Raw genomic sequence first — 71,590 nt, 5'->3', positions numbered from 1 at the left:
CTTTGTTTTACTTTTATTAGAGTCTGTGGTCCAGTAGTTATAATATGCATTTTAAGCATATCATAATCTATCTTAAAAACTATATGTGTGTTACCAAAATTTCTGAACAGGCAATCTTCATGTCTCCATTTTGTCATTATTGAGACCATTATCACACATTTTGCTTCTATATATTATAAACTCCTTAATGTGCTATTTGGATAGCAGCACTGCAGGTGGAGGCTGAGCCACTGCACTGGTCCCGTCACTGACAAGAAAGTGATTCTGGAGGTCCCGGGACAGGGCGTCTCATGCCCGGATCCCATACGCCCGCCATCATGGGCATATGGTGAACTGGGCTTGGGCCAGGCTTTGCCTGCTGGCCGCTCGGCAGGGGAGCCCTGGGATTTTGGTGGTTTGAATTGCTGCTTATGTGGCTCCACGTTGAACCCGATGTGTTTCTGCGAGGTGAATACATCCTAAAGTTTCCCAATGACAGTTACTCTTCCTTTAAAGAAGGTGTACCACTTAGCAATGCTGACCACCAAATACCAGTTCCTGCTAAAGCTTTGGCACGGGTCTTGTCCAGTAGACACACTAACTGGATTAAGGCTACCGCCAAGGAGCACGTGGGCTGGAATGGGGGCTGCATTCTGATCAGGTAACTGTGAAATCCCCCTTGGCACAAGTGTGGACAGGGACTGGACGCACCAGGCTGGACCAGACCCCAGTACTGTCTGGTGCTCCTGGAGGACCAGGATAGACGTGGGATGGACTAGGCTAGGTCGCAACCCCTACTGAACCATGTGTGCGCCGTATGTGGGAATGGACTAGACGAGCCATGGCTGGGCTGAAATATCCAACAACAAGAACCAGCTTGGTTCGAAAGCTAGTCAGGAACTGGGCTAGGGCTGGCTCATGGACCCACTGGCATGCGCAAAATCCGGCACTGGGAGAGGTTCTGATGGAGGAGCCTGGGCAACTCCTCTGGCAGAACACAGACCCCACTGGTAAGCGCGAGAAGCATGAATGGAAACAGCCCAGAGCAGGCCACAAGAAGTTTCCCACTGGCATACATTAGGCATGGATTGGGGGCAGACCAGGCTAATCAGTTATCATCTTCACTGGCAAATCCGAGCACTGGAACAGAGTAAGGGTCGAGCCAGGTTTGGTTGTGATAAAAATCAGTCCACACTACAGAATGCCAGGATGAGGTTGACTGTACCAGATGTGACTGCAGTGCCCATCCAGCACACGTGAGAAACAGGAAGAGAGGGGGCAGAGCCAGCGGGGGAATAAGGGGTGGTTCCCCTACTGGACAGCTACTCCCACTGGAGAGCATGAACTGGGAGGGGGGCAGACCAGACTAAGCAGGGCTACAACACCTGTGCGCCTCATGTGGACTAGACCAGGGAAAAGCCAGGATGGGTTGATTGTTCCTATGGGTGCAACCTACAATTAGAATGGGAGAGGGCTGTTTGGGCATAGCCGTAGCATCAGCCGGCAGAAACTGGCACTGAGGGCTAATCCTGTCAAGTTAAACTGCAGAACCACCTGGAAAGTGTACAATCCGGGAGTGAGAGACCTGGGAGGGAAATAGTGGGTTCCCCCCTCTTGGGTTACCACTGCCACGAGAGGGCACGAGAACTAGGACGAGGGCTGGGGTAGCTAGACAGAGAGGCACTCAACCACACCCGTGAAGGCTTGACTGTTGAGCTGATTAGATGGATCCAAGCTTCAATGCCATTTGCCATGTACGAGAACCAGGGGGGATGTGGGTCAGATTGGACTGGTCTGCCACACATATTGGCAAACCAGGGTAGGGGGTTGGCCTGGTGGGGGTTATTGTGGGCCGCTCTCATCAGGATGCAGCTGCCACTGGTTTAGGTGAAGACCGAGTATGTGCTGAGCAGAACCAGGCTGGACTGCAACACCCATTGGTTCCAGTAGAAGGCGGGGCTGAAAACGGAACCAACCCAGCAATTGCAACTACCAGCTGACCGGGTGATGGACTGTGCTGGGCCCTGTGCTTGCTGGTGCATACAAGTATCTGGCCTGGGAACACCTCAGACGAAGTTTCTTTGGTGATCTCCCCAATTGAAATGCCAGACTCAGAACCCTAACCATGAAGGGACAGAAGATGGAACAAGTTAATCAACCACCTCAGCTATAGGTTGGCAACAAAATACCGGGCAAATAGAGACGCTATGATGGACAATGTCAATTAATGGATTTTTCAACAACCTCATCGTGTTTGGAGAGGCAAGATTGGCAGCAATTTCAAAACTGGTGACCTATTGAAACCACTTCAACCAGTATCTCGGTGTATGCCCCACATGCGGGACTTGGGGTGGGTGGGAAATTGGGTGGGGCTTCTCCCTCAATATTCCCCTCTACCTCAGATATATGAAAGAAATTTGGAAATAATAGTCTTACCCACTTTCCTGTAGCCCTTGACCCTTTGCCCAAATTAACCATGCAACGATTGTTAAAATAAAAAAATATATATACAAAAAAAAAGTGATTCTGCTGAATATTCCAAGATTTCTAAGAGGGGTCAGGAAAAAATGTTTTAAAGTCCTCAAGGTAGGAAAATGAAAGCAGGAGCTGGCATGATGGCTCAACAGGCTAATCATCTGTCTGCAAGCACTGGGTTCTCACATGGGTGCCGGTTTGTGTTCTGGCTGCCCTACTTCTCATCCAGCTCCCTGCTTGTGGCCTGGGAAGGCAACAGAGGACGGTCCAAAGCCTTGGGACCCTGCACCTGTGTGAGAGACCCAGCAGAAGCTTCTGGCTCCTGGCTTTGCCTTGGCCCAGCCCTGGCCATTGCAGCCATTTGGGGAGTGAACCAGTGGATGGATGATCTTTCCTCTTTGCTTTGTAAATTTGCCTTTCCAATAAAAACAAAGAAAAAAACCTTTTGTTTTAAAAGTAACTAAAATTAAAAAAAAAAAAGTAACCCATTGTGTGCCTGTGGATGAAGACTATTGCTATGGAGAGAATGGGAGACCTTTTGCATCGAATCCTGGAGCATTCCAAGAGTCCACGTGACCCCCAGCTGTGGGCAATGGCTTAGGTTACCTTGTACCTAGGCAAGTGATGTACTGCTGGGAGGAAAGCAGCCAATAGCTGCTGGGCATTCTGGGCCTGGTTAATGCCAAACTTGTGTTAACTGTACAAGTGTGCCAACCTAATTACCTGGTCTTTTTTTTTTAAAGATATGTCAGGGGCAGATGGCAGCACATTGACACTCCAGATTATGGGGTCTGGAGACCTAAGCATGAGTGTATATGGGTCCTAGGTAGGTGGACCAGACCTCAGGCTGGCATGGCATATCTCTGTAACCCTGGGCTTGGAGACCTGTTTGCTTGGGGGCATGGGAGGCTGTGGATTGCTCAGGGAAGGGGTCTGGGGACATGTGGGAGGGAGGACTGCCGAGAGAATGTTATAGGTGGTGAATGATTTCTGGGTGACTTCCACCAATCAGCTATTGCACTTGTGGTAAGCGAGGGAGCTCAGACTGGGTGGTTCAGAGGAGGGAAACCAGAGGGACTTTCTGGGTCAGACCAATGCACCTGCCCATGTGGGAGACATGAGTTGGGTTATTTTGTACCAAACACTGCCTACCAGCACACAGGAAAGCCTTGGATGGGAGAGCCTGCCTGGCAGGGCTCAACCACAGTATCCACCAAGGAGAGTCAGGGCAGGGGGTAGGCCACATTAGGCTGCACCAAGATGCTAACTGGCATGTGAGAGAACCTGTTCTGGGGCAGATTCTGTGGGGGATTTCTGGGCTCACCTTTGTGAGACTGCAGTATCCACTAGTTTGCTCAGGAGCTGGGGGTAGTGACGGGCCAAACCAGGAGTGAGCATGGAACTCACCAGGATGCATAGGTATTGGGATTGGGAACAGACTGGGCTGGTCCAGGCTGCAACACCCACAAACACACCCAAGAATAGGGGGTGGGGCTGGCTGAGCCATAGCATCCACCAGCACACACAGAAACGGAGACTGAGGAGTAGGGACTGCTCAGGGTAGCGGCTGAGCATCTGCTGACACTCATAAGATCTGGGTCTGGGAGTGGACCTGGTGGAGGAACTTGGGGAACTCCCCTGTTGGGCTACAGCTCCTGCTGGTGAGCATGATGGTCAGGACTGGGTGTGGCCCAGGCCAGGCAAGGCTGTTCCAGTTGTTGTCAGGTATGTGGGCTGGCTTGGGTTGGTGGACCAGAATTGGTTGGGCCAAACCATAGCATACTGGTATGCACAGGAGCCAGGTCAGGGTATGGGCCATGCTCAGCTAGGTTATCACACTCACCAGTTTGCATGAAAGCTGGGGATAGGGGAAGGCTGGGCTGGGTTAGGCTGTAACATCCACTAGTGACAGTTGGGACTGGGGACATGCCACACTGGGCTAGGTTTCAGCATCAAATGGCAAGGGACAAGACAGGGGTTAGTCCATGCCAAACTGGGTCGGAGCAACTACCAGCATGTACAAGGTCTGTGGCAGTAGGTGTGGTATGTCCCTCCTCTGCTGTGGTTCCCCCTGGTGAGTACAAGAGCCGGAAAAGGGGGTGGATCTGGCTGAGCATGGCTACAACATCCCTTGGCTTGTGTGTGGGCTGGGTCCGGGCATGTGCCCAATGAGGCTAGGCTCCAGTACTCATTGGTGCTCATAAGAGCTAGAGTGGGTGTGGGGCAGGCTGAGCTAGGTCATGGCACCCACCGATCCACATGAGAGCCGGATCTGGGGGTGGACCAAAGCAAGGTTGGACTGTAGCTCTCACCAGTGAGAGCCAGAATGAGTGTGGGCTGGACGGGCATGGCTGCAGTACCCACCGGTGAGGTAGGGACTAGAGGTGGGCCAAGTCAGACTGAGCCAAACACCCACTGGTGTGTGCAAGATCTGCCACTTGGAGTTGGTCTGAAGGGGAGTTTGGGGAACTCCCCTGTTGGGATTCAGGCCTGGCTCGTGAGCATGAGAACTGAGGTTGCAGGCAGTCTAGGCCAGGCAGGACTGTCAGCATACATAGGGTTCAGATCTGGGGCTGCCAGGTTTGGCTAGTCTACAACACCCACTGTTAAGTGCGAGAGTCAGGATGTATAGACCAGGTCAGCTTGGGATGCAACAATTGCCAGTTCAGATTAGGGCTGAGACTGGGGGCTGGCCAGCCTGGGCTAGGCTGAAACACCCACCATCATGGAACTGTGGGTGGTCTGGACTGAACCAGGCTGCAGCACCTGCTGGCAAATGCTGAGGTGAGGAGAGCCATGATAGGCTATGCTGCAGCACCCACCAGCACATGCAAGACCCCAGGCTGGGAGCAAACCTGGTGGTGGGGCTGCGATCTCTACGCTGGGACACTGTTTATACTGGTGAGAGTGAGAGCTGGGACTGGGGGCAGACTAGGCTGCAACAGACCCTGGGGAGGGCTGCACCAGCTGTCGACCTGCATGTGAGCTGGGTTTGGGAGAGGGCCAGACTAGGCCAGGCAACTTCATCCACTGGTATGCAAGTGCTGACTGGCAGGGCTTTGCTGAAGCATCTGCTAGCAAGTGCCAGGACAGGGTACAAGTCATGTCAGACTGGACCACACTACCCCCTGGAGAGTGCAAGATCTGGGACTGGGACTGGGACTGGGCCTAGTAGGGAGACTGTGGGCATATCTCTGCTGGGTTGCAGCTCCTGTGGGTGTGCATGAGAGCCAGGGCTAGGGCAGGCCAGGCTGGACATGGCAGCGACACCTGTAGGCATACATGCTGACTGGTTCATGGGATGGGGTGAACTGAGCTAAGCTGCAACACCCATAGATTTGAGTGTGAGCCTGACTGTGATGCAGCACATGCTAGTCTGCTGCACATACTGATATGCGCAGGAACCGGGACTAGAGGCAGGCCTGGTGGGGTTTATCGGGGATCACCCCAACTAGGCTGCAGTTCCCCCAGGCAAGCACAGGGCAAGATCTGTGGCAGGCTGGGCTGGGCTCGACCTCAATACTGATTGATTTGCATGGCATATGTCAGAATCAGGTCTGGGGCCACCCCAGGTGTGGATTCTTGGGGGAATCCCCCAACTGGACCACTTGTCTCAAATTTCCAGCCACAGAAAGAACTGAAGGATTTGTGGTCTGGCTTCTTTAATTGTTAATGTCTGTGCAATGGACGACATGCCCAGTGCATATGGGGGACGTGATTGCTGCCTCATTTAGGCCTGCAGAGGCCATTGAGTGTCGTATAAGTAAATAGAGAGCAGAACAGGTTGGACAACTCTCCTGGCTGTGCTTTGGCAGCAAGAGTCTGGGTGAGTGAAACACTAGGGTGGATTCTGTCAGCAGATGGACCTTGGAAGGATTGTCTCAACCTTGGAGCAGCGAAACGAACAGCATCTTGGAACTCCCCAAAACACTCAAGCAACACCCTCAGAATATGCTTCTCTATATTGGGTTTCTAAGATGATGTCAAGTGGACATTCCCATCCTCAGGTACTGATGTAGTTTGGCAGATGGGAGTGCTCCCTCCCCATGCCTTTCCTTCACCTACCCCACAGAGGAGAAAACAGAAGAAAAGTTGAAACCTTCACCCACTCATCTTACCCCATGCCAAGACCCTCTCCACCCTATTCGATAGTCATCATGGGCCTGCATTCTTGGCAAGTAAGTGAACAATATAAAAACAAATAAAACTTCAAAAAGAAAAGGGTCACTTGAGATTTTAGTGTACCATTGGAGTAAACCTAGCATTTGTGATTCGGGTGCCAAACATATGGATTACCATCATCCACTGGGGGCATCAAAGTTGTGAATTCACTTATTAATTCACATCTATCGTCTCACTTGTTTTTTTTTTTCTAATGATTTATTTGAAAGGAATAAATCCACTGTTTCACTCCCTAAATTGCCGCAATGGCCAGAGCTGAGCCAATCTGAAGCTAGGAGCCAGAAGCTTCTTTCAGGTCTCCCAAGCAGGTGCAGGGTCCTAAGGCTTTGGGCCATCTCCCACTGCCTTCCCTGACCGTAAGCAGGAAGCTGGATGGAAAGTGGAGCAGTTAGGATACAAACCGACTTCCATATGGGATGCTGGTGCTTTGTAAGGGGAAGATTAGCCAATCCAGCCTTGTGCCTGACCCTCTAAGAACCTTCTAAGACATTTTGTTTTGTTTTGTTTTGTTTTAGTTTTATTTTACTTTTACTTGAAAGTCAGTTATCCTGCACCTGCTCTATTCCTGCTCTCTGAACTCTCTCATTCCTTGATGTTTTTGGATGGACGAAGGACCTTGCATTTCCCTAGTTGGCCATGCCCAGCCTTCTTTTGTGCCACAAGTGTGTTAGTGTTCCCTGGGGTACAGGAGCTGAAGGGTGACAGGGAAGGTCAAAGATCTTTGTCAAGAGGGAGGGCCGGTCTTTCTCTAACCCTGGATTTGTTCTTTCTCATCATTGTAGCTGAATGTATTACAGACAGGGCGCATGGAAACCCAGTGCAGAAACCAATATTTGTGTGGTGTTTCTAGTGAAAACTCCCAGATTTTGGGGAGCCTGATAAGTGGGCTGTCCACAGCCTTTCGGACAAGGAAAGGGATGAGGTGTTGGCGTGGGAGGGTAGCTCTTATGACATTGATCGGAACTGACCCCAGACACTAATGAAAGAGTAATCCTCCCTAAATCACCCCCAAAGCTAGTAATCCCCAGCGCTGCACGCTGGTGATTAAAAAAGAGAGATGGGAGCAGCTGTCTTTTTGTTCAGTTTAATTAGGACCAAGGACCTGGCTGAGTGTTAATTTCCTGGTGGCCGCTGAGCGACTGAGCGGGGTGGAGAGGTGTTAGGTTTCTGCAGGACTGGATGTTCGGAAGGGGACTCTGCCTGGGGTGCACAGGGCCCCGGGCACCGGCAAGGCACTCGACCCTGGGATAGCTCAGGTTGCACAGCTTCTGATGTCTGTTCTCCAGGGCGGGGATACAGACCGCTCTGTGCTAGGGGACACAGCAGAACTATCGGGTGTCAGCTAGACTGCACACCTTTAATTAGTTTGCTCATCACCTCTCCTTACCCCCAAGACCAGCAGCAGGGCAGCTGCTCGTCCTGTGGGATAGAATTCAAGGTGCCAGATTCCAAGTGGAGCACGTATCCCTACAGGCCATTCAGCAGGGTCAGTGAGGACTGGGGGTCACTACAGATGGGGCATCTCCTTTCCCCAGCTCTCAGTGTACAAGGTGGTGCCCACTCTGGGCCCATCCTGCTCATCAGCACTGATGATCCTGCCGGTGGTGAACGTGGACGTTCATGCTTCCCACTTTTCCTTTTCCCGTGTCCATTCCATTCTCTCTCGGAGATTCCTGCCCATGCTTCATGGCTTCCTGCTGGATGCCCGAGTGCTCTTTCCAGATGCTTCTTCCAAAGATATCTCAGTCGATTTTCTGTAGCTGCAATTCAGTTGCAGAGCAGGGATGGGAGCATGCCACTTCTATCTGAGCGTGCTAACCATCATGCTAAATGCCCACCCCATTATTTTTCTTACTTTTGGTTTCCACCTTATTTCATCTTGGTATATTACAAAGCAAATCAACAATACTAAGAGTAGAGGGCCTACCTATGCCAGCTACTAGGCTTGATAGTTTAAAAAAACTTGGGTTTATGATATTGGAGACAAACCGATTTAGCGATTTAACCATAAGACAGATGTGGGACTTTGTTTTCCAATGTTGAAGATGTGATGTTGTATATCATCTCTCACTCAAGACTTTCACTCTGTGTTTTGGGGAAGCATCGGGTGGCCAGGACTCTGAAGAGAGCATAGAACAAGTGGCTTGTTTTCTAAAAGGCTTGAATTGTGCTTTCTTACAGGGTATATGCCAGGGACATACCTGATTCAGAATGTGGTAACTCCTGTGATGTAAAGAGTTTACACAGAGTTTATAGTGACAGGGCCTTGGCTGGTAAGTGAGGCAGCCACTATAACAGGCACACAAAGGGGTGCTAGACTGGGAGAGTAGGGGAACACCTAGGGCATCAAAACTCCAGGAGTGGAGCCCGGTGGCATGGCCTAGTAGCTGAAGTCCTCGCCTTGAACGTGCCGGGATCCCATATGGGCACCGGTTCTAATCCCAGCAGCTCCACTTCCCATCCAGCTCCCTGCTTGTGGCCTGGGAAAGCAGTCAAGGATGGCCCAAAACCTTGGGACCCTGCACCCGCATGGGAGACTTGGAGCAGGTTCCTGGCTCCTGGCTCAGGATCGGCATAGCACCGGCCATTGCACTCACTTGGGGGGGGCGGGGTGAATCATCAGACGGAAGATCTTTCTCTCTATCTCTTCTCCTCTCTGTATATCTGACTTTGTAATAATAATAAAATAAAAACTCCAGAAATTATCCTTCCATGCCAACAGCTCATCCCTTCCCAAGTCCGAAAGGCTGTGACAATCTATTTATCAGGCTCCCCCTGCCAGTTTCCACTAACCCAGGCCAACAAAGAATCAAGCACCACTCAAACAAAAGTTTTCTTCCTGGTGCCCTAAAAATGATAGTTTGTACACTGGAGTACTGTTTAGAGCTTTTCCCCCAGTTCATTATTCCCTGCACATTCAAAGTTATTTATTTATTTATTTATGTTTACCTAGTGTCTTCACTTATACCATGGAGATAGTGTCTCCTGATTTTCTGATGCAATTGCTAGAAGAATACTTTCTTGCAGATAAACGGGGTAACATAAGCCTGTTTGGACTCTGGGTCCTGGGACTTTAACTATTAGTAAGTGTAGGTTTTTTTTTAAACATTTTAAAAACAGATTTATTTTATTGTTATTTGAAAGACAGTGTTACAGAGAGGAGGAGGAGGGAGAGAAAAAGATTGAGAGAGAGAGAGATCTTTCATTCACTGGTTCACTTCTCAAATGGCTGCAATGGCTGGAACTGGGCTGATCTGAAGATAAGAGCCAAGAGCTTCTTCCAGGTCTCCCACCTGGGTGCAGGGTCCCAAGGCTCTGGGCCATCCTCTGCTGCTATCCCAGGCCGTAAGAAAGGAGCTGGGTTCTTTTTTCCTCCGCAGCTCACTCCTTCATGTCTGTATTTCTGACGCACGGGGAAGGGAAGCCCATGACTTTGGTTTTCTGAAATAAAGGCCACCTAAATTCTTTTCATTAAAAAAAAAAAGGAGCTGAATTGGAAGTGTAGTAGCTGGGACTAGAACTGGTACTCAGATGGGATGTCAGTATCACAGATGGAGGCATAGCATCCTGTGCCATGTTACCCATCCCTTCTAACATTTTAAAAAAATGTATTTAATTATTTGAAAGGTGGCATGCAAGGGAGGTAGAGACAGAGAAGCCTTGTATCTGCTGGTCTAGTGCTCAAAGGGTCACAATGGGCTGGAGCAGAATGAAGCGGGAAGCCCAGAACTACATCCTGGTCTTCCACGTGGCTGGCAGGAGTGAGAGCAGTTGGGCCGCTGTCTGTTACTTTCCCAGGTGCACTGACAGACTTAGACGAGAAGCAAACAAGATCTTGAACTGATACTCCAACATGCCTTCATTGCAGCAACTTAACTGCTGTTGCACAAGCTTGGCCTCTTCATCTCACATTATTAACTGAGAACATGGGTGCCCTTTTAAGTCTAGGAAACTGGAAGAAGGATCCACCTTGCAACCTGAGTGTCTAACAACTTCTTACCAAAAGCTATAGAACTGTCCTTGTCTTGTGGGAAGAATGAGCAGGAGCATTGTTTGAAGGATTCTGTTGATTTCTTGGGTGTTTTTCTGCTAATTGGGTGACTTTCTCGTAGCACTCTCCTAATAAGCTAATGTTACTGTTCTTGACCCTTCAAAAAGTCAACAAACAAAACTGCAAATTTTTGTAAATTAGCCTTCCCTAATTTGCTCCATGACCCGTCTGCCTTTGCTTTGACTAGTCTGGGTCCAGGCCTTAGTAGCCACTGCTTTGATCGTGTTTTGTTCTTAGGGTCAGAACGATAAAGTCACGTTTCCTCTATTACTATTCTTCCAAAAATCGTTCCAAGACTGGATCCCGGTTGTTCAGAATTTCCATTGGAAGCTCTACTGTTGTCTGCAGCTGACCTGGGACAACTGTTTCAGTACCTGTTGAGCGGAAAGTTTGCTTTTAATTTTTCAGTCCAAATTTTGTGAGCTGAACCGATGATTCGACTATGAGAGATGCTTTCTGTTGTTCATCATCCCTCCTCTCTAATTAAGGCACAGGCGAGACTGATTTGCTTCCACTCCAGTTGATGTGGATAATTTGCCATTGTGGATTTTATCTTTAGAATCATCTTATTCCTACTTAAAATCACTTGCCTATTCATAAACTGTTGGCTATGTCTGGAGAATTATTCCCATGAGTTTTTCTAAAGCATCAACGATTTCCATCGAAGCTTCACCATAAATCTGTCATTTTTTTTTACTTTGATTTTAGCAAAATTCATATTATTCAGAGAGGGATTCTTCACAACAATGTCTTTTTTTTTTCTTTAAATAAAGATTTATTTTTATTGGAAAGTCAGATTTAGAGAGAGAAGGAGAGACAGAGAAAGATCTTCCATTTGCTGGTTCACTCCCCAAGGGGCTGCAAAGGCCAGAGCTGAGCCGATCCAAAGCCGGGAGCTTCTTCTGAGTCTTCCATATGAGGCAGTGGTGTGAGTTCTTGACCCATTTTCCACTGCTTTCTGAGGCACGGTAGCAGGAAGCTGGATTGGAAGAGAAGCATCCTGGATCTGAACCATTGCCCATATGGAATGCTGGCAGCTCTAACCACTACACTACACCACATTGCTGGGTCCTTGTGTGTGTGTGTGTGTGTGTGTGTGTTTTACTTTTTATTTTATTTTAGACTTCTCTGGCTGCCTAGGTTTCTGTCCCTGGTGTACAATGCTCTGTGTTACTATCTTCTTGAGTGTTGACAAGACCTCTGAATCTGGTGGGTTTATTATGTGACTGTTGATTTATTATGTGGTAAAAGGAACTTTGTGATATGTAATTAAGGTTTCTGGTCAGTCAACTTTGGGCTAATAAAACAGAGACTGTCTCAGGTGGGTCTGACCTAATCGGATGAGCCCTTGTGAGTGATAAGGAGATATAGAGCGTGTTTTCTTCCTGGCCTGAAAGAAGAACTCACACTCTGTAGCCCCTTATCATTCACAAGGGCTCATTTGTTAAGGCCTCAGCAGGAACTGCAACCCCATCTGAGGATTTGATCCCCTTCCAGTCACCTTCAGGCAGAAGCTTCGGCCAAATTCCCTTCCTCCTGGGTGTAGGACTGAGGCTTTCAGTGCCCAAAGGCTGTCTATCTCCATTTGCAACTTAAGGAGACACCAGGTGTCCCATAGAGCTAGGTTGTTGGTAGCGCTGATCTTCCCGGAACCTGTTGGACGTTAGATCTGGGTGCCACACGGACCTATTTTGAGCTGTATGATGCCACGGTCAGTATTATTGTCCTGCGGGACCAGTGCAATCCACAGAACTCAGTGAGTTCTCACGAGCTCAGCACATGCGCAGTTCACTGTTGTCCCCTGCAGTCCTAAAGCTTTTGCCACATTGTACAAAATGGCACCTGACGTACCACTACTAGAGTTCTTGATCTGCTGGCCGTCAGGTCTGAGGGCTACCCAGACCTGTCTTGGGTGGAACCTGTAGAATGCCATGTTGCTGCAGTTCACTGAGTCAGAAATGACTCCCAGCTCAGCGTATGCTCAGTCCTTTCCCTTGCCTTTGCTTCCTTAGGCAAAATGGCGCCCAATTCAGCTCTAGGGGGCTGACTGGGCTGTGAAATCCACCCTGATCTCGCACTGCCCATCTGGGATCTGCTGCTCTGTCTCTGCTCCTGGTCAAATCAAACAGACCAGCAGAATGAACCGTTCTTTATCTGGGTTCACCTCCCAGGCTCCAAGTGAAAGTCCCTTCCCACCTGGTTGCTGGTGGAGTTCTGGCTGCAGGCGGAGTTCAGCTCGCCGTTAGCTGAATGCTGCTGGAGTATCAGTCACTGCAACACCACACCATTGTGTCCGCTGCTTTCCTGTGTCTGTCAGTCTCCAGGTACCCCTCTGCTGTTGTTCTGTCCTCTCCTATTTCCTGGAATGTGTCCTCTCTGCTTCATCCTGATTAAATGTTTCTCCGTTCATTTTTTACAGATGACCTACTTTTCCTTTAGAGTATTTTATTATTATTCTTCTTATTGCCGGTGTTTAAAAGTTCACGATGTGACTTGAAGTAAATCTGTTTTCATTTATTCTGTCGTGCCCTTAATTCATCCTCTAATTTGGAAACAAATTCTTCAATTCTGGGGACTTTCTCTGTTTTCTGTCTTGGAGACGTTTTGCACTTTTGTTTTCTGCATTCTTTCCACTTGTAACTCTTCATCACTTCGTTTTACTGTCCAGGGACTTTTCAACTCTGTTGTCCAAGTTTTTATTGATTTTTTTAAAAAAGGCTTATTTATGCATTTGAAATGCAAAGTTACAGAGAGAGAAAGACAGAAAGAAATCTTCCACCTGCTGGTTCCCTTACCGGATGTCTGCAAACAGGTGGAAAGCAGGAGCCAGGAGTTCCATGTGGGTCTCCCACGTGGGTGGCAGGCATTCTTGTGATATCTTTCACTGCTTTCCCAGGAGCAGTAGCAGGGGGCTGGATCAGGAGTGGAGCGTCCAGGAGTCTACTTGGCACTCATATGAGATGCGTTGTTCGTATGAGATCTTACAATGCTGGCCCCTGATTTCAAATTCATGTTTTGATGTGTTTTTATTACCAAGAGTTGTATTTTATCCTCTAATTTTCCCCTTCCTCCCTTCCTTTTCTCCTCCCTCCATACCCACCTGCCTGCCTAAATCGTGTTTTCTTCCCCCTACGAAATGCAATTTTTTGTTTTATTTTCTAGTGAAAGGCAATTACCGCTTGTTCTTTTTAAGACTACTGTTCTCTTTTGCTCCTTGCATGAGCCTGTGTTTCCTTAGAAACCATTTCAAGATTTGTTAATTTTTAAAATTGTGTTCATTGAGGGGTAGAGAGAGCATGAGAAAACACTCTTGTTTGCTGGCTCACGATGAAGTTTTGATGTGTTTTTATTACCAAGAGCTCTGTATTATCCTCTAATTTTTTCCTTCCTCCCTTCCTTTCCTCTTCCCTCCATGCCTACCTGCCTGCCTATATCCATTGCTATATTTTTTTTTCCCACGACGGACATCTTCATGAACTTTAGAAAGACTTCGCGTATAGCCAGCACTGAAATTCCCATTCACATGAGTAGGGTTTTACCCATGTTCGCTTTTCCTATGAGATTGCGGTAGTTGGTACCTGCAGATGGGCCAGAGCATTGAGGAATCCCCAAGCTTCTTACTTAAGAAATGTTCTTTAAGCTCTTTCCCCAGCACGGCTCTCATCTCTAAGCATCTCTAAGCATCTCCAAGCAATGGCTGGGGGTTCTGAGTACAAACTCTCAAATCCACTGTCCTCAGAAAGCCAGTGTTATATTTTCTTCTGCAGTCTGTAGGGGATGGTTGCCTGGCTGAGGGGTGGAGATCTCAAAGGTTAACTGATTCTCATACCAAGTACAAGATTTCAAGAGATTTTTTTTTTGTTGTCGTTAACGCTGCGAACACTGCTCTCTTCCCTTTCCGAGCGGTGTGATGGTCCAGTCCTTAAGATGGGTCGATTCCATGGCCTGCAATGTTCTCTTCCATTAGTTGATGCCCACCTGTTTCAGGAGTTTTCAAAATCCACTTGACGTCTCTTATCTGTTGCTGGCTCCTCTTCTAAGGCCCACGCCACTGGGGTCTGGTTTATATAAGCTTGGTGCCATTTTATTAGAGGGGCTTGATGGAGGAACAGGGATAACGACATGAGTAAAAGCAAAAACATGCATTCGAATTACCTAACTAGGAACATTTTGGAATCCCACTTGTAAGGAAACTATGTATTCGTATTTGCATAAGTAACAAAAACAAATCTATGCTGAAGTTGTTAGCAGAGGTCATCTCTGAATGTTGAGCCTATGGGTGATTACTTTCCTCTTTATATATATATATATATTTTAAAAGATTTATTTATTTTTATTGCAAAGTCAGATATACAGAGAGGAGGAGAGATAGAGAAGAAGATCTTCTGTCTGATGATTCATTCAGACAGATAAGAGACGACAAGTGACCACAACAGTGGGTGCTGCATGGATCCAAAGCCAGGAGCCAGGAACTTCCTCCGGGTCTCCCACACGGTTGCAGGATCCCAAGGCATCAGGCCGTCCTTGACTGCTTTCCCAGGCCACAAGCAGGGAGCTGGATGGGAAGTGGGGCTGCTGGGATTAGAACCGGCGCCCATATGGGATCCTGGCACATTCAAGGCAAGGACTGGGCAGGTGTTGTGGTCTAGAGGGAGTACGCTGCCAGCTGGGATGCCTATATCCCATGTGAAAGTGCCAGTTCAAGTCCTGGCTATTCCATTTTGGTCCAACTTGAGGCTAATGCACCTGGGAAACAACAGATAACGGGTCAAATAGTTGAATTTCTGCCACCCATGTGGGAGACCTAGGTGGAATTCTAGGCTCCTGGCTTCAAATGTTGCAGTCATCTGGGGAATGGATCAGTGGATGGGATGTGTCTCTCTCTCTCTCGTTCTCACTCTGTCACTCTGTCTTTCAAAAAAAAAATAAATCTTTGTAGTAAGATACTGATTAATAAACAATTAAAAAATGATATGAACACATTAGGGGATCTTAGATACCTGTTCCGGTTGTAAACCCTACTATTAGATAGAAGGATATGAAACCGCTGGGTGGCAAGTGATGCTCAGGTCAAGTGTCAGCAGTTTCACGAGTTCAGTCTACTACATTTAAGCTGATGCACATTTAAGCGATGATGCCGTGAGGACAGGGGTCCTTCTATACACAAAGCAGCCTGAGATGCGGGATGTGCAGACCAGCTTTTGTTAGAAGGCTCTGTCTCTGTCGTTCACACACAGGACGTGTTGTTCTCTAAAAACTGTGCTTCCTGGATCTGCTGACTGACGTCATTCATGTGTTAACAGGAGCGTACTGATAAAAAACCAGTATTATTTCCTTCAATTCTCCCTTAGTGCTGCTTCCAACATAATTCATAGTTCTGTACTGGAGTTTCCTGGACTTCTCTCTCTTAGACTGTGCAACTCTTTGTAGTCAGGACCTCTCCCCTTCCTGGTGTTCCTGGACTATCCAAGACGTGTTTTTTGGTTGTATTGTACAGTGTCATAAAGATTTCTGGGAGGAGTTTATCTCAGGAACGTGGCTTGCTGTTATGTCAGAAACACAGTGTCACATATAGCAGGTTAGAATTCTTTTCTTTACACTGGCTCAGAGCTGCAGTCATACCCAGAGATGACTTTGGGAAATCTCCCATTCAATATTTTAGTTTGGCGTGTTAGTTTCTTATTGGTACTGTAAGAACCATAAATGTAGTGACTTTTTTTTTTTAAAAAAAAGATTTATTTTTATTGGAAAGTTAGATATACAGAGAGGAGAGACAAAGAGGAAGATCTTCTGTCCACTGATTCACTTCCCAAGCAGCTGCAATGGCTAGAGCTGAACCGATCGATCTGAAGCCAGGAGCCGGGAGCTTCTTCCAGGTCTCCCATGCAGGTGCAGGGTCCCAATGGTTTTGGGCCATCCTCAACTGCTTTCCCAGGCCACAATTGAAAACTGGATAGGAAGCGGGGCTGCCAAGACACAAACCAGTGCCCATATGGGATCCGGGCGAGTTCAAGGTGAGGACTTTAGCCTCTAGGCTTTTGCACTCGGCCCAAATGTAGTGACTTTTAAAACTAATTTATCATCTTAACAGTTTTGGAGAGCAAAAGTCTGAAATTGGTTTCCTGGGGTGGGGTGTCTGGAGAACCCCTTCTCTTGCTTCCTGCAGCCCCCGGAGGCCATGTATATCCCTTGACTTGGAAACTTCTGTCCACCTGCAAACCAGCAGTGGAGTATCTTCTCCTGGCCCCCCCCTCCCTTCTCCACTTCTGCTTCTGGTCTTGATCCCCCTGCCTCCTTCTTGGAGGACCCTCATGATTCAACTGGGCTCTCCCAAATGACCCATCCGTTCTTCCTCTGTCAAGATCCTTACAGTGGCAATGCCCCCTTTTGCTGTGTGGCGGTGCAGCCATAGGGTCTGGGGCTTTAGATGTGGGAAGGGCCGTTCTCCAGCCAGCCCACCACATTCTTTGCAACATTAGGCATCTACAGTCCAATGTTTGAAAATCCTAGCCACACTGTCCCTGTGCTTACTCTGCTGGCCTCCTCTTCTGTGCTTTCTTAGTAAACGGCCCCAGCAGCTACTAATGGACCACGTGTGATCATTGATTTTTCTCTCTCGCTCACCTTCGTGCTACATGCTCGGTACAACTCCTGCATATTGCCTGCTGAATGTTTTTGAGACTCTAACCCTGTGTGGCCGCTGCCGCCTCCTTAGGGTAACCATCACCATCTCTTGCCTGACCACAACAGTGACATCCTAATCTCTCTCTCTCTCTCGAAATGTTATTTATTTCCTTATCTGTATTTGGAAGACAGGGAGGCAGAGGAGGAGAACCTTCGAGTTGAGGTTTACTTCTTAAATGCCTGCCGCAGCTGGAGCTCAGGCAGCCCAGCCGGGAGTCTGGGATACAGTCCAGGTCGCCAGCATGGCTCACAGGGATGCTGGTCCTGGAGCCTCCTCCTGCTCCTGCCTCCGAGAGCATCAGTTAACAAGAAGCTGGATCAGAAGTGAACCCAGACACTGCAATACAGGAGAGAAGCACATCTTAACTGTTGGCAAAATGCTGTCCCTCCCTCCTCCCTTTTATTCTTCTCTTGCCTTTTTCTGATCTGTTCTCTAAAATCAACTGGATACGCTTTTTCCCTGCTTCACACTTGCCAGTAGTTTCCTTTGCTAGAGGCATAAGACCCTAACCTCGGGCCCTGCTCATCTCTCATATCCCTCTCCCTCTGTCGCCACACCCCTGACCCAGCTGCTGCCCACATCTGTGGCCTCTGCCTGGTCCTCTCCCCGGCTCTTCCATGTCTAGATCCTCGCCAAGCATTTGGAACCAGCTGGAGTGTCCCCTCCTCAAATACCTGTGGAGTCAGGAGCCTCCCCACCCAGGCTCAGACAGGGGTGTCTGTACCACTCTTTCATGTGTTTTTTTTTCAGACTTTACTGCCATGGGCGATCCCTTAGCTACTGCTTATGATATTTACTATTTCTGTCAGATGAGTTCCATGAAGGTGTGGCCGTTTTTGTTCTATTCATGATCAGAGGTGATGCCTTGCGGCAATTGTGTGTGCACTACTGTGTGGAAACCAAATATACTTTCCTGTTTCTTTTTAAGGATTTATTTACTTATTTACTTGAAAAGTAGAGTTACAGAGAGAGAGAGAGAGATCTTCTATCTTCCTTTTTACTCCCTAAATGCCCATTGGGGCTGGAGCTAGTTCCGTACGAATGCAGGATCCAGGAGCTTCTTTCAGATCTTTCATATAGGTGCAGGGGTCCAAGAACTTGAGCCATCATTTGATGCTCTCTCAGGCACATTGGCAGGGAGCTGGGCCAGCAGCGGAACAACCACTGGCACCCGCACATGATGCCTGTGCCAGTGAGCGGCTTTACTAGCTAAACCTTAGTGCCCGTCCCTAGGAATATTTTCTGTAACTTCCTTATCCTACATGTATCTCACTTTTTTTAAAAATTAAAAAAAATTTTATTTGAAATTCAGATTTATAGAGAGAAAGAGAGACAAAGATCTACCATCCGCTGGTTCACTCCTCAAGTGGCCACAATGGCTGGAGCTGAGTCTATCTAAACCCAGGAGCCAGGAGCTTCTTTAAGGTCTCCCACGCAGGCGCAGGGTCCCAAGGCTTTGAGCTGTCTTCGTCTGCTTTCCCAGGCCACAAGCAGGGAGCTAGATGGGAAGTGGAGCAGCTGGGATATGAACTGATGTCATATGGGACCCCGGCATGTGCAAGGCGAGGACTTTAGCCACTAGGCTACCATACCGGATGCCGGGTCTGCTCTTCTTGTCTTTTTTTCTTTGACTTTCTTCTTTTGGATTGTAATGGGAGGAAAAACTCATAGCCCAGGCTCTACCCAGGGTAGGGTTTAGGGAAGCAGAACTGCCTGTTTCTGCCCTTCCCATCCCCCTTCATTAATACTGGGAGTTCTGGGCAAAAGAAAAAGTTTTCTGCTCACTCTGTCTTCCGTGGGCCTGTGGGGATTCACTGGGGACCATGGGAACAGGCCAGTGTCTGAAGGGACAATCAGCATGCCTTCATGCTCTGGGGGCGACATTGTTCAACACCAGCATTTTCAGAGTTTATCTCAACTCACTGGCATTGAGGTGCCTCCTTAGAGAATCACATGATCTAACTACTTTGTTCCCTCTGACTCTAACAAGGCTGAAGACAAGAATAATTGGGGTCCTGGCTTCTAGGGAGGCCTAGGACGAGAGCCCTTCTGCTTGTGGGAGGCCAGTAGGGACTGAATGTGTGTGTATAGGCTAGGGACAACCTGGAGGAGAAACCCTGGGAGAAAGGCTCGTTGCCCCGTTTCCTTCTTCCTGAGTTCTGATCCTTTCTTGGGGGTGCCCATACTGTCTTCCTTTCCTGTCTGGTTCAACGGTCAAGTAACCCTTGGCCCCAAGTCTTTGGCCTTCTGTGGACATCCTTCTACTCTCCAGGGCTCCATCATCTGCCTGTGGTGCTGGAGAGTGGCTGGGGGACATAGGCGCTCCATTGCCCGGCTTGGTCTCCAAGTTGGCTGATCCTGCCCAGCAGCCCCTTCCCTTCAGGTGCCACATGCCTTGATTTGTACACAAACATGATTTGCCTGATTGTTGCAGTCTGGGCCTGGAATAATTTTAATTAACGGGAAAATGGTCCTCAATACACCGATTAGACCTCTTCAGGTACAACAAGATAAAAGCCTGATAATTTGGATGGAGTACTCTTCTTAACGTCTACTCTAGACACATCAGCCAATGGGGAAGCCAGGCTCTCTTCCACCTGATCCAATGAGTAATTAGGAGAGGTCTTTTTCTTCCCCACCTCTCCCCTCCCTCCACCCCGCTCCCCAACGCAAGCTTAACAGGTTGGTGGGATAATTTGGAGACTTTCAAAGGTGTCACACTAGGGGCTTAGGCTAGAGCGGAGGTGTTTTCTCCCAGCTCCCTGGGCGCTGTCCAGCCGGGTTTGAAAAGCAGGCAAGAGAGGAACAGAAGAAAGAAGTGAGAAGCAGGCAAGGACGGCGAGGGCTCTCTGCAAAGTTGGAGAGGGGCCTGAGGCCATGAGCGAGCTGATCTCCAAGCAGAGCAGCGAGGGCATGGTGTCCCGCCTGCTCCATGTGGTGGAGAGTGAGCTGCAGGCCGGGAGGGAGAAAGGCGACCCTACAGAGAAGCAGCTGCAGATCGTCCTGGAGGATGCCCCGCTCTGGCAAAGATTCAAGGAAGTCACTAACGAGATGATTGTGACCAAGAACGGCCGGTGAGTCTGGCTCCAGCCCAGTAGCGGCTGGCAGGGCTTAGTTAGGGAGGTGGCAGCCCTTGGCAGAGATGGTGTGGTCTGATTAAATACGTTTGCCGACAGGGTCAAATCCCTCGTTCCTCCCCAGCTAACTTGATGAAGTTCTCTGAGCGCATCACAGAGATGCAGGGTGAAGCCACCTGTTTACCTCGCATTGTAAGTGGAGAAATTTGGAGAAGTTATCCCCAAAGGGCAGGGGGCATGGCCATGGGCTGGGGAAATGCACTCTTTGGACTGACTGTACGCCCTGAGCAGACCCTGAGTTCCAATTCCGTCCAGATGAAACAAAAGCCAACTTTATTTGGAAGTGGGGGGCAGTTTTAAGTCTAGTAATCACGCCAGTCAGTTTTGACTGCAGGGTGCTTGGGAGCCCAAGGGCACGTGGAGTCCCGTTGTCTGTCACTCCAGGTGTCTCTGGTTGTATGTCAGCTGCGAGTGTTCATTTGAGGTGCTGTGGTGTATGTGATGAGCAGTTGTGGCAGGAAAAGTGAATGGCCCATCCTTTTGTGTCTTCGACCGGAGAAGGGACCATCTTCTTTCTCACTGCAGCTGGCTAGGATGAACAGCCACTGGTCTCTGCTGTGTTTCTTGGATTCTTATTAACTCCAGTCTGCTAAGGGGACATCAAAGTCCTAGTCGAAAGTTTCAATTGGATGTTGGCGCCAAACATTCAGTTGCTGTTCTCAGATCTTTAGGTGAACATGAACACTGAAAGGCATCAACTATGTGGGCTTAGTTTTGTTTAATTGGGACACGCTCACGAGAGCTGCTGCTAATAGGAGAAAGTGCAGACCTCAGGCTTTTGTCCTCGTGCAAATTACTTCCAATTCTGATCCCTTGGTTTTCTGCTTTTGATCAAGGTGCGGTACTCCTGGACCATCTGGGTGAAATATGAACTTGTGAGCTCTTGCATCGTGTTGAAATGCTTCCCAAGTGAGAGTTGAACCAGAGTTAAGCTCATTTCAACACATTGTGATTATGCTAGTGGCAGAAATAGCAGCCTTGCTTAGCAATTTGTATTTTCTTTCTCTCAATAGGTTCCATAGTTATTTCATATAGATTTATTGCTTTTAATATTTGTAATTACATTTACACTAACTTCTTTAGCTATGTCTCTATATTTTTTCAGCCTCTGTTAGAAATGTAAAACATGTTTTTAATTTTTTAAAGATTTATTTTTATTGGAAAGGCAGAGAGGAGGAGAGATGGAGAGGAAGCTCTTCTGTCCGAAATTCACTCCCCAAGTGAGCGCAACGGCTGGAGCTGAGCCAATCCGAAGCCAGGAGTATCTTCAAGGTCTCCCATACGAGTGCAGGGTGCCAAAGTTTTGGATTGTCTTCCACTGCTTTCCCAGGCCACAAGCAGGGAGCTGGATGGGAAGTGGAGCAGCTGGGATTAGAACCAGCACCCATATGGAATCCTGGAATGCTCAAGGAGAGGACGTTAGCCACTATGCTATCATGCCGGGCCCCAACATGTTTTTAATTTTGAAGAGTCACTCCAAAGTTTCAATTGGATTCAGCCTTTTTCTTTTCCAAGAGGAGTGTTGATGCAATTAGAAAAGTGTCATTGTGCTTGGGACATTGAACTTTCTTTGACATTGTTGGTGAATGTGGCTATGTTGATAACATTCATGCTGGTCTCTCAAAACGGTCATGTATTAAAGCAAAAGTAGGTGTAGCAATTAAGTAAAAATACAGCTCCCCTAGTTAAACAAGGAATGAACAAGAAGAGGTCCTGAAACTATCTTAAAATCTAGTTTAGGGCCCGGCGCGGTGGCGCAAGTGGTTAAGGTCCTCACCTAGCACGCCCGGGATCCCCTATGGGCGCCAGTTCTAATCCCGGCAGCCCCGCTTCCCTTCCAGCTCCCTGCCTGCAGCCTGGGAAAGCAGTCGAGGACGGCCCAAAGCTTTGGGACCCTGCACCCGTGTGGGAGACCCGGAAGAGGCTCCTGGCTTCGGATCGGCATAGTATCGGCCCGTTGCGCTCACTTGGGGAGTGAATCATCGAACGGAAGATCTTCCTCTCTGTCTCTCCTCTCTGTATATCCGCCTTTCCAATGAAAAAATAATAAAAATAAATCCTTAAAAAAAATCTAGTTTAATGACGCTTTGTTGGAATATACTTTCACCATTTAAGAAATTTCTCTTGCCCTTTTGCGCCTATATTAATGTTTCTCCTGATTTAAAATGTAAACTTTTTTTGTGTCTAAGGTTACTTAACAGTAACTCTGAAAAATAAGCCATGTGGCAGACGTCTAATCGCGGTCAGATCATTTCTCCCTGATATTTGTAGCTGTCCTGTTGCTGTCCCTCCCTCGTTATGGATGGATTTTTCACTGTGGGTCTCTTAAGGTCTTTGAACCTTGTAGGATCAGTCAAGATTTTAGCAGGAGATAGAAGTTCCCTTTGCCCTTGTGATAAAAGGAAGAAGATAAATCTTGAAGAAGTAGATCTGGTGAGTAATGAATGAGCTTGGTCTGGAATGACTCTCACTCTGTTCAGTTTCTCAATGAAATCGCTAGCACATGTTACCGTTCTTCATGAAGTCAGACTTTACATTTCCGTTTTGGGCTCTTTCCTCCTGTCCTCTCGTCGCTGCTGTCTGCTTCTCTGTGTTGGCTTTCCCTGTTCTCTCATCTAGCCTTAGTGGTCTTCATATCCCTGCTCTCCATCTGAGGCCTGAGGCTGGCCCAGAGCTCTGTGGCTCCTCCCTGCTGGAGCTGCTCCTAGCCCATTGTCCCTGCCTGAGCCCCTGACGGTCCCCTGCCTGGCCACGGAGGTAGTCTACTTTTTAGATTTTTAGAGGAAGCTTCATGTGGGGGCAACTGAAGTTCTGGCAAACTGATGGAGGAACTGGGAAAGGGAGGCCTACTTCCATACCTGCACAACACAAACTTGCAGGGAAATGATATCTTCCCTGAAAAATATTGAATTATCCCTTGATAGCAGGTATCTAGAATCAAACCACTACTTTCCCTCCCTCTCCTCTTTTCCTCCCTCTCCCCCTGTTTCCCTCCCTCCTTCCCTCCCTCCCTCCCCCTTCCCTCCCTTCTTCTCTCTGTCCCTCCATTCCTCCTTCCGTCTTTTCCTCCTGTCCTCTTCCCTTCCTCTCTTCCTCCTTCCCTCCCTCCTTCCCTCCCTCCCTCCCTCCTTCCCTCTCTCCCTCCCTCCTTCGTTTTTCCCTTCCCTCATCCTATTTTCCTGCTTTCCTTGCCTCCTCCCCCACTTTACTACTTCCTCCTTCACATATTTTCATGTTTAGTTATTAGTGGCCACTGGTGTCTCAGATACAGCAGTTGCAAGACCTTGGTAGAGTTTATTGCAGTCACCTCGAGTGGATCTCACCTGTATTTCCTTTCCTCTCCATCTTTTAAGCTGGGAATTAGACTTCAGAGTGCAGAAGAAATTCATTTCTGACTTCATAGGCAAATGAATTAAATTTCTTGCACCTGCAACTCTTATTCTCACACTCAACTCTGAAAACTCAGGTGAGAAGTTGATGCGTATTATGATGTTGTGGGGAGAAGGCAGAAGCTGTGCATGAGTGACATCTCTGAATTTTGCTTTGAGTCGTTTCTGCTGCTGTGCCATCTACAAGATCTGCTTGTCCTCTGTCGCCTTGCTTTCTGTCCCCCAGCCTTTCCCCACAGAGCTGAATTGCCTGACTGCCAGGGCTCCTCCAAGTTTGGGTTTTTGGGCAGTGGTGTTCACCCCGTACCCCTGTGCCTACTGCCAGTCAGCTTTTTTTCCGGCGAGGGTTACGTGGAGTTACGCTTTAAGAACTGACTTATGCCATGTCTTAACTCCTCAAGGACTCTTGGATTTCTGTGTGAGTAGTCTCATCTTGGGAAAAATCAACTTGATGAGAAGTGCAACTCATTCTTGGTAGTGAAGCCTGGCCAGTGAAGTGTCTTGGAAATTGTACCCTGGCCACTGTGAAGTGAGGCAGCAGAAACGGTGCAAGTGAGCTGGGAGGAAATGACGCTGCCTTAAAGACAGTGTGAGTTCTGGTCTCAGTTACTCTTATTTATTTCTCATTGGCATCATGGAGAGTAAAAACACACACACACACACACAATGTCTCTTGGTTCAGTTATCTGGTGATTAAAAAGCAAAAATGAATTTCTTGGCAAAGGAAATGCTGAAGACAATATAGCAATGAACATTTCTACTATTTTCCAAAACCTATTCCTGCTAAAATAACACTATAACTTCTTTGTTTTCATTGAAAGTCTTATTGTGGTGCAGTTCACCCATCATATCACTTGTCTGTTTAAGGTTCAGCATTCCATAACGTTTGTATGCTCACAGAACACTGCTTTCGTCTCCACGCTTAATGAAAGGATATGTTCATTACTCCAGAAAGAAACCATGCATGCTGAAGCGTTATTTCCTGGTCCTGGCAACTACTAATCTACTTTCTGACACTACAGATTTATCTGTTCTGGGTTTTCACATCATTAGATTCACATGCTCTGTGTTCCTATATAAATGGCTTTAAAAAAAACTAAGTATAATGTTTTCATGATTCATCCATGTTATAGCGTATGTCAGTACTTTATCTTCCTGGTTGTTGAGTAGTAATAATACTCCATCGTTTATTCTGCAGCTGATGGACATTTGTGTTTTTCTGCCTTTTGATGATTGTGAGTATTGCTACTATGAACATTTGTGTGTTTATTTTTAGGTGGAACTGTGCTTTAACTTTTCCTGCATGACCTCGAAGTGGAGTTGCTGGGTTGTTTGACTAGGCAAGGACTGCCACACTGTTTCGCCAAGTGACTGTACCATTGTACATTCCCCGCACGTGTTGTACGAGGGTTCCAGCTTTTTCTGTGCCCTTGCCAATGCTGGTGGTGGTTCAGCTTCCTGTTGCAGTCACCCTTCACTGCAACAGGATCTGTATTTATCTGTTTGTGTTTATATTGAGCTAACGCTGGGAAGCATCTTTTCATGTGATCATGGCTTCTTTGAAGCATCAAGTACAGAGCTGAATGGAGCATGAAAGAAGAAAAGCTATTCACACATTTTTAACTGGAGTGAAAAGCGTTTTGTATTCTCTGAGAGACCCTCAGCATGGCAGAGTTTTGAGAGTGAGAGAGAGAGAGAGAGAGAGAGAGAGATAATGCTTTACAATGCAGATGAAAATTGGGATTTTCCCTTCATTTTGCCTTAGTCACTCTGACCTTCTTGTTTAATTTATCAGCAGACCATACTTACTTGAATTTCAAGGCTGTTATACTTGCTGTTCCCTTTGCCTGGCATTTAGCATGGCTCACTTCTCATTTTTCAGGTGCTAGCTGAAATGTCGCTTTCCTAACCGACCTACGGCCTGTTCAGATCTGGCTGAAGGAGTTCCGTTCTTAGTCCGCCCCTGTGACATTGCTCATCTTAGTTCTTTCGTGGCATTCGTGTGGTCTAAATTGATGTACATTTGAAACTTGATAACCATTTGCATTTTTGTGACCTGACTTCTTTAGAATGTCAACTTTGTAAGCTGAGCTTGTGATGTTTCAAATCATTGCATCTTTACTTAGAACAGCTCCTGAACTACAACAGGTGCTAAAAAAATCATTTGTCAAATGAGTAAATAAGTGTATAAGATTTGGAACAATACAGAAGGAGCTTCTCCTTTCGCTGTGGCCAGACCGTGTGATAGATGTAATTCTAAAAGCAGCAGTGGAGGTGGAATACAGCAGAGCATGTGCCTTTGTGTCCTGAGCCCCAATATCTTCATCTGTTAAATAAGCGTAACAGAGCTTACCTCCTTGGGGTACAGGAAGACTTCAGTGGAGTACAACATACCAACAAGTCCTAGCAGAGCGATATGAAATGCTCTCCTAGCATCTCATACTGTAAAGATACCATGTGTGTTGCTGTGCCTTTCGGCTTCCATCCCTCTTCTGGCAGTTCAGGACATGGGCAGGCAGGTGTGGGGGCAGTGGGAGCAGGGGTGAAGCGGGGATGAGTGCGGAGACTGAGTGGGGGTGATGGGGGTGCAGTCATATGTTCTATGAGCTCTCTTTCTTTTCCTTCCTTTTTATTTTTAAACTTTACTCATTTTATACATTCCTACTGGGAAAACTTTGACAAGTTTAAACTTTAGTGTATGAAATGACAGTTATACACATGACTCTCGTATTTTTGAGAAAAGGATTTATTTATTTGTGAGTCAGAGTTACAAAAAGTGAGAGAAAGAGAGAGCAAGCAAGCTTCCATCTGCTGGTTCACTCTCCAAACGGTCACAATGGCTAGAGCAGGGCTGGTTCGAAGCCGGGAACCAGGAACTTCTTCTAGGTCTCCCATGTGGATGCAGGGTCCTAAGCATTTGAGCAACCAATCCTTTGATGTTTTCTCAGGCTATAAGCAGACCGCTGGATTGGCAGTAGAGCAGCCAGGACTCGAATTGGCACCTATATGCGATACTGGTGTCACAGATGCGGCTCTACTTGATAAGTCACAGCACTGGCCCTAGATATTCTTGTATTTCTAGAAAGTATGTATTTTAGGGGATATATAATGGAAGTGTAGCGGGGACTGATATGTTCAGATATGAAGACAAAGTGCTGTATGTCTCTATGCATACAGACCAAGGATGGACTCCCCGTGAAAGAGTTGAATACATCCTAACAGTAAGATGATGGACTCTCTGACAATGTCCATGCCTACATTGTCAGAAAACACTTCCATAATAGCATGAGGGACTTGTGACAGTTCATGAAGGACATCCATTGTAAAACTGGAGGAGAATTCAATGGTGTGGGGGAGGGAAGGGCTTATGGAACTAGATCATAAAACAAAGTAAAATTTTTTTTATTGAAGAATGTTTTTTATTATAGTTTTGACAATCTTTACGTAGTTAATTGGGGTAAAAAGGTTCAAGGGCTATAGGAAAGTGGGTAAGACTATTATTTCCTTCAAGTTTAAAGGGGAGTATTAAGGGAGAAGGGCCACCCAATTTCCCACCCTCCCCAGGTCCCAGTTGTAGGGTATGCTCCGAGGTTCTTACTCAAGTGGTTTTGATAGTTCACCAGTTAGTAATTGCTGCCAATCTTGCCACTCCAAGCACGATGAGGTCTTTGAAAAATCCACTGATTGACATAGTCCATCATAGAGTCTCTGTTTGCCCCATATTTTGCTGCCAACATATAGCTGAGATGGTTGATTGACCTGTTCTGTCCTCTGACTTTTCATGGTTAGGGTTCTGAGTCTAGCATTTTGATTGGGGAGAACCCCAAACAAACTTTGTCCGAGGTGTTCTCAGACCAGATTCTTGTATGTACTAGCAAGTACAGGGCCTGGCATAGTCCATCGCCCTGATCAGCTGGTGGTTGCAATCGCTGGGTTGATTCTGTTTTCGGCCCTGGCTTCCACTGGAACCAATGGGTGTTGCAGTCCAGCCTGCTGCCCAGCACATACTCGGCCCTCACATAAACCAGTGGGAGCTGCAGCCTAGTTGGAGCGACCCACAATGTGAATGTAAATGTAAAAAAACAAAATAAAAAATAGAAAATAATAATCTTTAGCATTTTAGAAAAAGCGCTAGCCTGGGAGGCAGAGGTACACTGAGTGTGCCTCGTATAAACATCCAGACAGGGATCCTGTGGTCATTGCTGCCGCCCACCCTCAGGATGCTTGGCACATGATGTCTGTACTTGCAGGGGGACTTCTGGTGTCCACACTAGGCCAATACAATGGGGCTTCAAAAAGCTTGTGGAAAACTGAAATGGAATTTAAAAGACAATGCATGATGAGATCATTGAAAATATTAAAATATAAATGAAAATAGTTTAATCAGAAGTCAGAGAACATAATAGAGAAAAACCTTCTAGGGACGAAAGAAAGCAAGAAAATGCAGTGGGAAGGTTTGATATGATGTGGGCAGCCACCCTGAAGGGGGTCATCATCTTAGCTGACATGCAAGGACAATCGTCTCTTCACTGTGGGAGCGGAGTAAGGAGTCCTTACTGAATTGGGATGATTCCCTACTAGAAATTTCACTTGATTCATCTGCTTACACACAACTTGAACAAACCTAGAAAGCCTTGTAAAGTTATTGGAGGGATTCTGTGAAGTAATTCCCGTGAGGTCTTGTTCCCGTATCGGGCTCTGAGTGTGTGGCTGTGTCGCCAGGACAGCCAGGCCCTCCAGCTGGCCAGCTGGGGCGCTGTTCCTCCATGGTGTCTTGGCCAATGATTTTGGAAGCTGGAAGCGCCAAGAACCTCAACTCTGCCACTCTTCTGACAGGAATCATGTGTCTGCTTTCTTTCTAGAGGTAGGGGATCAGGGGTGCATATGGGAGAGACTGTTCATGGTCACGGAGGTCCTTTTAGGGGTGGCAAAAACGTTCTAGAAGCAGAAGTTGGCTATTTGCATACCTTCTCCAAATATCTGTGAGCATGATCTTTTGTTCATAAGATTTTAATTATTTTACATGAAAGTTAGAGAGAGGAGTCTCATATGCTCTGGTTCACTCCCCAAATGGTTACTATGGCTAGAGCTGGACCAGTCAGAAGCTGGGAGTCAGTAGCTTTTTCCTGATATCTCACCTGGGTGCAGGGTCCCAAGGCTTTGGGCCATCCTCTACTGCTTTTCCAGGCCAAAAGAAGGGAGCTGGATTGAAAGCAGAGCAGCCGGAACTTGAACTGATGCCAGCACAACAGAGGATTAGCATGCAATGCCCGAGTTGGGCCTTAATCTCTCTCTTAAAAAAAACTTATGTATTTATATTTTTGATGTGTCTATCACTTCATTAGGTAATGATGTCAACAAATGGCAAGCAGAATATAATAATACTAATGAAAAAAAAAACCAGAAAAAAAGGCAAATAAAATTCAAAGAACCTGCTATGCCTTAGGGTAATAAACAAAGGCTGTACAATATGGCCAAATGCAGAGTGTGTCATCTTACTATTGTTGTTCTAGAGGCTGGAAGAAGGCCCAATGCAGCTTAGGGTCAGTTCACAAACCCACATCCTCTCCTTCAAGGTTCACAGAATGCATTAGTATAATGAAGACTCGGAGAAACTGTAAGAAAGGAACTAGTCTACGGGTTGATGCAGTGGCTCAACTGGCTGATCCTCCATCTACGGGCATGCATCCCATATGGTGCCGGCTCATTTCCCAGCTGCTCCACTTCCCTTCCAGCTCCCTGCCTGTTGCTTGGGAAAGCAGTGGAGAATGGCCTGAGACCTTGGAACCCTGTGCCCGCTTGGGAGACTCAGAAGAAGCTCCTGACTCCTGGCTTTGGATAGGCTTAGCTCTGGTCATTGTGGCCATTAGGAAAATGAATCAGTGGATGCAAGGTCTTCCTGTATCTTCTCTCTGTAAATCTGCCTTCCCAATAAAAAGAAATCTTTTTTTTCCCCTGAAAAAATATAGGAACTAGTCTAACTTTGCGCCACCAAGAAGAGTTCCAGACACTTTCTTTACTATGAAATTAGCTTTTTGCTACTGTTGTGCAGTGGTAGCATTCTTTGTGAGATTGGGACGGGCTGGGGTGTGACATGTGTTGCCAGGTAGAAAGTTTTGACAAAAGGCCACTATGAGAGCATCTTGGCTAAGGCTCCTCCGGCATCAGTGGTTTTTAGATGTACAGCATTCCAGGTCAAATCCCTGCAGCAAGCGCCCTGATGAAAAGAGGCTCTGGAAGTGAAATGGAGGCTGCTGGCTTGGCCCTGTGTTCTCAGGCCTCCCCTCCCAGGGTCTTCCCTGGAAGGTCTTAGAGAGGACAGACAACTGGACAAGAAGAAGCAGTCTGCTAGTATCCCTCCTGCCACTCCATGGATTGGTCAGCATTTTGCAGCACGTGGTGGAGCACCTGAGATAGTTAACTAACCAAGAGAAAAGATGTATTTGGCTCATGGCATGGGAGGTTAAAATCCAAGATCAGGTGGTCTCCACTGATTTGGCATCTGACCCAAGTGATGGCAGGAAGTGGCAGAGCTCGACACTTGGTGGATCTCAAGAGGAGCGAGGGAGGGCAGTACAGCCCAAACTTCGGTGTTTGTAACAGTCCCCTGATGGGGCACATCATCTGAGCCTTGGTCCAGTGATCCAATGACCTCCCTGCAGGCCCTACCCTGTCCTGCATGGTGCCCTCCTGGGGACCCAGACTAACTCTTTGCAGGGTCATGGCAGGGATACCCAAACTGTATTGAAACCAGAGCCTTAATTTTCTGCCTTTTCTTTTAGACGGATGTTCCCTGTCCTAAAGATCAGCGTCACGGGGTTGGACCCCAATGCCATGTACTCCCTCCTGTTGGATTTTGTGCCCACGGACAGTCACCGTTGGAAGTACGTCAATGGCGAGTGGGTGCCTGCGGGTAAACCCGAGGTCTCCAGCCACAGCTGTGTCTACATCCATCCCGACTCCCCCAACTTTGGAGCCCATTGGATGAAAGCTCCCATCTCCTTCAGCAAAGTGAAACTGACCAACAAGCTCAACGGAGGTGGGCAGGTACGGGCAGGTCGCCTGGACATTGGGTTTGGCGTCCCCATCACACCAATCAAGAAATATCAAGGGTGCATTTAGGCAATTAGAGGGGTCCTCACTAGCCTCTTCTTCCACAGAAACCAATTATTCCCTGGAGCCCAAATGTAAACAGGAATAAACAGCTCTTAATTGGTGCTTTCAGTTTTTAATGGACTTCCTGATGTGGAGAGTGCGGGAGTGCAGTAGTTTACTTAATCATCAGGGCTCTTTTCATAGTTTTGTCTTCTGTGCCCTGCTTTTTACCCAGGCCCTGTAGAGAGATGTTTGCAGTACCGGGGTTTTGTCATTCCCTCCCCCTCTTTTTTTTTTTTTTTCTGGTGTAAGTGGCATGTTGGCAAAAGACAAATACCTTAATAAAAAGCTGCTCCTAAATGAAATAATTACTACCTCCACTTCGGCATTATGATAATTATCAATACAATATTCAATCAGCTTTAGTTTGTCAGAAAAAAAAAGAAAATCCAAACAAACCTTAAATAAGGAAGGTTTTATGTAAGGACTCCAATTAGAGTAAACAAGATTTGGGGGGCTTTTTTCCCTCTCATTTTCTGTGGAAAGACCATGAACGTTCATTTACGGGGTAAGGTTGGTTAGATATTCTACACCATGCAGATTGATATAGGGAATTGGAGACACAGCTGGGAACATGTGGCCCAGGTCCTCTGTGCTATCCTCCTTCTTTGCTTGGCCTTGCCCTTGGTTTTGTGCCCTATCCTGACTTCCCTGAGCTCAGCTGGCAAGGAGACGTGGAATTCATGTGTTAGGAGGTGCACGCAGTGCCACCCAAACCTTTGTGAGATTCTGAAAGCTCCAGTTCTTTATCCAAGTAAGAAATAAAATTGTTATTGCCCAACAGACTTCGTGACTGGAGGCTTTGCATAAACCCTTCATATGAATCACTTGTAAAATGCAACCGTTGTGTTTTGAGTTCTTAGGGTTTTTCATTTGAAGGAAAAACCCAGTGTGTTTCAATGAATTGCAATCTATGTTGTTGTCCTAAAAAAATAAGGGAAGGTTTAAAAACGAAGTCAGGCTGTAGGCAGAAAGTGGGACAGGCTGAAGAACGACTGTTAGGCAACCCATCCCATGCACCTGCCCAAGTTTCATTGCAATGCCCCCTCCCTGGGATTTTTGAAAATAGTCTCTCCCCTCATTAATTTCTTAGATGGGGTGCTGGTAGCTCAGGTCATCTAGGATTTGGTTTTGTGTATCCCAGACCAGGATGGGTTTTGACCTTGGGCCTGGTCAAAGGTTTTAATTCATTTATTAACCGTAAGACACAAGCCTTGGCTTGGTTTCTTTCTTTTCTTCTCCTGCCTCAACAGATAATGCTGAATTCTCTGCATAAATATGAGCCACAGGTTCACATAGTGCGCGTTGGAGGCACACACCGCATGGTAATGAACTGCTCCTTCCCCGAAACCCAGTTCATAGCGGTGACTGCCTATCAGAACGAAGAGGTAAGTGTGTGTGGCTGTGGGTGTGATGTCACCCCAGTGAGTGTGGCTGGTAGGGCCAGAGGGGTGCTTGGATTGCCGTGACCATGCCTGGATGCTGATGCTTCCAGGATTCAGATATATTCAGTGGAGAAGTTCAACTCCAGGGTAGCTATTCTCCACTTTCTCTTGCTTATTTGCTCCAGTCCCAGCGTGGGTCCTGTCGTGATGCACAGCCAGGCAGTGTTACACAACTGATTCTGCTGAAACTCAGGAGTCTTCATTCTTAGGTCCTTAGTGCTTTTGGGCCCGCACAAAGCTGGGCAGTCTGGGATGGGTCTCCTTTTCTATGAGCAAATCAATGGGACTGATCCAAGGGACATTGTCCTTGGGGTTTTGTTATGAGATTACCCAATTAGTTTTTAATGTTTGAGCCTGGTCAGGCTCTTGCCTGCACTCCGGCTGAGTGGTAGGAATGTGGAGTCTCTGTGAGCTGTTCTGGGGTCCAGCCCTGTTTCGAAGGACTCTTAGGCCTGATAATCTGGAGAGACTTGGGCTTTTCTGATTTAGGTCTAAAACATTCAAAAGTAATATGTGTTTATTTGAAAATCATATAATAAACCAATAGTACTTTGACATATGCATTATAAGAAAGGATAAAAAGGTTTAAAAAATGCCCTACTTAAAAATGTTTATATAGTTATTTGAAAAGCAGAGTTAGAGAGAGGGAGGGCCTCCATCTTTGGGTTTACTTGTGTTGGGCCATCTGAGACTCCCACGTGGGTAACAGGAGCTCATGTATTCGGGCCATCTGCTGTGGATTATCCAGGCTCATTAGCAAGGAGCTGCACTGGAAGTGGGACTGCCAGGATTCGAACTCATAGGAGATGCCAGGTGTAGGTGGCAGCAAAACTTGCTGTGTCCACAATTCTGGTTCCCAATAGGTACTATTTTTTTCTGCCTTTACAATCCTATTTGCTATGTAGCTAACAGATAAGGGCTCACTATGCTTTTTCCCCTATTCATTTCCCATGTGTATATGAATATATGAGAGATCTTCAAAATGTTTGTGGAAAATTTCATCATTTTTAATGCCACTTTCCACAAACTTTTAAAAGCATCATAATACATACAACTATAGATTTTTTTCCCTATACATGACTCATCTTCTAGATATTAAACTGAAAAATTTTCTCCCAATTTGGCAGTCCATTATGAATATTTTCTTTTTTTCTTTTTTAAAAAAGATTTATTTTATTTTTATTGGAAAGACGGATATACAGAGAGGAGAGACAGAGAGGAAGATCTTCTGTCCAATGATTCACTCCCCACGTGAGCCGATGCTATGCCGATCTGAAGCCAGGAGCCTCTTCCGGGTCTCCCACACGGGTGCAGAGTCCCAAAGCTTTGGGCCGTCCTTGACTGCTTTTCCGGGCCACAGGCAGGGAACTGGAAGGGAAGTGGGGCTGCCGGGATTAGAACCGGCGTCCATATGGGATCCTGGGCGTGCAAGGCGAGGACCTTAACCGCTTGTGCCATCTTGCCGGGCTCATTATGGATATTTTCAATGTGGTCATAGTCAGCTCTTTCTGCAATGCAGGCACAGTATTAAATTACATGGCTAATATGATATTTCATGCAATTACCCCTCCCCCCCACCAGAGTCAGAGATTGAATTGTTTCCAGTTGTTTGTTTTTTATTGTTAAAAATTGTTGCTCTGGATGTCCTGGTGTCTGTACCTGCTTGCTAGCATGAGTGAACACTCGGATAAGCAACTGTCAGAGCAACAGGTGTTAGGGTTTTTGGCAGATGCTGCTGCATTGTCTCCCTCAAAAAATTGTGTCTGTTGAGAGTCTTCACCCCACGATCAACAGTGGCCATTGCCCATCTTTTGCAGCTTGCATACTTTGAGAGGTCAAAACACAGCATCTCACAGCTTGAATCTGCATGTCTTTATTTGGAAGCTTTCAAAGACCCAACCACATGAGGCCGAGCCTCCAAGGATGCTCTCTAGAATCTGTGTTTTTAAGGACTCCGGGGATTATCCAGGTTTGAAAACAACACTCGGAGTACCTCTGGGTGATTAGGTTGCAGAGTTAGCTCTCTGCACCGAGGTCCTCCTTTGAAACACTACTTTGGTCGCCTGGCAGAGCCCCTGCTAGACTTTGTGGGAGCAGAAAGGAACCCACAGTTACTCAACAGGTGCCTGGCAGCCATCCCTACTCTGCTTCTCGTCTCCAGATTCTGGGTGTAGGAGGGGAAGGTGTGGCTGTCGCCTGGCCTCCCCAATCTCCAAGGAAAGCCCTCCTCCCTCTCCTGTGCAGCTTATTCTCGCAGTTGGGAGTTGGCAGCTGGATGGGGGAACATTTTCTTGAAGCGTTTCCTGGCTGCAGGTGCTGGATGGACCTGTGTGATGTACCTACTTGAATCCCGCCACCTGATCAGCAAGCTTCCCCGCCTGGCGTGTCTACTGGGGGTTTTAAGCATGCTCCAGGACAACCAAGCTCTTAGCATCTGCCCCAGAACCCTTCGGCAGTGTTTACTGAGGCTTTGGCAGGGTGGGAACTCGGGGCAAGGCCAACCTTTTCCTTATGCCCGTTGTTACCATCATTTTTCAGCCCTACCTCTTCAAGTTTAGTGAAGAAAATGGCCAGGTCACACCTATCTGACTCTGTAGTTCTTTCCCCAAATTCTCCCGGTTTCTTTCCACAAGTTTTGGGCCAGAGAGGGATATGCTTTCATTTTGCTTGGCCTCCTTCATCAGAGAGCAGCGATTCTCAGGCCGTTGGTGACAGAAATGTCCTACCCAACGTTTATTTAAGTAGCCCATGTTTGTTGGGTATTGTTCTAGATGATGCAAATATTGGAATGCATACATAAATGTGTTCTTACTTCAGGCCATGTATGTGGCAGTAGAGACAGATGACAACTAGGCCAGAGCCAAATGGGAATGTATGATAAAATAATAAAATAAATTAAAATATTTCTTTCATTTTATCTCTGTGTCTCTCTCTCTCAGTATCCGTAGCCTCACCTCCATCCAATGTCTCCCTCTATCTCTCTCTCCATCTCTATTCACCCTTTATCTCTGCTTCTGTCTGCGCCTCTGCCTCCCTCTCTATCAAAATCTTCATCTTTCCCTCAGTTTCTAACTCTGGCTCTCTCTCCATCTTTGTCTCCATTTCCTCCGTTTTCCCTCTCTGCCTGAGTCTCTTCCATCTCCATCTTTCTCTGTCACCCTCTGTTATCTCCTTTTTTCAAAAAAATCTGTCTCAGTGTCTAGCTGGGTCTTTATTTTCATGTCTATCATCTGTATAAGCATCTTCTTCTGCATCTCTTTCGTAGGATACATCTGCTTCTCTTTCTTCATCTTCACCCGCCTCTCCATCTCTGTACAAATCTCCATCCTTGTCTCTAGCTTGGTGTCTCTGTTCCCATCTCTGCCTCGTTCTCCATCTCCTCTATGTCATACAGCTCTGAGGAGGAATGAAGCAGACAAACCGAAGTGCAATAAATCTAGTTACAGTGGATGGGAGCAATGGTTTATTTTTTCCATTGACCTGGCCCAGGGCATTAGTGGTTGTTTAAGCACAAGGACATTGATGCTAAGCTCTACTCTCCAAGGTGAGGTCACACCTGTGCTGCTCCCCCCTGACCTGGGTTGGTTGCTCAGTGATTGCTGAAAATGAATGATAATTTTTTAGTGCAGTAGAGATTTGTTCCTTTCTAATGCTCTCTCTGTTCTTTGGTTACTTTAAATGCATTTACCATTTTCACCATGTGTCAGGACAAAATGTCCTTTGTCAGAGATGGTGCATCAGTGACTTAGTGCAGGAATCAAAACAAAGCAAAGCATGAAGAGGTAGAGCATCCAGTCTGATCAAAATTCACAAGTGAAGACAAAGGGTTCTGTTATTCCTATTTCACTAACACTTCTTATCTTTGCAAATTCAAGATAACAGCTCTCAAAATCAAGTACAACCCATTTGCCAAAGCCTTCTTGGATGCCAAGGAAAGGTAAGTAGAGAAATTTTGGTAAAATCATATTAAGTTGACTACCAAAAATATCAAATGAATTAGACTATTAGTACTTACATTATCTTGACATAAATGTGTTTTTCAATACTTCATTAAGTAGTCCATAAAACAAACAAAATTAAACTAAATTATAATGACCTGTTCCTTATAATAGATCTCAGAAGAACCCTTAGCTGGAAATAGTTTTTCAGCCTGCCTTACTGTAGCTTCTTGAAAGTAGTGCAATCATATTTTTAAAAAATGATTTCCATTAAAATATTTATTTAGCGGTTTGAAAGGCAGAGTAACGGGGGCAGTCATGGTAGTGGTGGGAATAAAAAGATCATCTTCCATCCACTGGTTCTCTTCCCAAATGGTTCACCGTGGTCGGAGCTGGACCAAAACAAGGCCAGGAAACTGGAACTTCTTCCGGTTTCTTCCATGTGGATGGCAGGGGCAGGAGCTCTTGCATCTTCTTCTGCTGCTTTCCCAGGGAGCTGGATTGGAAGTGGAGCTGCTGGTGCTCACATGGAAGCAGGTGTGGTAGGCAGGAACCACTTGCTGTGCTAGGATGTCAACCCTGACTTCGATTTTCAAATAGTATACTCTACCTTTCTCCCAATCACATCTGAATAACATGGTTTTAATCAATTGTTCTTTTTAAGGCCACATTTAGCATAGGCAACTATGAGGTGTGGCAGGAGGTTCATCTTGGGCAGGTGAGAGATGTCTGAGACTTCTGGACATGTGAGAGATGGTTCTAGCACTTTGGACCAATGACTTGACATCTCTGTATCTTTCCTTTTCATTCAAGGAAAGAGGGAAAAAGAATGGGGCTTATCTGTGATTTTGTTCTGTTGACAGGATCTAACACACAAATATAAATGCCTTTGATGTGTACAGATTTCACTGAGTGTTGAATCCAATCATGCTTATAGCTGTCTAACCTTTCCTTTTACCTTAAAGGATCTAGGTTGATGGAGAGAGGTTTAAAATGATGTGTCACAGCAATTTGTCATTCAATATTTGAGGAAATTTTGATGATGCACCTATGCCTTTTCCAGATTAAAAAAACTCTAGTGTGTGAGATGACAGAATTTATATTCAAAATGATAGCAGTGTAGGCTCGTGAAAATAATTTAGGACTTTGAGGGAGAGATTCTGAGTCTTAGCTTTGTCATTTCCTGGCTGCTTGATCTTACAACTTGCCTGCCTTTCTGTTTTTCTTTATTCCCTTTTCTAATTTGTTATGCATTGCATTCCTAGGAAAAGAATCCTGGATTTTTCTTCCTCTGTGGTTTGCTCTTTTTTTCTTTGTGGCTATTGATGCCAGGTGAGGTGTCAGAACAATAAAACTCAGCTGGAAGGATGAGAGATTATTCTGCCATGTTTTCCTTTAGATATTTGGGTTACGTGTCAGATCTGAGGATGATCACTGCATGCTTGTTTAACCTGTCTGTGAGGTTCACAACAGATTCTCCAGCTCAATGATTTAAATTTCACCCACTGAGCCCTGCTTCACCACCACAGTTAGCAACTGGATATAGTAAAAAGAGTAACAGTAAAAGTGCAACCTGTAGAGCAAGTGTGCTTCTTAGAAATAGTGACTTGGAGGAAGGATGAGGGAAGGACAATAGCTTCAAGTAAAAAAGGTACTTGGATTTCTTATCTCAAGAAACATTGCTTGGGCCTGCACTGTGGGGTAACAGGCTAAGCCACTGTCTGCTGTGCTTGCATTTCACATGGGTGCCTGTTTGAGCCCTGGCTGCCATACTCCTCCCTCCCTCCCTCCCTTTCTTCCTTCCTTCCTTCCTCCCTCCCTTTCCTCCTTCCTTCCTTCCTTCCTTCCTTCCTTCCTTCCTTCCTTCCTTCCAATTTTATTTTATTTTTATTGTAAAGTCAGATATAGAGAGAGGAGAGACAGAGAGGAAGAGCTTCCATCCGATGATTCATTCCCCAAGTGACCACTACGGCCGGTTCTGCACCAATCCGAAGCCAGGAGCCTGGAACTTCCTCCGGGTCTCCCGTGTGGATGCAGGATCCCAAGGCTTTGGGCCATCCTTGACTGCTTTCCCAGGCCACAAGCAGGGAGCTGGATGGGAAGTGGGGCTGCCGGGATTAGAACCGGCACCCATATGGGATCCTGGCGCATTCAAGGCGAGGACTTTAGATGCTAGGCTACTGTGCCAGGCTCCAAACTCTTTTCCTACACTGTGAAATTCCTTGCCTCTCTCTCGCTCTCAGTCACCCCTAACAGATGGAAGACCTTGTTCACTTTGTTTCCTTTAAAATAAGTAAAAGCAAATCTTTTAAAAAAAACAACTTATTTCTCTCCATAGACAATCTACTTATGCTGGACTTACAGAAAAGCTGGACACCCACAATGCCCTTTTATTGCTTTTTCAGAAATCACCTGAAAGACGTCCCGGAAGCAGTCTCTGAGAGCCAGCACGTGACGTATTCTCACTGTGAGTTGGGTGAACACTGGCTGGGAAGTGAGTGGAGATGTTCTTGGATTCACTCCCCTGCACACCCACAGCACCTGGCATGGCTGTGTAAGGTCTGATCCCAATCTAGACTGGACGTGGTATTCTGCTGTAGACAAGTTCATGCCCATTACAGAATGCTCAGGACTCCGTGCTCATCAGCTTATGGGGCTTCCATAAGTCTAGATAGGGTATAAGAATGGAAATGATGAACCACTTAGGCTCTGCTTTCTTTTTTTTTTTAAGGTTCATCTATTTTTATTGTAAAGTCAGATATAGAGAGAGGAGAGACAGAGAGGAAGAGCTTCCATCCGATGATTCACTCCCCAAGTGACCGCTGCGGCCGGTTCTGCACCAATCCGAAGCCAGGAGCCTGGAACTTCCTCCGGGTCTCCCACACGGGTGCAGGGTCCCAAGGCTTTGGGCCGTCCTTGACTGCTTTCCCAGGCCACAAGCAGGGAGCTGGATGGGAAGTGGGGCTGCTGGGATATGAACCATTACCCATATGGTATACCAGTGCATGCAAACAGCCATATATAGGCCAGACTAAAGCCAGGAGTCAGGAACCAGATCTGTGTTCCCCCCGTGGTGCCAAGAACCACACGCCTGGCACCTCTTCTGCAGCTTTCTGAGGTGTATTATTAGGGAGCAGGATGAGAAGTGGAGCAGTCAGAACTTACACTGGCACTCTCAGCTGGGGTGCTGGCATCACTAGCAGCATTCAGCTTACTGCATCATCACACCAACCTGCACACTTTATTTTGTTGTCAAGAAAGTATTTGAAACCCATGCCTATTGGTTTCATACTATTCATTGTCTGTGAACATTTTTTAGAATAGATAGTCAGAGAAATACAAGGAAAGCTTAGAACCAAACAGGAAATGATCAGCGTGGATCCACTTATACCTTACTAGGTAGGACACAAAGATTAGTTACTCCTCACTAGGGTATTGAAGATTTCTCTGCACACCCCCTCCTAAAACTGCTCTGCACCTCAACTGTTGACATATGCCTTGTTAGATTTATAAGCCAGTTTAGACTCTCCTAAAATCTACCAAGTTCAGCAAAATTATGAGTCAACACAATAAACTGCTAAATACTGAAATGAAAGCAGACACGAGACAGCTGAATAGTACCCAATAGCCACTTTAAGGTGTATAGCAGCAGGTTCTGTCTACAAACAAAAATTGAAGGATCAATGAAGTGGTCCCAGGATGTGGTTAAGAACTTGCACTGTTATAACGTATTGATTACTCAATACCATGTCAATTAATTCCAAAAAAAATGAATTTTATTATTTTTTAAAAAATAGTGATTACATGATTGATCAGGGCAGGAAGGATCGAGGTTCAGGGAAAACTGGGTGAATTCATTGCTTCTAAATTTGTCATTTCTTCTTGTTGTTTCTGGGGGAAGGGGAGAGACAAAGGGGGAAACCACTCACGACTTTGCACACGGCCCAGTACCAGGGATGAGGAACAGCCACCTCATATCAATCCAGAGTCCCAATGTGTACATATTCCGAGGGTTCTGTCCAGGTGGTTTGGGCAGTTCTGAAATGCTGCCGATTTCACCAACCTCAGGGTCTGAACTTTTGAAGATCCTTCATAGGAATGAATTTCAAAAAAATTTTTGCACCAGAATAAGTTTGTCCCCATTCCTATTTCCCCAAACTTTCTGAATTACCCTCATGCATGCTGCCTCCTGGACTTTTATTTTAATGCAAATCGAAAGTAGCCCAAACGTTGGATTTCTCTGAATGATTGCATTCAGAGAATGCTTGGATATGCCCTGTTGTCATCTCCTTAGGGGCAGATTCCCTGGGGAGGGGGCATGGTGCCAGGTGTGGTGGTGTCTCTACAGGGATGAGCTGGTCCCCTGACCCTGAGTGTGGACTCTGTTTCTTTGCTCTAGTGGGAGGCTGGATCTTCTCCAATCCTGAGGGCATGTGCACAACAGGGAACACCAACTATCAGTATGCTGCTCCTTTGCCCCTGCCTGCTCCCCACACCCACCCTGGCTGTGAGCACTTCTCCGGCCTCCGAGGACACCGGCCAGCTCCCTACCCCTCCGCGTACATGCATCGAAACCACTCTCCCTCAGGTATGTGGCTCTGCTAATTAAACCCATGGGATGTGAGCGAGCAGGGAGAAGTGGGCAAACACCCGGGAGGAAGGAGCTGAAGAAGGAGCATCTTTCTTTCAACGTATGTGTTACGGGCGCTGTTATTATGTATTGCCATTGTGTGTTTCCTTTTATTGTTCATATGCTAATCATAGATGACCTAGTTATATTGTGTGAGTGTCTTGCAATTATTTTGTAAGAATGAGCATGAAAGTCTCCTTCTCAGCATCAAACTCCCAGCAGCCTGGCAGTTTGGTGCTGATCTCTAAGAGCAGAGTTAGGTTGCGTGGGCCAGGGAGCTTGGCTTGTTGCTGCCACTTGGCTCGTCTCTACAGGTGTAATTGTGGCTCAGTCCAGAGATTGCTGGGTTCAGTGTCAGACATCTATTACGGAGGCCTTGGGGAAGCTGCAGCACTGTACGTGCAGGCCTTAGATTAGCTGACGTGAAGGTTGCAAGCTCAACCACAAGTACTGCTTGCAGTCATTATTTTTGTGGGTTGGGGTTACTGCTTGCATACCTTATTTGTTTATTTAATTTAAAGCGGGAGAAAGGGAGGGAGAAAGAGAGAGAGAGAGAGAGAGAGAGAGAGAGAAAGATGCTTCCATTACTGGTTCACTCTCTAGATGCCTGGAATGGCCAGCGGTGGGTCAAAGCTGGAAGCCAGAAGCTGCACCAGGTCTGCCATATGCCTGGCAGAAACCTAACTTGAAGTATCACACTGCCTATCAGATTGTCTTAGAAGAAGCTGATCTGGGAGCAGAATCCAGGCACTTGTCCTAATTGTTGCCTTATGATTTTCTTTTCTAAAGTTTAAATAGCTTCCTTTATTTATTTATTTGAATGGCAGAACTAGGGAGAGAGATCTGTCATTCCCCAAATGGCTACAATAGTCAGTGTTGGGCCAAATGGGAGCCAGGAACCTGGAATTCCATTTGGGTCTGCAGCATGACTGGCAGGGGACAAAGCACTTGAATCATCACTACTGCTGTCTCCCAGGATGGCCATAGCAAGATGCTGGACTGTAAGCAGATGGGCCAGGATCTGGACCAGGCACTCCTATGAGGTCTATGATCCTCTAACCACCGTCTTAACCACTAGCCAGCTCTCTAACCCTGAGTGTGTTTTCTTTTCATTGAAGCTGTGTCTTGTGTACCTTGGCCTAGTGTGTGCCCAGATCTTGCCTGATCTGTAGATTTGCAGAAAGAAGGAAAAAATCAAAACAGCGTTTAGTTTTTGATTCAGTTATTCAGGCAACAAATATGTGTTGAGGATTGACTGTGTGCCAGGCTTTGCTTTAGGCACATGGACAAGGTGGATGAAGACCCTGCCCTTACGGAGATTCCTTTATAATGTGGAAAGGTGAATACCAAAAGAGACAAATAACTACAGACCATGGCTAGGACATGGAAGAGCATGTGTAGATTCCAACTTCTCTCCTTTGTTAGCGATGCTCTGAACTCTGCATCTGCAGGTGGCTTTCCTGGTCACCAGCCACCTGTCCTTGTGTCCCTTAGTGCACTCCTCCCAGCAACCTCAATAGCTGCTACCAATAGGGAAAGAATGCGGGGCTTAATGATATCCGAAGCTGAGTGATGCCTCATCTCCTTCCTTGTTTCCTGTGGTCCTACAGAAAACATGTCTTCTGATCATCTGCCTTACACAGGGTTTTCTAGGCGGTGGGCACAGGAGGGTGATTTGGATGCAGGGAGGCCATGGGAGGAGCACAGGGCTACAAAAATACTTGCACATAAATAAATCAGAATAAATACCACACAGTGAGGGCTCTGGTGTGGTACTTGGACTGGCAGCATCGCCTGGGAACTTGTTAGAAACAGAGTCTCAGGTTCTACTCCTGGAGTTCAGCCTCCATTTTAACAAGATCCCCTGGTGATTCATTGGCATATTATTTGAGAGGCATCCTATAAAACATGCAAGCCAGAGTGCCATGGGTATTCAGGAAAAAAAAAGAACAGCTAGATTTATCTGGTAGGTAGCAGAGGCTGTCCAGAGAAGTTAAAATTTAAATTGGGGAGCAAAGGTTGTGGTATACCACTTGCAACATCGGAATCCCATATCAGAGTTCCAGAAGTTTCCCTTCTGATCCAGCTTTCTGCTAACTTCCCTGAGAAAGTGGCAAAGGATGGCCTTAGAGCTTGGAGCCTCCACCGTCCATGGGGAGACCAGAATGGAATTCCTAGCTCCCGATTTCAGTCAGGCCCAGACCTGGCTGTTGTGGGCATTTGAGGAGTGAGCCAGTGGATAGAAAAAATCTCTGTCTGTCTAACCTTTTGTCTTTCTCTGCAATTTTGCTTTTCAAATTCATGCGTATATAAATATGTCTTCTAAACAATTTAAATTGAACCTTGACTAGAAGAGGACAGAGGTGTGAGTGGGCAGGCCATTGCAGGTGGAAGCAATGGTGTGAGTTAAGACCCGGTAAGGAAAAGGCATGTGGGCTGGCTGGGGAACATATTTGCAGCAGAGTGTAGAGGGGAATGGGACCTGAGGGAGACACAAGGTCTGATGTTGAAGAGGCTGCACCTGCCAGGTCATGTGCAGCTGCATTTCTCCATTTTGTACCACTGTGACACCCTACCATACGCTGGGTAATGTATAAAGAATGGGAATTTATACCCTCCAAGTTTTGGAAGCTGGGAAATCCACGGTCAAGGTTTTGACCTCTGGCGAGGGCCTTTTTCCAGCACCATAAGTGGTGGGAAGCATCTTGTGGGTGGGAGAGAGGGAAGGGGGCTGAAATCCTCCATTTAGGAAGAATCCAGTTCTGAGAGAGTGAACCCACCCTCGTGATGGTTCCACTCATGAAAGCAGAGTCCCCATGTCCCGGTTACCTCTCATCTCCCCACACTGTTGTACTAGGAATTAATCTCTAACACATGACTCAAATCACAGCATCAGGGATAACTCCCCTTCCTTCCCCCACTTCTTCTTGCTCTCTGTTATATTTACATTGTGTATGCGAGTGGAGAGTCAAGAAATAGAAGGTGCTGTTTCTTGCCCCTTAGTTGCATGTCCTTGAGGTTGCATCACGATGCATGTTCATTGATGACTGTAGTCAAGAAGAGTAATTTGCCCATTTCCTCTTCCTTTTTGACTATAGTGAACACCTCTGAAACCTGTTCTCCCAATGAATTTCCAGAACACGGTAGAAACTAGGAACCATGGCATTCACGCTCTTCATTGGATGTCTAGATTTTTCATCCCATGTAACTGAGGCTCTGTATCCTTTGGCCCACTTCTTATTGCCCCCCAGCTCTGGAGACCACTGTTTTTTTTTCTCTATGCATGTATGAATTCAACTTTTTAAGACTCCCTTTACAGTAAGGGAGACCAGGCAGTTCTGTATTTTATTTTTTTGCGAGAAGACAGTATTCTTCAGATGCTTAAGTCAGCCTGAGATGTTGTCATCTACTTGGGAACTGCTGAGAAGGATAAGGTCTTGCCTCTCAGAAATCTCATCTGGGCTCTGGTGGCCCTTAGCTTGGCTTGAGGGCATGACTCTACAATCCATCCAAATAGGGGAGTAACTAGGATGAAACGAGACACAAAAAGCAAGTTGCACCTCTCTGAGCCTCATCTATAAAATGGAGATGGGAGGCTGTTGCTGTGAAGAATCAGCGATGAGCAGCACCTGACATATGGTTGCCATGTAATAGACATCAGTGCCTTCCGCTGTTTTGCTTTCCTCAGAAAATGCTAACAGATTGTTGGTCCCTATAGCCCAAGCCATGGTTATGATTTTACCCCAGGATGATGTCATTGCCCGTAGGCTTTTGTGTTCCATGTGCTCCATCAATTGAACTATTGTTGTTTTCCCAAAGTGAATTTGATAGAAAGCTCAAGCAATAACCTGCAAGTTTTCTCGGGACCCGACAGCTGGACTTCCTTATCCTCGACACCCCATGGCAGTATCCTCTCTGTACCCCACACCAATGGACCAATCAACGCAGGGCCTAGGTAAGAGCATCATCTTCAACCTGCTTGGTACCAGTTATCAAGGTTCATCCTTTCCTTACTCTTTGGTCTAAACTTTGGGCCCCTTGGAAATGAAGGTGACAATAAGATGGACCTGCTGTCCATTGGTTCACTCCCTATGTGGCAGCAATGGCTGGAGCTGAGCCAATCTGAAGCCAAGGACTAGAAGCCTCCTCTAGGTCTTCCACTTGCGTGCAGGGTCCCAAGGTTTTGAGCCATCTACTATTACTTTCCCAGGCCATAAGCAGAGAACTTGATGGGAAGTGGTGCAGCTGGGACATAAACTGGCACCCATATGGGATCCTGGTACTTGTAAAATGAGGATTTAGCTACTAGACCTCCACACAGGCCAGGCCTGGTAGAAAAGTTCTTGTTGGGGTATACTCTCTTTCATTTTATAGACATATAATTTTATAATGTATATAATCACACACACATATTATATACATATATGTATATATACACTTACACACATAATATATACATATATTATATATTATTATTATATACGGTATATATATAATGTATATTCTCTCTATATATTTTAGCTTCTTTTAAAATTGTTATCATCATTCTATGATACAGTTGCATAGGCCCTGGGATTTCCCCTGCTCCATCCCTGCCCACCAAATTCTCCAATATTATTACTATAGCATAGCTCCTCATAAACAGTCACATGTTTAGCATTGCGGGCATGGACAATATTTTAAAGGAAAGAGACATTATGGGCAGGGTTGTTTTTGTCTGGAACAGAGAGGCATTAGGCTGTGATGATAGCAAATATGTATGCCTGGAGGGGAACAAAAGGGGAACAGAAAGGGAAAAAAGCAAATATACCCCAAGAAAGCAGGAATTCTGTCATTTGCCTATGTTTAAAAGGGTTGTAGGTGCCTGGCTCACAACCCTGGTGACAGGGTTAAGAGGGGCATGTTGGTCTCCTGGTATAATTCTTGTACTGGAGACCGATTGGTCTGACTTCTGGAAATCCATGCAGTGAAAGTAGAGAAGTAAGACACCCTACAATCTGGCAGAGCTGGGTTTGAGTCTCAGTTCTATCTCTCACTGGATTTTTGGCTTGGGGTGATTTTTTTTGACTTTATATAAGCTTTAGCTTTCTTATCTATAATGGGGAAATAATTTGAGCTGCTGCTCTGCAGAATTACAGATGGCCGAGGAGCAAAACGAGAAAATGTGCTCTAATACACATTAGGTAGAACAGCATTATTCTACATAAATGTCAGCTTTTACCTTTCATACAGACATGCAGGACTTTGAGAAGATCCAAAGGGACGCAAAGCTGGAGGATGGGACCTGTGGAGATGTCAGAGGACCCATGTCCCACTTGCATGCGCGTCAGAACCATCTGGGGTTGTGTAAAATGCAGGATCTGATGAGCAGCTTTGGCTGGAGCCTGGGATTCTGCATTCCAAGTATGCGCTTAGCTGTTCTGGCTCACGAAGGAAGTGGAGAGCCATGCTGTCCCGTGCAGCAGCCACCAACTGCTGCATGCGGCAAATTTCCAATATGTGGCACAATGGCTGTGGAGCACTTGAAATGCAGCTGGTGCAGACTGAGCTGTGTTGTCAGTGTCATATATACACAGGGCACTGATGCAAGTAGTATAAAACAAGAGGTATAAAGCAAGAAGTGAAAATCTTGGTACTATTTTTGACATCAAATGCATGTTGAAATGTTATTTGGAATATCTTTACTTACATAAAATATTCACAACCAATTTTTTTTTTCCTAAATGTGGTTACTAGAAAATGGAAACATACATAGGTGGCTGGCATTTGTGGCTTGTTTTTTATTTCTTCAGAGTAATGCTGATCTGGAGGCTCCAAGGGGAAGCATTGATGTGGGCAGTGGTAGGAAGTGAGAAAGAGAATAAAGATGAGTAGAAGATATTAAATCATCATGTATCAAGTTCGGTACTAGCTACCCTACAGAAGTCATCTATAGAACTCAAGAAATCCACCAGGCATGTTTTGCAATTCCTTTCTTCGTTGCTGAAGAAAATAAAGTGCAGGAGCTTCTGGCCACACAGTCAGTTGTGTACCTCGGCTCATGGCTTTTTCACCAGCCCAAAAGGCATCAGACGTGATCCCCAAAGGATGCTGAAGATTCTCTTCTGGAATTCCAGCAAGCTGGGTGGGCTCAGGTAGCTGTGGCCGGACTCCTGCGTTCTGATTTGGCCCAAGCAGGTCTATAGTAACTGAAGGATGGTCCAGAGGAGGGTGGCATCTCTACCTTTGGTTTCTTCTTTAGTGTGTTTGACCCATTCCTTATTCCATGAAGATTTTGCAGAGAAAAAGCAAATGCATGCATCGCGATCACTGGGTAACCAGCCAATTATCAAACCATGCGCTATCAGTCAATGTGGAAAGTCCAAGATGCCAGGATGTATTGATGAATCAAGGCTTAAAAGTTTGGCAGCTATTCTACGTGTCCCAACTGCAGTCGCACACATCTGGGTTCTAGTTTAGCAGGAACATTTTACTGTAACTAGTTGGGAGGTTTTTTTAAAGGTCCCGACAGCCAGGCTGTTGGCTAGCCAAAGTGAAATCAGAATCTCTTAGGGCTGGACCCAGGAATCAGGCTTACTTTTTAAACATTTGTTAAGTGATTCCCGTGTGTAAGCAAGTGTGCTGCAGTGCTATACTCTTAGAAGTAAAGAAGACGAAGGAAGTGGTTCAGTTCCCTAGTCTGCCTGCCAGGGACCAGAGCTGACTGGTGGAGTGCAGGAATGGACGGACGGATCCCAGCGATTTCCTGAGTGCCAAGGGTTAGGCGCATGTACGCCTTCTCATAAGCCTCATAACATCTCTGTGAGTTATGTGAAATCGTTTTAAAGATGAAGATGGTATAGTGGATAAAGGAATGTCAAGATGAAGGTGAGGAGACTGAGGCTCAGAAATATCCAACAGTCTGGCCAACATCACGAAGCTAGTACTGGCAGGGCGCGGATTCTTCCCGGGGTTTTTGGACAGCAGTATGTCCTGGCTGTCGTTGCCATGCCGCCTCTCTAGGTCAGGAAGAGTGCACACTCACAGGTCACACACTTTCTGTACCTTCCTCTCACTACCTACATCACAAGGGCTAAACGGGAGGCCTAGAGAGATGAAATGCCATGTTCAGAATCCAATAACTTGTGAGCCTCAAGGGCAGCATTGGAATGTGGACCTCAGAACAACTCATTTCATCTTTATTTTGCGTATTGCTTCTATGGGCTTCTCTGCAGAAGCAGGGCCAGTTTGTCACAGCTGGAAAGAAAGCCACTGCTAGAAGCCCTCTTCTGATCTGTGTCCCTGGGTACCACTGGGTATCTGCTTGTCCCACATGTTAAAAGAAAAACAAAACAAAACAAAACAAAACAAAACAAAACAAAACAAAACAAACGGAATCCAGTTAAACGGAACAAAGCTTACTTGAGCATGCAAAAGTTTGCAGAGCAGGGCAGCATCCTGGATCAAAGAAACAATACCGCCTTCTCCTTACAACATGGTAATTGTATAATCAGGAAACAATAGTACAGGGAGGACCTGGATATGCAATCCAATCATCTACCCTCTTTGGGCAGAATTTGGTAGTCTTCAGCCTGGGGTTGGCTTGAGGGGTTACCTGCCTTGACTGGTTGAGGCTCAGTTGCTTGGTGACAGGGGTATATTGTTAGGCGAGGGTATAATTGGTTTGCCTGTCAAGTCAGTATGTTCAGAAGCCACTTTGGGCCAAGTTTCATCATCTAGGTAAGAGAACTGACTGACCAGTGGGTCATCCAACATTGCCTCTCTCTGTGTCTCTGCAGTGCCTACCCGTGCCTGTGGACCATCAGCAATGGCGCCGGGGGCCCTGTGGGGTCGGGCCCAGAGGTGCATGCCAGTGCCTCGGGAGCATTTCTTCTCAGTAACACAGCCGTGACGTCACCCCCGTCTGTGCTCCCTGCTCAAGTACCTGCTTCAGCTGGCGTGGAGGTTCTGGCGGAGCCCTCGCTTACCAGCATCGCTGTGTCCACCTGGACAGCAGTGGCCTCGCATCCCTTCCCTGGCTGGGGTGGCCCAGGTGGGGGTGGGGGCCATTCTCCCTCCTCGTTGGACAGTTAGAGAGGATCCCAGGACCCTCCGTCAGCAGAGAGCTTGTAAAGTGCTTAGGAATCCACCTGCTGATCACAGTGCATCAGCCAGGAGCTGGCGGGCAGGGTGGGCTATGACAAAGCCTGCTGGGAGACGCCTTTGCTCGGGTGATGCTGTGATTTAGTGTCTTGCATCTTTACATCTTTCGCATCCTCATTTCCTTTGCAGCTTATCCTTATGCTTAAGTAATTAAACATCACTGAGTACCTTTCTCGTGTTCTAGAAGGCCTAGCTTCCTTCTGTGTGGAGTGGCATGCAAAGCTCACAGTCCACCTCGATAACCCTGTGCAGCCTGGAAAGGAGGTGTGGTCACAGGCCCCGGCTTTGGCTTTGACTTTGACACCACAAGAAGGTATGAGTGCACAAAGTAGAGGAAATCGCGGGGTCTACGGAGCTGCATCATAAAATAAACACATTAAAAAAATCAGACGAAAATCAAGTGAATAAGATAAACCATGTGTTCTTCACAGCCATGGACCTGGTATTGAAATGAGGTCATGTCATTTTCTTAGTCAAGAACAAGTGAAATCCCATCTCCCCTCTAAGGAGAGTCTTCGCTCTCTGGCCCCAGGCTGCTGCCCAGCCCCAGTGCCTGTGTTAGTAAGGCAGACAGCGCTCTGTTCTCAGAACACTCCCTGCTCTTTGCCTCCTCTGTGTGTCTGCCCGTGCCTGAGGCGCCTGTGCGCCACCTGTGCAGGGCCTGCACACCTCCGAGGGAGTGGCTGAGATGCCACGCCGTGCATCCAACACCTGCTTCCTGGCCTCTGTGAAGCAGCCCACCGCATTCTGCTTTGTATTTCTGTTATCTGTGAGCATGTCCTCTCCCTGCTGTAAGCCTCTGGAAGGTGAGGTTTAGCCTTCTTCGCTTGCACCTCACCACCTGCAATACTGTGCCTTGCCTATTGTAACTGCTCAATAAACATTTGCTGGATTGAATTGGTGCGAGGTGCCTGTGTGTTAGCAGGGCAGTGTGGAGCTGGCTGGAAGGCGGGGCTCTGTGGCGCGTGTCCTGTGACAAGGCAGTGTGACCAAGCGCGATCGTTGGGTGCCATTCTGGCTTCTCCGCTGAGCTGCAGCCCATTCTCAGTGGCTGCTGATGACATCAGGCTGTGCCAGGTGCTCATTCCCAAACACCGGTCCTTGGATTCCCTGTGCTGGGACCACCTGGAGTAATGGACGGAAGCACAGATCCCTAAGCATGCTTGGCATTCACTGGGCACCTCACACCCACTGCATCGGAATCTTTGGGGCTCGAGTGTAGAATATCCATTTCAAATTATTCTAGGCAACATTTACAGAGCCAGATTTAGAAACCACTTGTCTAGAGAGGCGAATGAGAACAAGAACTACTGCAGGAGCCTTATTTCACTACCTCTGCTGCAGTCAAGGTCATGTCTATAAGCAATGAGCAAAACCACTCTCTTAGTCTTTCTTTTCCTTTTCTACTCAGACCTGGATGTGCAAAGGAACATGGGGGTGGGGGTTCAGGGTTCAGTGGTGAGCAGATCTTTAAGTGTAGCTATCAGAGTATATTCTTTTTCTTTTGAAGATATATTTTATTTATTTTTATTTGGTATTGGAAAATCAGATATACAAAGAGGAGGAGAGACAAAGAGGAAAATCTTCCATCTACTGATTCACTCCCCAAATAGCCTCAAAGGCCAGAGCTGAGCCAATCCAAAACCAGGAGCCTGGAGCCTCTTTTGGGTCTCCCAGGCTGGTACAGGGTTCCAAAGCTTTAGACCATCCTCGACTGCTTTCCCAGGTCACAAGCAGGGAGCTGGATGGGTTAGTGGGGCAGCTGAGATTAGGACTGGTTCCCATATGGGATCCTGGTGTGTGTAAGGTGAGGACTTCAGCCTCTAGGCTACCAGGCTGGACTCTGACTGGATTCTTGACGTTGTCACTGAGCTAGACTGTGGTTCCTCTGGGAGCCTAAAAGTGGGTCAGCTGCCCTAGCATTCTTCCACTGGCTAACCACACCACTCTAAGACTTCACCTGGGGTCCAACCATGTGCTATTGAGTCCTAGGCTCTTTCTATTGTGAAAAGTCCTTTAACAAACTGTGGTTAGCTACTGTGGCATATTGACGATTTAGATCTTTGGAAACAAGCCATTCCACCTATGTTGTGTCCTGGGAGGTCACCTTATTCCAACAGTGGTTGCCTGGTCTGAGTTCTGGCATGGCTAAATGGCTAGTGCGTGAGTGAGCAAGTGATAAGATCAAGGCACAATATGCTCATATAATTTTCAAAAGCTGCCTGTTCAGCACACTCACAAGGCAGTACTGTTCTTGCTTCCTCAAGCCCCTTGTGACAGCATTAGAAGCCATTAAAAGTCTGATCTATTGGCATCTCTGCAGGATAGTTTTAAGTGGCCATTTCTCATTCTATGAGAACTTTGAGCTCTTGTGGCCTTCACTTGCCCGGCCAAGGCCTCCACCTCTGTCATTGCAGCAGTTAGTCAGATGCCAAATACACAGCAGGTGCACTCAGCTCTGTGAAAACCCATCTTTAGACTTCTTCTGCCCACACCTCCCCTAACCTGAAGAAGAGAGAAAATGCAGCCCAGAGGCACAGAACAGAAAGAGCCCAACAGCTTCTCCTATTCAGGTGACTTGACTCCTTTGCAGAACCAGGAAAGTGAATATTGGCTCATTTAGGGGGTGGTTGTGTTTCATGGATCCAATCTCACTAGGAATTTGTGGTGATTAGGGTTTTTTTTTTTTTTTTAACAAGTGTGTGTGAGAGAGGGAGGGGAGGAGGGATATACCCAGAGAAAAATCTTCAGTTTTCTGTTTGACTCCCCAAAAGCCTGCGACAGCTGGGGCTGAGTCGGGCCAAAGCCAGGGGCCAGGGGCCAGGGGAATCTTCCCGGAGCACCTCCTTGAGCCATCCCCTGCTGCTTTCTCGACTGAGCTGAGAGCTGAATTGCAAGGGAGCAGCCTGGACTCTAACTGGTGCTCATAGGGGACATTGGCAATGCATGTGGTGGCTTAACACGCTATACCACAATGCCAGCCCCTGTGATGATTCTTAAACATGCAGCATTAACAGAAGTCTATGTATCACGTATGTGAAGAACATGAATTCTGTTTTATGAAACTGTGGGTTAGCCAGCATTGGGGAAGGACAAGTGAAAGTTCACTGGGGCTTTCTTCCCTCCTTCCTCCCCTTTCTCCCTTTCTTTTCTTTACTTGTTCTCCACCCTCCCCCCTTACTGAGCCTCTTGTTTGACTCCTGGCCAAACTGGCAAGAAAAACTTCTTGCAAAGTACAAGATATACATATATACACATATATGTATATACACACATATGTATACACACATATATACATAATATGAACACACATATATATTCATCTAGAGGAACTGTATGATGGGCATTTTCATATAGACAAGGAAGATACATAGCAGTGTGCATCTCTACTCTTGAATAAAAGATGAATTCCTAATGAAACTGCTAAATGTATTTTGACAATAGGATGCTGGACTCTGCCATTGTCTACACCTACGGTGCTATGATACACTTAAATAGCAGCATGATGGACTTGTGCCTATTGCTGAAGTGAATTGTGATAATTCACAATTACCATTGTGATAATACAGGGGAAAACAGTGTGGAGCATAGTTGGGGAGGGTGGGAAAGGAAATTCTTGACCTATGGAACTGTATCATGAAAAAAATCATAGAAGAGTATGGACGTCTTGGAACAGAGGTTGTAGTTGGAATCTCTGGTGCTGTAAAGACATAGGGAGGACTTTGGGGTGATGGTGTATCGGGCTAATCCTCCGTCGGCAGTGCCAATATCCCCTATGGGTGCTGGTTTGAGTCCCGGCTATTCCACTTTCATTGCAGCTCCCTACTAATGGCCTGGGAAGAGGCTCCTAGCTTCAGACCAGCCCAGCTCTTGCTGTAATGTCCATTTGGGGAGTGCCACAGAGGATGGAAGATGTCTTTCTGTATATATCTCTTCTTAACTCTGACTTCCAAATAAAATAAATAAATGGTTTTAAAAAGGCACTAGGGAAGAGCCTCTATGGCCTGAAGATTACAGGAGCTTGCCGTCACCACCGTGGTGCTGCCCACCTCACACAGCAACCTTCCAAGCCCCAAAACACCTTTGGGGAAACAGCCTTCTCTCTTCCCAGTCTACACGTCTGCAACAGGAGCCACCGTGCTTGCACTAGAAAGTCCTTCTGAACTTGGTTGGCTGATTTGGAGGTTCCTGGCACTTGCACCAAACAGTCCCATCTCCACAGGAAGAACAGGAAACCCAGATCAGGCAAATAGGCATAGATTCATTCATTTCAAGTTTCACTGTGTGACAGGCTGTGTCAGCCCTGCTCTCTGCTCCTCCACCAGCCATTCCCATCACACCATTGCTCTGAAGATGCCCCCAAATGGAGGAGCTGGAGCTGGAACTTGGCACTTACTACATACAGGAATAGTTTAAAAATAGTTTTAAATTTTAATTATTTGAGGACAGAGAAAAAGAGAGAGAAATTTCCCATCTGCTTATTTATTTTCCCAGCTCCTAGGACTGAGCCAGGACTGAGCCAGGACAAAGCTAGAAGGCAGAAACTTAATCTAGTTCTCCCCGATGAGGGTAGGGACTCAAGTTTCAAGCCATCATCTGCATGCAGCCTGCAAGGGTGCTACCACCTTTATCTTACCTGCCGGAAGAGGTGGATGTTGAAAATAAAACAACCCACCCAATAAGCTCTTGGTGGTTGCACTAACATGTTTACATCTGATACTATTTAGGAATGACTCACTGAGGCGACTTGTGGTTGCATTGGGGGCTACTACACATAGGTGCTAACAATTATTGAGCACCAATTGTGGGTCAGACATTGGGCTAGGCACTTTACATGCATCGTCTAATCTAATTTTTACAGCAATTAGATGAGATAGGTACTTATTAATCTTTCGGAAGCTTGTTGACATATAAGTTACGCACTCCAAAATGCACAATTCATTGGTGGTTTTCCCATATTACAGCTTTGTGCAGCCAGCATCAGCACCTGTTCAGGATCTCACACAGAGACTTTAGGTACACTGTAAGACATTCCCCATTCTCCTCGTTCTCTTCTGCTGCCCAACAATAAGCAACAACCATTCTGCTTTGTTTCTGGATAGATTCTATTTCTGGACATTTAATTTTTCAGCTTATTTATTTGGAAGGCAAAATTCACAGAAAAAGGGAAAGTCAGAAATTGGTCTTCTATCCACTGGTTCATTTCCAAAATGGTTGCAACGATCAGAACCAGACCCTTGCAAAGCTAGAGACCAGGTTTCTTCAGGGACCACCATGTGGGCCCAAGGAGTTGGGCCATCCTCTCCTGCTGTCCCAGGCACATTCACAAAGATCTGGATTGGAAGTGCAGCATCAGAACTTGAACCAGAAACCATTTAATGCCAACACCGCAGGCAGTTTAACCGGCCATGTCTCAGTGCTGGTCTTCCAGACACTTCGTTTAAGTGGATTCATGTCAGGCATCATCTTTTCTGACTGGCCTCACACCAGCATATTCTTTTTGAGATTTGTTGATGTAGCATGTATCCGAACTTCATCCACTTTTTGTTGCCAAAGAATGTTCCTTTGTATACGCTCTTTGGGGACATTTGAGATGCTTGCATTCTTTGAACATTTGAGTACAAGTTTAGGTGTGGGATGGTCATCGTCTCTATCCCCATTTTACCAAAGAGGAAAACAGGCCTGGGGATTTTGGATTTTTTTCTTTTTTAATGTCACTTGGCTTCTAGGCGGCAGAACTCAGACCTACTTGGTAGCCAAGGCCATGCCTGTACCTGCACCTTAGTGCCACTTCTGGACTGAGAGAGGACCCAGGTAGGGTGGTGACACGTCTCTGCTGGCGCTTCGTCCTTCAATCCCTGTCAGTTTATACCAGGTCTCCAGGGCTGATGTGGTCATTAAGGCACAGTCTGTGCTGATGCTTGGGAGGAGGTGGGCAGGAGAGAGTGACCTGGAGGCAGGAGGTTCTGGTGTGAGGAGATCCTTGTGGCTGAGGGGCCTGCTGGTAGATGGCCGGGTTTCCAAGAAGGCCTGGGTGGCAGAGAAGCCACTCTAGTGGATTCTCAGAAACCCTCTGGAACAGATTCTGGTACAAAGTGAATTCTCTGGAGCATCCGGATGTGTATGAGTCCATTATAATTTGGACTATTAATGGAAATGTGAGCTAAAGGCCAGTGAAGTCTGGCCAACTTTTTCAGTGATTGATTTTAGGGCAGATTCAAAACACACACTTCTTAAAACTTGAGCAAAGTTGTGTCATGGTATTTAGGGCTATGCGAATTCGCTTCACTTCTAACAAATTAGAGGCCCAAATGTCTAAATTAGGCCACTATTTGGCAAGCCCACTGCTAGAATGGCTGTCAGAAAGTTGATGCCATGAATTTCTTGCTCTATAGAAAGGCTGAGATACAGGGCACTGTTGTTATCCTGGAGGGAAGTCTGTGCCCAGAACTGAGGGTTCGCTTGGGATTCAAGTTTTTTGATTCAAACAGTGAGTGTTTGGCGCAACAGTTAAGCTACTTCTCGGGATGCCTGCATCCCATTTTAGAGTGCCTGGTTCAAACATGTTTCTGGTCCAGTTCCTTGCTGCTGTGCACTCCAGTGGGTAGCAATGAGGGCTTAAGTACTTGGGTCCCTGCCACCCATGGCGGAAACTCAATTACGTTTCAGTTTGTTGCTTTCAGTGTGGCCCAAGCCCAGCTGTGAGCACTCGGAGAGTGAGCAGTGGATGGAAGATTCTCTTGGTCTTTCTGCCTTTTAAATAAAGTGAAAACACATTAGTAATTAAGACCAGATCAAAATGAAAATCTGGGGAAGCCTGGGTTTCTCCTGAATGGGCTGATCAGACTCTAACCCTGGGACACCAACTCATACTATGACCAGGAGAAATCAAGCATACTGCTGTTTTTTTTTTTAAATTATTTTGACAATTTTTACATAGTTGATTAGGGCATAAAGGGTCAAGGGCTACAGGAAAGTGGGTAAGACTATTGTTTCCACATTATTATTACTTTTTTTCTGTACCTGGGGTAAAGGGGAGAAATAAAGGGAGAAGCCCTACCCAGCCTCCCACCCATCCCAGGTCCCCGATGTGGGGCATGCTCCAAGGGTCCTGCTCAAGTGGTTTTTATAATTCAACAGTTATTAGTTGCTGCCAATCTTGCCATTTCAAGCAAGAGGAAATCGCTGCAGACTCCACTGGTTGACATAGTCCACCTTAGAGTCTCCATTTGTCCAGATTTTCACTGCCAACACATGGCTGGGTAGTTGATTGATTGGTCCTCCATCCTGTGTTGTGGTACCAGGTATCCTCTGCAGACTCCAGTGGACTGCCATATGCTGCATATGCACCTGGATGTGCTGTCCACTGCTCTGTCTGAGCCTTGGAGGAGGCTCAGCTTTGACACTTGCACTCTAGGTTCACACCATGGAACCTGCACTTCTTTTCATGGTTGGAGTTTTGAGTCCGGCAGTTCGATTGTGGAGATCCCCAAAGAAACTTTGTCTGAGGTGATCTCAGACTAGATTCTTGTGTGTGCTTGCCAGTACAGGGCCCGGCACAATCTGTTGTGCCCATCAGCTGGTGGTTGCAGTTGCTGGGTCAGTTCTGTTTCCAGCGCTGTCTTCCACTGGAACCAATGGGTATTGCAGTCTGGTCTGATTCTGCTCAGCACACACTCAGCCCTCACTCAAACAAGTGGGAGCTGCAGTCTAGTTGGAGCGAACAGCAATAACCCCCACCAGGCCCGCCCCCTGCCCTGGTTCCCGTGCTTGCCAGTATGTACAGCAGACTGATTCTGTCTGTCCCACATCCCATTTAGCTCTCCTACATGTCAATATGCATTGAAGCTTATTTTCTACCCAACCAGGATACTGCTGTCTTAATCACACAGGACATGAGTTTGTCCTTGAAAGGAAGTAGGGCGGGGACTGGCACTGTGATGTAGTAGTTAAGCTTCTGTCCTCTGCCTGAGGTTGCTGGTATTCCATATTGGTGTTAGTTAGGGTCCTGGTTGCTCCGTTTGCAATCCAGCCCCATGGTAGTGTGCCTGGGAGAGCAGCCAAAGATGGCCCAAGTCATTGGGCCCCTGTACCCACGTGGGAGGCCCTTCTAGAGCCCCAGGCCCAGGGCCGTGGACTAGCCCACTCCAGCTGTTGTGGTTATGAGGAGGGAGCCAATGGATGACAGTCTCTTTCTCATTGTCTCTTTTTTTTCCTGCAAATCTGCTTTAAAAATAAAAATAAAAATAAATATATCTTAAAAAAAAAAAAAAAAGAAAAGAAACAGGGCAGAAATGAGCAGAGGAGTGGAAAGGTTAACAGATGAGTCACCCTTTTGTGTCCTGAAATCCCAACTGCTGCACTTTTCTTAGCATCCTGTAGGTGGGTCTATTGTTTAGCACAATTATTTATGCAAAGAGAATGCTGCTTAGAACAGCTAGAAGTGTTGGATATGAGCAAAGCAGCCGCTTAGTTCTGATAACAGACATGGGGATCTTGCATATGATCTTAACATTTTCTTTTAAATTGTGAAGCTCCAGGCGTGGAGCATGGCCCAGGAGCTGGTGAGGTTTCACATGATAACTGAACAAACAGAAGTGCAGGTCATACAGTCTCTCAGGACTCTGACATGCAGGCATGAGGGCTGAGCTGCCAGCAAAGCCCCCAGGCCTTTCAACACGGACCCTGGGCTTACAGGAATGACATTGTCCAGCCCAGGGTTTTTAAAGAGTTAGAAATCTAGGCAGAGGAAGGAAAGGAAGGCAGACAAAGTACAGCATTCTTTCAATGCCTTGAACTCCTGCAGGGTGTGGCAAGTGACATAAAAATGCTGGGTATTATACTGCCAGCAAGATCAGGGCTTGGAAGACACTTACTTGAGGTTGTACAGAAACTGGGGTCACTGGCAACTCCGTAAAGTGAGGATTGTGGTGTAGGCATAGTTTTATGTGTATATAAGGTAACTCTAGGGAGATCGGGAGACAGGGTGAAGGCAAAGGATCCATAATTTTTATGATATTTTCGATCCATCTTTCTTCCCTGTTCCCTGCTTCTCATTAAGACCTGCTAATTGTGCTATTAGAGTGACACATTCAGTTCCTGGCTTTGCTTTCAATGAGTGTGCCCATGGCCTATATTTTCCCAAACACAACTCCTGATTCTGTTCTCTACTGCATAGGGGGCATGTCCACTCTGGGTTTCTTAATGCCAACACATCTGAAACTCAACTAACTAATGGCTTATCTCTCTCTTTAACATTTTATTTCAGAAAGTTTTCAATTTACAAAATTAAAATTGTGAAGCAGTAATACGTAGAATTCCTGTGTAACTCTCAACTTATCTCAACCTATCCCTTCTACGTCTCCCAGCCTCCTCCAGCAATGGCAGTCTGTGTTCAGATGATGCATTTTTATGTTTGTTTGTTTGTTTTTAATTTCAGCTCATGCATTGTATTTCTGTGTCTGGCTTATTCTACTCAGCAGGATGTCCTCAAGTTCCAGGCACTGTGTTGGAAATCACTGTGTTGGATTTCATTCTTTCTTTAAAAATAACTGAATAGTCTTGCACTGTGTGTGTATTTACACTGCATTTTCTTCATCCATCCATCCATCCATCCATCAGATGGACGCCTTGGCCGGTTCTGTGTCTGGCTGTTGTGGGCAGTGCTGTGATAAATATGGCAGAGCAGGTATTACCTCTTTGACACAATGAGTTGGTGTCTTTTGAGTGTGTACCTAGTAGTGGGATTGCTGGATCATATGACAAGTCTATTTCTAGTTAAAAAGAAACCTCTGCACTGGCCTCTGCAGTGGCTGCACTAATTTATATTCCTAGTAATGGTGAGTAAGCACACAACAGTGTGGAATGGCCATCCCAACAGGTACCAGGTAATATCTCATTATTATTTATATGTACATTTCATACATTTTTCACATTTTTTTTATCATTTGTGTTTCTCTTTTCAGAGCTGTTCAAATCTTTTGCACATTTAACTGTATTGGTTGTCTTCTATGTTGTTTTCTGAATTGCTGATATATTCTAAATATAAATGACTTGTGAGGTATACAGCTTGCAAATCATTTCTCTCACTTTTTGTAACCCTTTTTCTCTTCTTATTTTTTAAAATATCGACCCTCCCCCCCAATAGAAAGGCAGATCAGATCCATGAAGAGGAGAGACAGAAAGAAAGATCCTCCATCCACTGGTCCACTCCCCAAAAAGCCACAATGGTTAGAGCTGAGCTAATCTGAAGCCAGGAGCCCAGAAGCCTCCCCTTGAGCCTTCCATGTGGGATAAGGGTCCCAAGGCCCTAGGCCATCCTCCACTGCCCTCCCAGGCCATCAGTAGGGAGTCTGTTGGATAGTGGAGCAGCAGGGACATGAACTGGTGCCCATATGGGATCCTGGTGCCCATATGGGATCCTGGTGCTTGCAAGGTGAGGAATTAGCCACTGAACCATCGTGCCATGCTCCAACCCCTTTTCTGTAGGTTTTTGGCTTTGCTGCGTAAAGCCTTTGGGGTGATGGAATTTTGTTTGTATGGTTTGCTTTTGCTGTTGGGCTTCTGCGATCTAATTCGCTTATACAAATGTCTTGAAGTGTTTGTTCTCTTTCTTCTAGAAATTTCATGGTCTGATCTTACATGGAGGTCTTTGATCCATCTTGAGTTGATTTTTATTTTTGATGACGATAAGAATTTGGTTTAATTCTTCTATGTATGCATATCCAATTCTGTGCCCCAACTCCAGCCAGTTGCCTGCCAGTCAGCCCAGCACACCTAATTTCCCACGATGCACCTGAGTCCCCTCAGCGATGAAGAAGATGCAACGAATGTACATGGTACACTGAGCTACCTGTGGGGCACCATGAAATTTTCTCAGATGATGCCATGCACACTAAACCCCATCCAAACTCTACCCTGTTTGTATACTCAATTAAGGTACCACTCCACTCTCTCCTTGTGGGCAGCTGCCTGTCCTCAGAGGTGTAGTATCTCTCTGTCTTTCTCATGATGAGCACCTCTCCTTGAGGGATTACTGAAACTTACGTCAGAACAAGTAACTTCTGAGTAAATCTTGCTCCCATTTTTGCACTCGTGTCCTTGCTTTGAATTTTGGCCTCATGTACAGGCAAGAGCCTGAAACAAAACTTACAGGAATCATATTCCTTAGTTCCTTAGACCCAGGCAGGCCTCTAGACTTGATTTAAAGTCAGCGAGCCCTGGCGGATTCTCCTGTCTGCAGCAGTGTAGGGGCATTGTGGTGCTTTCTGCTCGCCTCTGCCCAGCCGGTCGGCAGCACGCTGCGGGGAACTGGGGAAGGAGTGGTCGATGCTGGCTGCTTTGCTGGGATGGGTTTTGAAGTTTGGGTGCTATTTGAGGATCTCATCACTTCTCACTTCTTCGCTGGAGTGTTCCTTCAGTCATCATCTTGGTTTTATATAGAGAACACTTTTCCTGGCAAGATGGTGTGCCCCTGATGGGGTGTCGGGGTAGGAACGGTGGCGGAGTAGACACTTCAGTGTGCCCTGTGGCTTTTTTCTCTCTCTCGCTTTAGGCTGCTTCTTGGTCTCAATCTGCTTGCTATTCTTGTTGCTTCTCACCGAGGCTTTCCTGAGACTATCTTCAGAAACTGTCCTTCTGTCTTCTTTGTGTGTTCTCCATGTAGATGAACGACACCGTCTTTTATGTAGGTGCTAACATCAGAAACCAGAGGATTTTCAAAGATTTTCTTTCTTTTATCTTTCTCATCTGATTAGCTAATAGCCATGGGGTGTGCTACTTCGGATTCAACCCCACTGCCTCCTTCTCTTGGCCCCAACTGCCATCATCCTCGTTTAGCAGAAATGAGAACAATTAGCCTCGTGTCCTCTCACCCAGCCTCAGAGCTGTTTGCTTTTCCAAGAGAAGTTGAATCAGAATTTCTTTTAAAATGTAAGAATAAAAATCTTTGTGTGTCTCTCAAGACCAGCTGTAGGCTCTTTTGTGAGTGCTAGAATGAAGATGAGGAGTCTTGGAATGGCGGTGTCATTGAAAAAGGGAGAGAAGTTTCTAGAAATGCCACCTTGAAAGAACCTGGGTAAGGAGAGATTGGAATTAGACTTAATAGCACCGGGAGGGCACCTGGCTCCACCTAACTTTACCTTTAAAAATGTTGCAATTTTCTTCAGGAGTCTTTTAAAATTGTTGAATATTTGAAGCATTTAGAGTAATACGGTATAACTAGGCAGTCAAAATTAGGTGAGGGACTGGTGTGATAGCCTAGTGGCTAAAGTCCATGCCTCATGCACACTGGGATCCCATGTGGGCACCGGTTCATGTCCTGGTGTCCCCACTTCCCATCCGCGCTCTCTGTTTGCTGTCTGGCAAAGCAGTCAAGAATGGCCCGAGGCCTTGGGACCCTACACCCGCATGGAAGACATGGGAGAGGCTCCTGGCTCCTGGCTTTGGAACAGCTCAGCTCTGGCCATTGTGGCCACTTGGGGAGTGAATCAGCGGAGGAAAATCTTCCTCTCTGTCTCTCCTCTCTTCTGCATATCTGAATTTCCAATAAAAAGCACATGTTTTTAAAAACACACACACAAAATTAGGTGAGCTGGAAACTCTTGTACCCCTGCAGAATAATGCTGTCTCTTTAACTGTGAGTTTGATATGCCCACTTTCCAGGATGCACCTGTCACATTCAGGACCAGGGTGCAGGTTCTGATGGGGGCTCCATCCCCTTGCTTCTGGAAAGAGGGGAAAGGCAGAAAGGAGCTCTTTTTGGGCACCGAGGAATGCACTTGGCCAAACCTCTTATTTTCTCTCTCTTCTGTGGACAGCAGAAAGACCTCTCCAGAGGATGGACCTCTTCAGAACCTGGCTAGAGGTACAACTTTTGGTTTTTCTCTATATATTGTTGACAAGCAATTGTTTGAGTCACTCATGTTGGATATTTTTCAACATGGAGGAGCCCACACTTGTGTGTGAATGTGTATTTATTCTCTCACAGTTAACGTAATAAATTCTATTGATATTTGCACACAATACTAATTTCTGCTTAGTATTTTCTTTCTCTGCAAGAAGCAAGGACTTGGATTGGATTGGAAATTAATATGTTCATTGCCTGTGTCAAGAGAGGTGTAATACAGTAGACACATATGTCCTTAATACACACGTGAAATAGATGTTAAGGTTTTGCCATACCTAATTAGAAACTTCTTCTATTTACATTTTTTTTCTTTTCTTAAAAAGTGTAGTATTTGTGTGAGCAGCACTGTGTTATAGTGGGTTAAACCAGTGCTTGTAATATCAGCCTCTCATAATGTCCTGTATCAAGATACTGGTTCAAGTCCTGGCTGTCTGCTTTGATCCGACCTTCTGCTAATACTCCTGGGAAGGCAGCAGAATATGTTGCAGGCACTCGGGCCCCTGTCACGCATGTGGGAAATTCAGATGGAGTTCTTGATTCCTGGATTGAGCCTGACCCATCTGTGGCTGTTGTGAACATTTGGGAGTGAACCAGAGAAAAGATCTCTCTCTGCGGTTCAAATAAATAAATATCCTTCAAATTCAAGTCCAGCTGAAGTGTCACATTCCGGTGTATTTCTTCACCTTTCCCCATGTTTTTTTTTTTTTTCCTGAGAGTGAGCGACAAGTCTTCAATTTTATTTGTGTAGTCTGCCAAAATGGCCCAGCCAGCCATTCCTGTCCCAATTCCTGCCATGGCATCCAATGGTATTAGCAAGGGGGTGAGTTGAAAATCCCTCTTGATGCAGTTGGTTAGAGGGACAGAAATAAATGCTAGTCTAGTGTATGGACAAAGGGCGGGGCAAGGGTGGGTGGGAATAAGGAAATAAGAGTACAAGTCCCTGTCCACTTGGTAGCAAGACAGATGCGCTCTGGATTGCCACCAGGAAAGAACACTTCTGTGTGCTGGCAAGGAGCTGTTGGATGGACTTAGCCTGGCTGCAGCAAAGTTTTATAATAGTCTTGCAGGTGGTCTTACAGTATATCATACTATTACCCCAGGCTCTCAGGGTCTAGCTCCACCGTCTATTATTTTGTCTACTGACTCAGTACTTAAGAAATGATTTTGTACTTGTATGTTTTTCTTAAGAATTTATTTATTTTTATTTGAAAAGGCAGATTTACAGAGAGAAGCAGAGATGAAGAGAAAGACCTTCCATCTGTTGGTTTATTCCCCAAGTGGCCGCAATGGCTGGAGCTGAGCATATCCAAAGCCAGGAACCAGGAGCCTTTTCCTGCAAGACTGCAGGGTCCCAAGGACTGGGGCCATCCTCTGATGCTTGCTCAGGTCATCAGTAGGGATCTGGATTGGAAGTGGAGCAGTCAGACACAAACAGGCACCCCTATGAGATGCTGGTGCTTGGAGGTGGAAGATGGGCTTGTTGAGCCACTGCACTAGTCCCCTAATTGTGTATTTGTACCCTTAGTTCGTAGCTCATCCTCACTGGAGGCACTCTTTTTCTGACTCTCTGTGCTATGTCTTTTCTTTTTTTAATTAATTACATTGCATTATGTGACACAGTTTTACATTGCATTATGTGACACAGTGTTATAGGCACTGGGATTCCCCCCACCCCTCCTCAAACCCTCCCCCCATGGTGGATTCCTCCACCTTATCACATTACTACAGTTCAAGTTCAGTTGAGATTCTTTTCATTTTCTTCCATTTTGTAACACTGGTGTAGCAACAGCAACTCTAGATATTATTGCTACATAATCAACTGCCTCTAGCTTGGTGGCACGTATCCACAATCATTAACCCCTGGGTTCCATAGGGCGGGAATTCGGGAATGGCACAATAGGGATGGAAATGTATTTCTGAAAATTTTAGGAAAAAACAAAACGAGCAATGTGTCATACCACCCCAGGGCCAATTTTAATATTAATTTATCAACTTGGGGTGTCCTGGCCTAACATTTAAGTCAGTTAAATCCAATGTCTCTGCACCAAAGCTTTAAATTATGTGACTCAATCCATCATCTCAGCTTCAGATTTTAAACTATGAAGAGAGGAGTCATCCTACTTCCTCCTGGAGCCCAGGCCAACCTGGGAAAATCTTCCATATTTCTTGGTGGATAATCGACTCACTTATTGATAGTGTAGACATTTGGAGGTCTTGGTGTCATTTAGGTAAGTCATCTTTTTCACTGAATGAAACTTCCCGTGGACCTTCCATCTTTTTTATTTCTTCGACTGACACCGAGAGTTCAGAAAGTGTTTCTGAATGGAACTGTGCTCTCTGCTCTGTTGTCACATTTCTGTCCTTTACTGAGGGCCCACGCATTCTCACTGACTTCATTATTTTATGTTGGTGTTACTTTTCAAACTTGTTTATTGCTTAAAGACTGCCTGTGACTTTTGGAGGTTTAGGGCCATAAATGTTTGATGAATCAATAATGTTATGAGTTTAACATTTATATGACTGTATTTGCAATAAATCAAGTATACATGTTTTAGTGGAATATGCTTAAAATGTGCTGGGGTAGAAGAGCGTCTCCTGGGTTCTGTGCCACCATGGAATGATGCTTCCATACTTGTTCCTGCACCAATACAAAAGAACATACAAATCCCACCCTCCTTCCCTATAGCTTACTCTCTGTAGACATTGAAAGCCCTGTGAAATGGCTGAGGCCCCCAGTACTGGGCGTGGTCTAGGGGTTTAAGGGCTGTTCCTCTCAATCCTGGCTAAGTTACTGCTTCAGCAAAGCAGCAGCGCATTGCTTCTTACATAGTGTGACTGTAGATTTCAAAAATAAAGAATAGAGGATGAATAAAATGAGGAGAAACAAGAATGGAAAACACATTTTACATAAAACATTATCACACTAAGAATGTATTTGTCATTACTTATGGGAAAATCTTCAAGAATCCCAACCTGTCTTTGCACCCTCATATAAAAATTTCCCCATGGCTCTGATGGGGTTGACTCTGAATTTTCTACAATAATGGCAAGAGTTTAAACACTGCCAGTCATAGATAGTTTGCAAATCATCGACAGTGACAAATAGTTCCCAAATCTCACTTCAGTTATTGGTTTATTCTTTTGCCTCCCGCCTGCCACAATATTGGCTTATTTTACCCCCTTCCTTTTCATTTAATAACATTCACAATAATAAAAATGACAGCTGGTGTTTGTATCATGTCTTGGAGTTACAGCACATTCTCCCATCATCTGGAAATCTGAGCTGTGTGAGATCCATGAGGAGTTGTTTTGCCTCACTGCTCTCACTCTAGCCCTTATTGCCACGTTCTTGGTTACAGGCACATTTCCCCTCCCCATCTCTCACACCATCCCGCTGTTGCTGCCAGTGCCAGCTTCTCAAAGTCCCATTTGGGCAGCATGCTCCCATGTCACCCCAGACTAAATGCGAATGCAAAGGCCCTATTCCATAGCTTGCCATTGAAAAGCTTCCAGAATTGAACTCAACATACCATTCTGGTTTAACCTCCCGTTGTTGTTTTACATGAAATATATGCCCCAACCAACCCATCACTTTCCACATCTTAGTTTTGGCTTTTACAACTCTCTTCATATGGCATTGTCTCTCTTAGTATTTCCCTACTAATGCTTCAAACAAGGACCATCTACTGCAACATGCTTTCTTTGATGACAAAATAGCTTTCCCTCTTTAGCTTCCTTTATCACATTGCTCATATGACCCCTGTCTTTCAAGTGAAACGTGGTTAATTCTAAGTGCCTCGATTTCTGAAGGACCCCAGCTGCTGCAACAGAGAACCCCCGACCACCAGTGGCTCCACCCAGGGAGACTGGGGTTTGCACTCATATAATGTTCCACTGTGGCTCTGCTGGAAGGAGCCAGGCAGTAGCCAATTTTGGCAGTAGCCAATTTTCAACCTTGGATTTTGGACTTCCTGTGCTGACAGTGGTGGCTGTCTTCTCTCTGGCCCTTGAACCAAACACGGCAAGGGCACGGACATTTTCCTATTGGATGAGTCTTCTCAGCCAAAGCTGGTGAGACAGTGGCCTCCGCTTGCTCTCATGTTGCATCAGACACTTGATCTAATCCATGGGAGAGGATGGGAAATGTCCAGTTTGGTGCTCACCAAGCAGAGGAAGCTAACTGGAGAAGATTGGTTTCTTGGCAGTTGCAATATTTTCCCTTCTCCCTCATTCCTGAAGGAAAGATCCTCACTCAAATGTCTTTCCTGAAGGAGATATCTGGGGAAGAAAATTTCTGCCACCTCTCCCATCTCTCTATGGGAGAGAAAACATCCCATAGAGAGATGAGTGACATCAGATGTCCACTGGGCAGACTAAGCAGAGAGCAGATCAAGGGAGAGAAGTGGGTGGTGTGTGCCCTGAAACATCACACATTCGGAAGCACATAAATGATATCCCTTGAGGCCCTGCAAGAATCTTTGCTGAGTGAGGGCTCTGATATCCCAACCTCATTACCACATTGATAACACTTCCTGAATCCCTTTCACTCTGCTGTGGACCACATTCCTCAAACAGGTGTTCTCTAGCTCTAGTTAGAGGTCACAGGCTTTCCTTGAAGTCTGGGATGAGACAAGAGGCTCGTTTTGACATCGGCTCTAAGCCACATTTTCCAGCTCTGTGCGGTGGCTTTGTCCAGTGTGAGCTTGGCTGGTCTGAACTCTGCTTCCCAGCATGTCTGTTTTGTATACTTAGAACCGGCTCCAGGAGAGAGTTTTTGGGGCAGGCGTGAAGCAGCAGCAATGCTGTAGCTCAATCACGTTCTCCCCAACTGGCTCCCCTCAAGGCAGGAAGCAGTTTGCTGAGAAACTGGAAATCTGAGTGATCTATTATTCAGGTGCATGAATTTTAGGAAGCTTTCAGAAGCCAACTATAATTTTTTTTATTGTAAATGTTTGTTTTATGGTACAGCTTAATAGGCTCAGGGATTTCCTGTCCCCCTCCCCAAGTTCCCTCCCTTCACATTGATTTTCCCTCTAGTGTTACAATGGGTTGTCCTTCATGAGCAGTCACAAGTCCATCATGTCGTTATTGAAGTGTTTCCTGACATTGCAGGCATGGACAGTGTCAGACAGTCCAGCATCCTACTGTCAGGATATTTTCAACTGCTTCTCTGGGAGCCTGTGCTTGTTCTGTATGCATAGAGACATACTGCATGTTGTCTCCATATCTGAACATATCAGTCCCTGCTACACTTCCACAGTACACCCCCTTAAATACAGAGCCAGTGAGCACAGTCCACAACAGGGAGAAAAGGAGTAAATCTTCACCAACATGAAGTTAACGAACATACTATAGAATTACCAATGCATCACTAACGTGATGAAATAGAGGCTAGTGCATGACCCATGTGGCGCAGAAGACATGACAATGAAAGCTAGAGCATCATTACTGAGATGTAGCAAAAACGGCGCCGAAAGGGACATGTATAATGTCAGGTGTTTACAAGCAATCAGTCTCTTATGGATTATCAGTTAATGAATCTCAAGAACTTACTGAGAAAGATACACATAACTAGGAAGTGTGGAAAGGCAAAATTTACAGCAAAAATAATTAGATATTACACCACAAAACTGCTAATCGAGACGAAAAAGAGCCATTCCCTAAGAAGATGAAGAAAACAACCCCCAACCCTATTAGCACTGAACATCACCAGGAGACAATCACTTAAGGTTAGAGATGAGAGAGAAACGTTTCCAACTTTTTGCTCTTCACGTGGGCCATGCCATTGGGAAGGAACCAGATCTTCCTGGGAAAGGATGTATTGGACTGGTGAAATGACGGTAATGTGCCAGTCTCAGGTGCCGATGTGTTCATGCCGTGTGTCTGCAGGCACTTTATTTTCACCTACATCACATCACATTGCACATCACCTCTCCCCATAAGGAAACTTGAGCGAAAGAAGGACTGAACTAACAGATCCCGTGGCTGCGGTTCATGGAAGGAACTCTTTATCGAGCTCTAGTGAGCTCTAATGAAGACGCACGGGAACCAAAAATAAAGGAGAATTAAACAGGGCTTGTAAATGGATGTCCTCTTGTTGTGCTGCCTACTGTTCAGCTCAGGGCAATGCGGTGCCAGGAGGACCTGCTCACGGCTTCGGCCACACACAGGGCTGCGGCTGCTGAGTGGAAGGAATGCAGATTTCCATTGAGGCCATGGCATGGATGGGGCCTGCGTACTCAGGGTGAGCAAGGAGAGGGAGGGGACTAGGGCACATCCTTTCCCCAGGACTGGTAATTGTAATACATTTTACTCATTTCACAGTTGAATTCCTGAGTCTGAGAAAAAGGCGGGATAGTTAATTTTAAATGTAATCCTGACACAGGATGTCACAATATTTCATATTCCCCCTGGAAAGTTCTGGAAGTACATAAGATGAGGCAAATAGGAAGCAGCTGAGGGTATTCAAAAAGAAAGAGTGGGGTGGGTCTCAGGACGGGGCGTCTCATGCCTGGATCCCGGACAGCCGCCATGGGCACAGCTGCCATGTGCTGAGCTGTCCCCGGGCCTGCTGGTTCCGGGGGCCGCTTCCTTCGGGGTGAGTAGACCGAGGGGGAGGCCTCCGGGGCTGGGCAGGCCCGGCACCCACCCGCCGCCCTCATGGGGCGGTGAATGGGATTTGGGAGGGGCGCGACCTTGGGCCTGGGTTATTTAAACCTCCAGCTGCCTCCTGGCAGCTGGTGGGTCTCAGGACGGGGCGTCTCATGCCTGGATCCCGGACAGCCGCCATGGGCACAGCTGCCATGTGCTGAGCTGTCCCCGGGCCTGCTGGTTCCGGGGGCCGCTTCCTTCGGGGTGAGTAGACCGAGGGGGAGGCCTCCGGGACTGGGCAGGCCCGGCACCCACCTGCCGCCCTCATGGGGCGGTGAATGGGATTTGGGAGGGGCGCGACCTTGGGCCTGGGTTATTTAAACCTCCAGCTGCCTCCTGGCAGCTGGTGGGTCTCAGGACGGGGCGTCTCATGCATGGATCCCGGACAGCCGCCATGTGCTGAGCTGTCCCCGGGCGGCCAGTGCGCCATTTGGTGCCAGGCTCTGCCTGCTGGCCGCCCGGCCGGGGAGCTCTGGGGATTTGGTTCTTTGAGTTGCTGCTTAATTCCCTCCAGTTTGAACCCATTGTGCTTCTTGGACCTGAAACAGGCAGTAACTCTTCCTTAGCAAAACTTTTAATCACTAATAATTCTGAGTACCAAATACCAGTCATGCAGAAGCTAGGGCTTGGGGCCTGTCCTGCAAAAGTAGCTCCAACAGTTGGCCAATGTGTCAACTGGTAATGGAACAGAGTAGATTAGGCACGACTGAACAAACCTTAGCCCACAAGTAAAACTAGAAACCAGGAGGGCACAGAGGTCTTGCCGAGCTAGGTTCTTGTACCTGCTGGTCTGTGGGAGCCAGGGACGCTAAGCCACAGTGTCTAAGGCAGAGGTCGGGACAGGTGAGGAGCTGTGCCAAGCTGAGTCAGAGCATCCATTAGCAGGCAAGTGATCTATGGCTGGGAACAGACCCGGTTGGGGAGCAAAGGGGACAACCCTAGCTGGGCTGAGGTTCCCACCAAGAGGCACATGGCCTGGAAGGGGAGCTGCGTTCTGATCTGGAAACAGTTGTAGTCTCCCTTGGCACAAGTGTGGACTGGGATTGGATGCACCGAACCGGGCCGGACCCCGACTCCCCCTGGTGTTCTGGAGGACCAGGGCAGATGTGGGATGGACCAGGCAGGGTCTCAAACCCCTACTGAGCCATGTGTGAGCCATATGTGGGTATAGACAAACCATGGCTGGGCTGGAACATCCAACAGCAAGAACCAGATTGGGTGGAAGGCCAGACAGGAAAAGCCACAGTTCCTGTTATTACAGGAGGTGGACTGAGTAGGGTTGGCTCATGGACCCACTGGTAAGCGTGAAACCTGGCATTGGGAGAGGTTCTGATGGAGGAGCCTGGGCAACTCCTCTGGCAGGACACAGACCTGGCAGGTAAACGCAAGAAACATGATAGGGCATGCGGCTGGGGGAGTTTGGGAGGAGTTCGGTCCTTGGGCTTGGGGGCAACTGACGCTCCCTGCAGTGTGGCGACTGTGGGGGGTGCCCCTGCCGGGTCGGACCCAATGCGGGGGACTCACGCCAAAGACACTGCCACAAGGCAGTGAACGAGTCTTCGGCCTCCCCCAGGGCCCAAGAGAGCTCTTCCCTCAGGGTAAGTCTGCCATGAGGGAACTTGGGAACTGGGTGGAAATTCCTAGCTCCGCCCAGCTGCTAAGACCATGCGGCTGGGGGAGTTTGGGAGGAGTTCGGTCCTTGGGCTTGGGGGCAACTGACGCTCCCTGCAGTGTGGCGACTGTGGGGGGTGCCCCTGCCGGGTCGGACCCAATGCGGGGGACTCACGCCAAAGACACTGCCACAAGGCAGTGAACGAGTCTTCGGCCTCCCCCAGGGCGGCCAGTGCACCAAGTGGTGCCAGGCTTTGCCTGCTGGCCGCCCAGAAGGGCAAACTCTGGGGTTTTCAAGATATGTAATTGCTGCCTGGGTCACTCATGACTAAGACTAGGTTGAGTGTAGGTGCAAAGTGAATTTTCGGGTATTCTCAGTGACAGTGTCATGAAAGATATAAGCAGGCAAGGGGACCAAGACCTAGTGGTTTGGGGGAAGTGTCCAGAAGATAATTTTAGTAGGACAGATGCAACAGCTCAATTATGAATACAGAGATGGGATATTAGTATAGAACATCACTGATCACCATATACTAGCCCACACCGAAGCTATGGATGGGGGCCTCTTTGGCAGTGTTGGGTACCATTGCCCGACTGAGTGTTGGAGTTGTGGAGTGGTCACATTTGGCAGGATCAAGACACTCTCCAGCACACAAGAGAACTTGGGCTGGGGGTAGGCTCTGTGGGGTTGTGTGGGCCCAACCCTTTGGAATACAAATCTCCCGGGTTAGTTCCCAAGCTGGGGTTGCAATGGTCTAAGCTAGGTGTGACCACGCCATCTGCCATCACTCATGGGTAAAGGAATCCACAACAGTCAGGGTAGGTCAAGGCAGCAGCACCCAAATGTGCATCTTTAAACAGGATGTGGGGTGGGCCGGGCTGCCACTGGAAGGGGACAGAAGGGGCAGGGTTGAACAAACCTTAACTCACAAGTAACAACAGAAATCAGGTTGGAGCACAGCTCATGCCAGGTAGGTCCTTGCACATACTGATCTGTGTGAGGCAGAGGCACTAAGCCACAGCATCCAAGGGGCCACGACAAGTGAGGGGCTCTGCCAAGCGGAGACAGAACAACCACCGGCCTACACCTGCTCTATGGCAGGGCAGAGGCCCGGTTGGGGAAATAACAGGACACCCTAGCTGGGTTGAGTTTCCCACCAAGGAGCGCATGGGCTGGAACTGAGGCTACATTCTGATCAGGATACGATCGTAA

At 46.7% G+C, this 71,590-nt stretch overlaps 1 protein-coding gene across 1 annotated transcript; it reads left to right on the top strand.

Annotated features, from left to right (window-relative positions):
- Positions 1-20,221: 20,221 nt before the first annotated feature.
- Positions 20,222-49,158, top strand: TBX19 (T-box transcription factor 19). The gene is made up of 8 exons (XM_040987537.1): positions 20,222-20,446; positions 30,681-30,945; positions 32,307-32,441; positions 36,374-36,435; positions 38,842-38,903; positions 40,836-41,024; positions 44,886-45,021; positions 48,845-49,158. Exons 1-8 carry the CDS (start codon positions 20,250-20,252, stop codon positions 49,137-49,139), a joined length of 1,341 nt encoding a protein of 446 aa, XP_040843471.1. The 5' UTR covers positions 20,222-20,249; the 3' UTR covers positions 49,140-49,158.
- Positions 49,159-71,590: the final 22,432 nt, after the last annotated feature.

This window comes from Ochotona curzoniae, unplaced genomic scaffold (genome assembly GCF_017591425.1).
Source record: "Ochotona curzoniae isolate NIBS_2020 unplaced genomic scaffold, NIBS_Ocur_1.0 contig_4754, whole genome shotgun sequence".
Classification (NCBI taxonomy): domain Eukaryota; kingdom Metazoa; phylum Chordata; class Mammalia; order Lagomorpha; family Ochotonidae; genus Ochotona; species Ochotona curzoniae.
Note: the sequence above shows the minus strand (reverse complement) of the source record. Positions and strands in the feature narration are given on the sequence as shown.

Coding starts and splice junctions, on each gene's coding strand:
- TBX19 (XM_040987537.1), top strand. CDS start 20,250: ATGAGCGAGCTGATCTCCAAGCAGAGCAGCGAGGGCATGGTGTCCCGC. Junction 38,904..40,835: donor GCACGTGACGTATTCTCACT/GTGAGTTGGGTG, acceptor TCTTTGCTCTAG/TGGGAGGCTGGATCTTCTCC. Junction 45,022..48,844: donor CCAATCAACGCAGGGCCTAG/GTAAGAGCATCA, acceptor GTGTCTCTGCAG/TGCCTACCCGTGCCTGTGGA.